Source organism: Marmota monax, unplaced genomic scaffold, assembly GCF_021218885.2.
Source record: "Marmota monax isolate L192 unplaced genomic scaffold, Marmota_monax_Labrador192_F-V1.1 WCK01_AAM20220418_F8-fsc00017, whole genome shotgun sequence".
Classification (NCBI taxonomy): domain Eukaryota; kingdom Metazoa; phylum Chordata; class Mammalia; order Rodentia; family Sciuridae; genus Marmota; species Marmota monax.
Genome location: NW_026695241.1, coordinates 25,273,782 through 25,345,870, shown reverse-complemented (window position 1 = coordinate 25,345,870; position 72,089 = coordinate 25,273,782). Strand labels below are relative to the sequence as shown.

The window sequence follows — 72,089 nt, the reverse complement described above, 5'->3', positions numbered from 1 at the left end:
ATCTAAAATAATATGTAGACTATTCCTATGATCCCAGAAAATTTTGTGCCCCCTCCCAGCCAAATCATCCTTCCCAGAGGAAACCACATTGAGTTTTGGTGGGGTTTTTTTCCTGTTCTTGAATTTAACATAAGTGAAATCACATAGTATATCCAGGGAACAATTCGCTTTCTACTGTTCAACATGAGGTTTTAAAGACCCATTCACAGTGTTATGTATAAGTCAGTACTTCTTTTTAATCACTGAGTAATAGTCCTTTGTATGGACATACCATAATTGTTCGCATATTCTTCTATTGATGGATGTTTGGGTTGTTTCTAATTTCTGTATTTAGGCTTCTTGAGGTAGGCAAAGACAAAATGGCTGTAGTGGTTTATTTAAGGGAGTACATCAAAGGCAGGGGTAAGGTTTCAAAGGCCGAGTGTTGCTTTCTGATGTCTTGTGGTCAGCAGATTGATTGACATCTTGGCAGGTCACAACCACCTCAGGTGCTGTGGGGGATCTTAGGCAGAGCTTGAGGGGGAGATTCAACTGCATCAGGTGATCAATCCCTGAGGGGGTGCTACAGGGAGTTCTCAATGCCAGACCTATCCCCTCAGGAGGCCACTCTGTGCAACAGTCCACATACAGCCCATGGACAGCTTGTGACAATTGTAAGTCTTTCTCTCTCTCCTCTCTCTCTCTCTCTCTCTCTCTCTCTCTCTCTCTCTCTCTCTCCTGTCTGCCTCTTTTTCGTTCTATCTTCTCTCGCACTTCTTCCCCCCTCCCTCCGTCTTTCCCTCAATCTTCTGGATGAATTTTATGCCACCAATTTTATGCCACCTCTAAACTTACCGTTGTCCTCTCATTGACATCCCTAACCATTCTGAGACCTGTGAATAATAAATTTATTTTATTTCTTTACATTTTGTTTCCATGCTCTCATCATTCTGAAACATGGACACAAACTAACTTACTCCCAAGCCAAGGCTCTGGTAGACAGCACCTATCTTGACTTATATCCACTCTCATTATCTTTTTTTTTTTTTTTGGTGGTGCTAAGGATTGAACCCAGGGCCTTGTGCATATGAGGCAAGCACTCTACCAACTAAGCTATGTCCCCAGCCCGTCTTACATGGACTCTCAAGAGAAACAGAGATCACAAAACCAAATTTTACAAACTAGATGCCCTTGAACAGATGAATGGATAAAGAAAATGTGGTATATATACCCAATGGGGTGTTGCTCAGCCTTAAAGAAGAATGAAATGATGGCATTTGCAGATAAGTGGATGGAACTGGAGAATATCATGCTAAGCAATATAAACCCATCCCCAAAAAACAAGGGCCAAATGTTTACTCTGATATGTGGATTCTAATTCACAATAAGGTGTAAGGAAACTCAAAGGAGACAAAAGAGGCAAGATGCAGAGGCAGGAAAAGAAGTGGCTGCCCCTCCAAGTGACCGCATTTATTTATATCAAAAGTTACATAGCTTGTTAGTACTACATAATAATAACTACATTATTATTTAGTATTCCTTTAATCCCAGGTGTGAGATAATTGAGATCAAAGTCCAGACTGTTAAGACAGTCCCTTTTCTCCAAGGACATTACCACGGTAACTAGATACTGCACCTGTATAGATATTTCACTAGCTTCAAAGAGAAACTGCTGAGCATTCCAAGGGTGGCAGACAGAGTGCCTGTTTCCCCGGAGGAGTTTGCTTATCAGAAGAACCTTCCCTGTACATTTATTTCCACAGTCAGAATACCTACAAGTCTCTATATTTCCAGGAGCTGTGTGCTTGAGGTGAAGGTCGAAACTGATAAGACTCCAACACAGAGTTTCCTCGTGATGGACATTGCTGTAGCATCCAGGCACCCTGGGTCTCTGCACCGGAGTTTTCCAGCAGCCAGGCATTCCATGTCTTTGCACAGAAACTTACTAGTCACCAAGCATGCCGCAGTCACAAAGTTTATCAGAGTACCCAATCTCAAACACATAACTCCTACAATAAGGGGGTGGGGGCTAGGAAAAAACTAGAGGGGAGTGAAGGAGTGGGAGTGTATGGGGGTAGGAATAATAGTAGAGTGCATCAGACATTAGTACCCTGAGTACATATATGACTACATGACCGATGTGATTCTACATCAGGTACAACCAGAAGAATGAGAAGTCATACTCCATTTATGCAAGATGTGTCAAAATGTATTCCACTATCATGTATAATTAATTAGAACAAATTTAAAAATATTAAAAAATCCTAATAAATTAAAATCATAATAGGTTCTAACAAAAGAATTTGAGGGGAGACAAAAACATTTAGCCAACAGCAGTACTTGTAATCTGGTTTATGTATTTTATAATTGTGTAGTCTTTTATCATTTATTTATGAGAGTTTTTATATATTCTAGAAATCATCTTTTTCTACATTTCTGAAATATTTTTTCAAACTTTGGATTTCTCATAGATTTTCCTAATATTATCTTGATTAGCACCATTTTTTAAATTTTCTCATGTACTATTATCAATCTTTCCCAGAGGGTTTTTTCTCACTCTCCAGCTCTTTCCCAAGGCCTCAGAGTACTGCCTGTGTACCATGAAGATACCTGAGAAGCTTGGTGGAGGCTATAGACTTGCTCAGAGGCTGCAGCTCCTCATAATTCTAATCTCTCATGCCAGCCAAAAGATGGCCTTTAGGATTCCATAAATATTTGGCTGATTTCCCCTTATCCCTCTCTATAGTAGGTGAGGGTCAAGGATGCTCAACTTTCCTCTCTCCTTTCCCACACATCTCTTTACAGTTCCTATGCAAAGGCTGAATCTAGTAAGATGTCCAAAAGTGAAAGAAGCCTGGTGATTCTGTTCATAGAGGTTGAATTACTACTGTATGGAGTAGGACTGAGAGGGAGGAAGAATGGATTAGGATAAAAGGGAAAGCACAAGAATAACCAGCAATAGAATCACTAGCAAGACAAGGGCTTAACCCTGAGTGTCCTTTTTCCCATCTCAGTGAAGTCCTCAATTCACAGGACAGCTGAATCATAAGGCCCATCAAAAGAACCCAAGAGAAATGTTCAGTGTTTCTTATCAGAACACAGAGTTCAACCTGGGTCTGAAGTTTGACCAGTGTTCATGTTAGAGACCCTTATTTTTCCATGTATTGCTGCTTTAGTTCAATTTTGGAACTCAGAAACATGGGATTTGACTCCCTGGTCAATAAGGGAGAGTGTATATCTTTCCAGCTCTTTTACACACAGACAAACTTGGATCCTTCTTGTGACAGGAATCTATGGTCTTTGCTTTCAGATCTTTCTTACCTTACAAAGAAAAATGTAAGAATATTAATAGATTTAGTTTAAGGTAATGTTTTGCTGAAAGAGTTGAGATTTTTAAAACCTCGCCTCCTTTCTCCTATATCAGGTAAATTATCAGAAAACACAAGCCCAACCCCAGGTGCATGACCATGCCACATCCTTGGGATTTAAAGGTCAGGGTGAGGGCAGAGAAACCCAGACATGAAGAGGGAAAACTCCTTGGACACAGCCTTCCTGATGTCGCTGCCTCCCACCTAGTGTGTGATGAGGACAAGGAAAAAGGTGCCAGTTCTTAAGCACCTCCCCACATCAGTGTATCCTCAGCAGCTTCATGAAGTGAAGGGCTGTGGGGGGGGGGGGGCGGTTGAGCTGAACTTTCTGCAGCATGGATCAAGGAGAAGCAGAGCCCACCTTAGTCATGAAGCTCTAAAGAGGATAATAAGACCTGCTTCTCTGTACCTCTTTTAATTCATAAATATCTGCATGAGAAATTGAATATGGGGGAGATTTTAAATAGCTCAGTAGGTGAGACATCTTGGTAGAGATCAATCCTATGTCAGAATTTTTTTGGAAATTACTCTGAAAGGTACGATGGTCTGGAGGAGAGAGAGGCCTACAGGCTGTGCTGGCACTAATGAAGATCAACACTTGGGTTTTCTTTAACCCTGCCATCCATCCTACCATACCTCAGGGTAATTCAAGCTCTCCTAGGTTTCTAGGATTCAACCTGAGTCTGGCTCTTGTTCTGGAGGAAACTAAACACTGCCCAGGAAGAGAAAATAACCCTCCCCTCCCAGGCTCTTCTTAGGGTGGGTTTGTGCTCAGCTCCCCCTGCAGTTCCCCTCACTGTGCCTTCCACAGCACAGTAGTACACAGCTGAGTCTGAGGTTTGGACTGCAGGTTTCTAAAGGTGGAAGGAGTTCTCCTTCTTAACAAGAGTGGCATGAAAACCTTGGCTCTCTGTCCTCTGCTTTTCTGTTGCACTCTTCAGGAGCAGCTGAGGAGCTTTATCAAGATATTGGACATACCAGCAAAGGAAATATACTGAATAAGTGGTAAGTGCAGTTCAAGATCACAGGTGCCCCCTCTGTAAGAGTAACCAGGCCTGCTGTCTAGGTCACCATTGATCCTCCCTAAAAGAAAAAGAAAAATATTTTGTTATATGGAGAGAGAGGTTAAAGTTGTCAGAATTGTAGAAAAATGAAATATTATTAATGGTTAGAATAAAATGTTACTTACTGAACATTAAGAGGGTCAAGAGAACTGAAACAGTGACATAAAGCATGATGAGCGAAGGAAATGATCCTTACTACATGCAATACACCAAGTTACCTGGGGTCAGTCTCCAGATGGATCTTATATAAACTCTTCACTCCTGAGCAAGAGCCCCTTTTTGCATAACAGCAGTTGATCTTTTGACTACAAAGATAGTAGGTATGTTAAACCACTACCTAAAAGCAAAACTGAACCCACATTGAGGAAAGTTGCTCCCTCTTGTGGTTTTTCTGCAAACTGCACCCAAATCTTGACATTTCATTTTTAATAATACAGTGCCTTCCACCTCTTCATCCATAGCAGCTGTATTCCCAGATCTCCAGTGGATGCCTGAAAACACAGATAGTACTGAATTCTGTGTTTCCTATGCATACATGCTTTGATAAAGATTATTTATAAATTAGTCACATTGTTCTCTGGTACAACACATTGCTGTCAATTGGAACATGTTTTGTGTTCACGTCTTCCACCCACGAATGTAGTGCCTTTTCCTCATTAGCTAAGCACTTGTCGTGCATTGTGGATGTAACTTTTGCAGTTTGATGGGTGACCTCAAAACACCAACTGACTAAAAACAGGCTAAAAAGCAGGTAGTTGTATAGCATGAATAGATTGGACCAAGGGATGATTTAATCCTGGTGACAGCAGAACAGTGCAAGATTTCCTCCCACTACTCAGAATGGAATGCATTTTGAAATAAGAATTGTTTATTTTTGGAAATTTCCAGTTAATATAATCATATCACACTTGACAGCAGGGAACTGAAACTGTTGAAAGCAAAATATTCTATAAGGGAGGGGTATTGTAAACTAGCTTCACAGGAAGGTAGATAAAGAAGGAGGATGACATAGCACTCTTAAGAAGAAAGCATTCAGCATTTGTTTATATATTCCAACCAGACTTGGAATAATGTTCCATCATTACTTCAGCATTCTCTTCATGATGAGATCTCTAGCTTCAAATAATCCCAGACACACACAACTTTGAAGTGAAATAGTCTGAGGCCTCTTCCTGTACACATCCCTGTGGGTCTATTGGGTGCCTGGAAAGTCCCCGCCCTCTCCTCCAACCCATGACTACCTTCACCCCACCCCCAAGTCAGCATGCCATCTCGTAAGAAACATCCCATAATGTGATCTTCAATCTACAGAGAAAGGCCAGTGTTTTCCCAACACACTATGGACTGATACATTTGTAAATACAATAAAAACAAGTTTCTGAGATGTCTGATTCACTGATAAAGGTAGAGCGCTATAGGAATTAACCTTCACACTCACATTTAATCCTGGATTGATTTGCACACATGTGGAAGAACCTCCCCAAGACAAAGAGAAAGCAATAGGTAAAATAATTTCTAGAGTTCACACAGTGCTGAGCATTGTATGTGTTCACAGCAGCCAGGATTCAAGAGACATTTTAATACAAGGGGCAGGCACTCAGAAGGCTGATACATTAGCAGTAGGCTAAGAGAGTTCCAGAATAGAGTCCATCCAGGTAAAGATTAAAGCAACTCATCAAACTGATGAGCAAATTACTTCACTGGCCTGGCAATGTCCAATAAACTTTAAAGTAGTTTAACAAAATTCAGCATCCAAAAATGTAAAGTGCACATATTTAGCATCATCAAAATTATCAGAAATGAGAATGAGCAGGGAAATGTAATCTATAGTCAGGAGAAAAATCAACCAATAAAAACAGATCTAAAAATGACACAGACAATAGAATATTATAAAAGGATACAATTTTTATAATGTATCAAAATTACCTGTAATAAAATATATTAAGTGATGTAAAGAAATATAGGCAAATGAAGAAGAGAAAAACGGAGGAAATATAAGTATCCAAAGTTATTTTTCAATTGATTAAAGATTTTTATCTCTTTAAGAGATAAAAATCTTTAATCAATTGAAAAGAGAGAAAAATCTTTAATCAATTGAAAAATAACTTGAATAGAGTTGGTAAAGATTAAAAACTACAGAAAAATGCTCAGGATAATAAAGTATAGTGGAAATTGAAGAAAATTTTCAGTGATCCTGAAGAAAAAGCAATAAAAATTGTTAAAACTGAAGCAAAAATAAAACAAACTGAATAAAAAGGAATATAACCCACTAGCTATGGTAAAAAGTCAAGTGGTCTTATATATGTATAACTGAGGCCTGAGGAGCACAAAGGGTGGGGGGGGGGGGGGAATAAAACTATTTAAAGAAATAACAGCTGAAATTTTCCAGATTTAATTATTAAACCCCAATCCAAGACAGAATAAATAGAACAAAATTTTTCCAAGTTTCATTATGATTGTCTAGTTAATTTTGTGTTATTATAACAAAATGTATAAGACTAGTTGCTTTAAAAGTAATAAGGTTTATTGGGCCCACAATTCTGATGATGGGAAAGTCTAAACATCTGGCAAAGCCCCCCTAGCCACATCACAACACAGAAGAGATATCACACCACAGAAGCATATGTGAAAGTGGGCAGTGATGTGTGAAAAAGCTTCAATGGCAAGAGATGAAGCAAGGCAGCAAGCAAAGAAGCCAAAGTCATTTTCTAGCAACCAGCCTCACAGTAACTAATGAAGTCCTGCAAGACCTAACTCACTCCTGAGAGACCTATTCAGTCTAATCCAGTCTTGGGAGAACTGACCTCTTCTCTCAAGAAAAACCTGAATCGATTCATGGGAGCTGTGCCTTGGTGACCTATTCATCCCTAAAAGGCACCACTCCCACACTGTCACACTGGGGATCAAGCCTCAAGATGAGCTTCAGTGGGGACAAGCACATTCAAATGTGTTAGTCACTTTTTCGTTGCTGTGACAAACACCTGAGGACAAAACTTAGAGCAGGGAGATTTGGTCTGGCTCGCTGTTTCAGAGGTTTCAGCCCAAGGTTGACTCCACGGCATTGGGCCTGAGGTGAGGCAGAACATCATGGCTGAGGGCATGGTGCAGGACAGCTGCTCAGGTCAGGACATCCAGGGACTGGAGAAAGAGAGAGAAGAGTGGGGAAGGAGATAGGGAACATACATAGTCCCCAAGGGCACACCACAGTGACCTACTTACCCCAACCAGGCCCACCTGCCCCAGTTTCATCCTACTCCCACTAGTCCATTAAAGCTATTGACCCATCAAGTGTATTAATCCACTGATGAGGTCAGAGCCCTCAGGACCCTATCCCTTTCCAAAACCCCACCTCTGGACATCTCTGCACTGGGGACCAAGCCTTCAGCTCATGAGCTTTTGGGGGACATTTCATATTCAAACTATAAGAAAACAAGTAAATGAAGTTTCTGAAACCCAGTAATAAAGAAAAAAATTTTAAAAATCAGCTGTGTTCAGGTAGGGAGAAAATGGAAACAGCACAGAGGATCAAAACTAAGAATGACATTTGGCTTTTCACCAGAAACAATGCACACATCAGAACATAACTAAAGGGCTAAGAGGAAATGTCCTCCAAAAGATGATTGTTTAAAAGGCAAAATTATAAAACTGCATTGTGGATTTTTAACATACACAGAAAAAGTGGGTGGCAACAGCAGGAAAAAGGATGGAGGAGGAATGCTGTGTGTCCTGCACCACATGTGAAGGGGTAAAGTACTATTTAAAATCAGACAGAGATAAGTTAAATGCACAGCCTCTGATCCATCAGCTGTCACATGGGTCTGAGGATCATGTGTAGTGTCAGAAAGAGGCTCTAATAGAGAAGTTTTGTTTATGCAGGAAGGAGTGGAGATGGAGATAAATTCCATCAACCAGGCAGTCATCCATATCACACATGGACTCTGGAAAATGTGCATAAACACCTGTGAGAGTGCATAAGAAAGAAGCAAACACTGCTTTGATGCCATTATACAAAAGGTTTCTGAATGCAAAGGTCTCCCTAGGGGTCCCTGGCCACACCTGGATGGCAGCAGCCCTCCCTACCGCCTTGACAGGTAGGTCATGATTCTGCTGTAATTCAAATAAGTATTTTCTTTTGGAATCTGGGTTTTAGAGGCTTAATGTGACTAGCCAGGCTCTCTTCATTCTGTATTGTCTTGTATTTAACTGTCCCCCTTTAATTTGTTTCATTAGTGGTCTCATGAATCTCAATTAAGGAACTGTTTTCTTGTTCTGTTGTTCTGTCGGGTAGTTGCTTTGTACCTATTTGTGCTAGTGAAACCAGCTCAGTGGAAGAATTAAGAAGACTAATTTCAGAGCTCATTGCTTCTCTATGATTGAGTTTTATTTATGCAAGATATGATCATATCATAGGAGGAAGCCATGGTGTGGCTCTCTGCTTACATAAACCATTTTGAAGCCCTGAATCTTGGCTACTGCAGACAGCTATGCTAACTTCCAACACGACTCTGAGAAGTGCTGCTGCCCAGGTAAAAACAGTGGCCATGACTAAAATCAGTTAACACAACAATCATCTCCAGATGATAAATACTTTCTCTAAGTGGGTTTTTACTCCAATTCAAATGAGCTTAGACTGTTTAACTGTTACTTAAATTATCACCTAGAATATAATTACTACACAGGCAAGATTCCCTGATAAGCAGATGACCCAGCTGCTCTCACACTGTTGTGCATGCTCAGGAAGCCCTAAACTCAAGCATTCATTCCAGAAGCTGACAGAGTTACCTATGATGTATAAAGCTCTGTTTAAAAAAATAATAATAATAAAAATAAGGCCGCACCTGTAATCCCAGTGGCTCAGAAGTCTGAGTCAGGAGGATCATGAGTTCAAAGCCAGCCTCCACAAAAGCAAGACACTAAACAACTCAGTGAGACCCTGTCTCCAAATAAAATACAGAATAGGCCTGGGGATGTGTCTCAGTGGTTGAGTGCCCCTGGGTTCAATTCCTGGTCTCCCACCACCATCCACAAAAAAAAAAAAAAAAAAAAGCAAATTGCTTTTTGCACAGTGAAAAAGAGGTAAATAAAATGAATCCTATTCCACACCAGTGCTCCCACTAGCCTGGCCCTGGTGTGTGGAATGAGGAACAGGACTGGAAATAGATAGCTGATGGACCTATTGAAAAGGAAGGAAAGCCTGTCTGAATATCTTGTTCCAGTCTTTAGGTTTGCTTTTATCCTTCCACCTCCTCCTCCCTCTTTTAGGCCTGCTGTCCTGATGGGCTCTGACTCAGTGAGCAGGATGGAGCATGCTGTGGGAGGAGGCAGCATTACCTTAGGGCTTACCCAGACATCTCCTGGCTGCCTTCTCCATTCTCTCTGTTTCACCACATTAGTTGGTAAATGCTTTCAGATATATTTTATATTGTCTAACACTTGGGACAAAGGTTAAATTTCATATTAATACCTTCTAATTTTATTAAACAGTTTCAACATCTAAAAGTTCTCCATTTTACTTCCAAATTATTCAAGGAGTGGTTTCTGGAGTTTGATCCACTTAAAGCTGATTTAATTGTGATTTAATGGTGATTCTTGGAGCCGATTGCCACTCCTTCTGCTAGCCTCCCTTGAGCCATTTTTCAATTTAAGCCCAGGATTCAGAGGTAAAATCAAGGCTGCCCTCGCCTTAAAAGGCTGGTTCACATATGTCTTCCTCCTCCCCAAAGCTGAATACTTTGGAGCTGCAGTGATAGGTTTCTTCCAACAATCAGCCTTTGCTCCAGAAGAGCCATGGAGCAGAGGTGGTGTGCCAAAGTCTGTCCCTTCAGCCAGGTGAGGACAATGTTGAAAATTAATCACCTCTACAAAACAGCCCAGGTGACTTTTTTAGTGCTGTGAGGGATATAAAAGTGTGGGCATGTTTCAAAAGACCCATATTATTTGGGGGTGATAAGACATAAGCTCAAACACTGGAAATTTGCTATAGGAACCTAGAAGACTAGAATAGGCTCTACCTTGGCTGAGTTCACTGGATCAAGTCACTTCACCTCTCTGAACAACAGTTTTGTTTATGAAATGTGTTTAATTCTCTGTACTCTGCCTTGTTCACAAAGGTATCCTGAGGAGTAAATGAGATAATGCTTATGATAGTGAATTATAAATTTAGGTGGCATAACTGAAATATTTTTTAAAAAATTGGATGATTTATCAGAGGCAGTGGTTGAGTGGCAGGACTTACTGTAAGAAGGGAGAGATGCTGTGGGCAGGAGAGATCAGGGATTCTTCATGAGGCAAGAATGACTGGACAGTGTCTGGGGTCAGGAGGAAGAATGACGGCAAGCATTCAGACAGCAGTGATGATGGGAGCAAGGGGCCATAGGCAGAGCTGGTGATGGAGGACAGAGGGTGTTTCCCTGCCCCATTCTCATGTTAGACTTCATTTGCTAAAGGAGAAAGGACATGACAAAATTTGTTTAGCTTTTCTATTGTTGTGACCAAAAGACTTGACAAGAATAATGTAAAGGAGGAAAAATGTATTTGGGGCTCACAGCTCCAGAGATCTGAGACCATGAGTGGCCAACTTCATTGTTCCATGCCTGAGGTGAGGCAGAACACCAGGACAGAAGGGTGTGGCAGCTAAGGACAGAAAAGCAGCTAAGGACATGGCAATCAGGAAGCAGAGAGAGTCTAAGCTTGGCTCATCAGGAACAAAATATACACTCCAAAGGCATGTTCCCAATGATGCACCTCCTCCAGCCACAACCTACCTGCCTTCAATTACCACCCAGTAAAGTCCTATCAGGGGATTAATTCACTGATTGTATTAAGGATCTCATAACCCAACCATTTCACCTCTAAATGTTCTAGTATTGTCTCACATATGAACTTTTGTGGAGGATGGGGGGGCACCTCATATCTAAACCATAACAAAATTATAGAGACCATGGAGAGCCTCATCAACAGGCCTATCTTACTCCATGAGCAGAGGATGGCTACTGCATGATGTCAAGCAGGGGACATATGTGATTTGAACTGTGCTTTCTGCAAGAATAAACCATTTAGAGGGAAATTGGATGGATTAGGGATGGAGACCCTAGAAATTGGGAGGCCAGTTATTATGCTGTTACAGAACACCAGGTGTGAGACTCTGTGAGTCTGAACTGGGAAGTACTCAGCAGGCGGCAGAGTGAAGTTCCAGCCCACCTGGTAATATTTTGGTCTCTTGGGACTGGGAGCAGGGCATCTTTGCAAATAAACATAGCGACAGTCAAGTCCTTTATTGGGTGAACATTTTTTCAGCATTGCTTAAAAGAGGGCACAGCATAAGAGGAAACAAAAATGTGAAGGCAAATTGAATATGAAATATCATCTCAAAATTTAATCAGTGAGGAAGCTAAGGTATAATTTAAAAATCAAGTATAACATACATTCAAAAACAATCACAAAACCTAAGTACAGAGTTTGGTGAATTGTCACAATGTGAAACCACCTGTGTAATTATCCGGGAATAGAGAAAATGACCATAACCAACATTCCAGGAGCCTCCTTTGTCCTAACTCCTAGTGACTAGCAATTATCTCTTCATAAAAGCACCCTGCCCCAGTGTCCTACTCAAAACTTAATAGATGTGTTGTGCTTCTTTAACATCTTTAAACCTATAATGTTTGTGGGATTCATTCCACATGGAGTATATAGCAACTTAATTCATTTCCATTTCTGTTCTATTCCATTATCATAAATTAGATACCCTTGAAACTGATGTCAGATATCTGAGTTATTTTCCAGCTTTGGGTATTATAATTACAGATGCAATAAATTTTCTAATTCATATATATATATTTTAATAAATACATGTTATTTTCCAGATTTGGGTATCATAATTACAGATGCAATAAATTTTCTAATTCTTGTATATATATTTTATGAATAAATATATGTTGTCTATTATTGAATATATGCATAGAATTGGAATTGTTAGATCATAGGAAATAAATATGTTCAGTTTCAGTAGATGCTTCCATATGGATTTCAAAGTTGGGCTGTTCCCATTCCTTCTAGCAGATTATGATAGTTCCTGTTGCTCCATGTTTTTGCCAACTATTAGTGTTGTCAGTATTTATCACTTTAGGTATGATGTTCATGTATATATAATTTTTAAATTATGCAAAAGGTCAAGTGGCAAGTACTAATAAGTGTTAAAGAGTGATTTGGAAGTTTAGAAATGGAGGAATTCACCTCTTGTGCTTATGTCAAGAGACCTAAGTCCTGAGATAAGAATGGCAACTATGCATTCTCCAGTGCCACTCTATGATTTTATAGTGTACTTATAATTGTAAAATGACAATGATTTGAGTTTAAACCATGTCTCTCAGACTACCAACCAGCAAAACAGGCATCCTTCCTTACCTTTTGAAAGTCCCAGATATAAAATTGTGTCATTGATAATTGTGCTGCAAATCTCTAAATTGTTACTTTTAGAAACAAACAAAAGGCCAATCACACCTAAAAATTAATAGTAATTCCTTAATGCAATTGAATTTTCAATATATGTTCAATTTTTCTTTTATTTAATATTTTTTAGTTGTAGTTGGACACAATATCTTTATTTTATTTATTTACATGTGGTGCTGAGGATTGCACCCAGGGTCTCGCGCGTGTTAGTTGAGTGCTCTACAGCTGAGCCACAACCACAGCCCCCAGTTTTTCAATTATTTTACAGTTTGTTGGATTCAGCATACACCTAAGGGCCACACAGTGTGATTAACCGATTCATTTTCAGACCCATTAATCTCTAGGTCTCCTCAGTCCATTTCATTCTCTGAAGATTATTGTTGAAAAATTCATAGATTTTGTCCTGCAGAATTTGTTTCACTAATTTTGACTAATTTCAGGGAGCACCTGGAGAGGAGGCAACAGGGATGGAGCCTAATGGTCGTTATCAATCACCTTCTTCACTGTGCTTTTCCACCTACAATAAGCTTGCAGCCTGACTCAGATGGGAATCAGAGACAATGTGAAAAACCTTCAATCTTGGATAACCTATTGGCAGCCCCACTCTACTTTAGAGAATGTTGAGTTTACCACGTCACTTTCTTTCATCCTTTGACAGTAAGGTCCAGTGTCAGTTGATACAGCATCAGGTTTCCCCTCTTTTTCAAATACCTAGACAGCTACACTCATATCAAGTCTCCTGTAAATACCTGTGAGCATCTGCCTTTGCAACCAAGCTCTAGATAGGGCCCTGAGGCTGAAGGAGACCCAACTACCCACAAAGTTCTTAGTTCCTTTAGAACAGGGAATTATCTTCACCTTACAAGGAACATTTGGCACTGCTGTGATTTAAAATGTCTGTCTCTCCATCTACCTTAGGACTTCTCAAGAGGCTGTGTCATCTGGAGCTCCAGCTAGCTGGCAAATGTCAGTGACCTCATGTTTGTCAAGTGGGCATCTGTTGGATCCTTTTACCTCCCTTGGGACCATGGCCATTATTGGGTGTTGGCTGAGGCGGCCTCATGGGTTATTCCTGTTACACAATCCTATATGTGACCTGGCTGGATCCGCCATTCTCCAGCTTTTAGCCCCTGCATGGGTTTTTGACCTTAGTCCTGCTTAATGGTTTAATCTGAAATCTGCCTAGGCCCCTTAGTGATAGTGTCATAACTGCTGCTTATTGGTTCTTGCTACTGTCTCTTCTTAGTCCCTCCTATCACTATATAACCTTGTTCCTGACACAATAAAGTTGAGATTATTGCACCTTCGTGGTTGACTTATCTCCCTACCTGGTGTGAGTGTGTGGGCCAGGTTGGGTGGCAGGCCTGGTCACGATACTTTCTCGCTCAGCCCAGGAGACACTAGCTGGTCTAGTGTGCTTCACTACCCCTGTCAAGGGGGAGGGCAGTTCCAACAGCTGGTGCCTTGGAGACGACAGGCTGGCTCCCATGTAGCCTTGTCGCAGGGGGTGGGGGGGGGCAACAGATATCTTCTACACATCCTGATTCTCCCACACAGAAGAAAGAAAGTGCATCTGATGAATTGTGAAAGAGACCACAACAGCATATTTAAATAGAAGCTGCTTTATTAAGTGAACACCTGTTCTCTTCCTTCCTCCTTTCTCCTTCTTTCCTTTGTTCCTCCCCTGGTCCCTCAATTTCATCCTTCCTCCTTCTTCTCTCTCTCTCCTTTCCTCTTTCTCTTACCCTCCTCTTTCTACTTTCTTCCCTCTCTTTCTCTTCTCCTTCTTCCTCTTCCTCTCCATTATACCGACATAGAACAGCAACACCTATGTGTTGGTAGCTGGTGACTTCCCAGGTCACTCTCCTCTCTCCCCACTCCCTCTGGCTTCTGGTTATTCCTGTTACACAATCCTGCAGTGGGTGGAACACTATGAAAGTTTATATGACACTCAGTTGTCTTCTTCCAAATATAGAGGGGTAGCTAAAAAGTATTAGGAACTCAAAAAAAAAAAAAGGTGAAATAAGTGATTTGTGAGGCCAGCAAATTTTTGGAAAGAACTATTCAATAGCACTGCCTATTTTAAACCTCTACACTTTGCAGCTAAGGAAACAGATGTTCAAAGAAGTTAATTGCCTTAAAGTCACATTGGTTGTTTATGTAATGATCTCTAAAATTTCAGTTCAGTGTTCTTTCTGCCTGATATTCTGTACTAGATACCACTATAGCCCACTGAATATGACATCTATAAAGGCAGGACTCTTGTTACCTAATGATTTTCTAACACCTACCATAGAAACTAAGCATCTTTCAAATTAATTATACCTTGATGAATATTTTACACTTAAGTTTCCAGACTGGAATATACAGGGTGATACATAAAATCATGTGAAAAAACAGATGTAGTTTAATAAAATGTTAAGTCAGATTTGTCTGTCTTATGGATTTGTTTATAGATACAAATAATTTTTGTAACTAATAATTTGACATTTTAAATTTAGATAAATTTATATTATGAAATAAATGGTGAATTTGCATATTTTGATATGAATATCCATTAAATATTCATAAAAGTCTTTAAAATTCATTAAAGTCTTTACATGTTCCAACAGAACATTTGTCTTCTACCCCAGAGGGCCTAGCATTCATAGATCTCCCATTTTTTTAGGTAAGCAAGAAATCTTGTTCTTATTATGATATTTGAGTTTTAAATGATGACAATCAAATTCAGAGGTTTTTGAAAACATGTGTGGAGAAAAAGAAATAAAATGGTGTTGGCTGCTATGACAGCTGTCATTCTGGCCTTGATCTCTTCTCATGTTCAAACTGGCAGTAATCTGAAGAGAAAGGATGAAGACAAGAGAATCCACAGGTCAGGTCAATTTTTCCACTAATCATCTCCTTTTGTAGGCAGCAATAAAGTTAGATGATTTTACACAATCATAATCATATCACAAAAGGGAGAAGCTAGACAGTGGTAACTTTGGGAACATTTTAAGTCTACTCTGTAGAAAAGGGTGCTAGTATATTATGGGAAAAGTTCTAACTTAATTTAGTCTACTTGATTGATTATCAACTTATTCTACTTGATTAATTATTTTTGAGAAAAAAAAAATACTAAGAAAATTTCTCCAGAAAAAAAGGAAAGGCATTTGTTTTACAAGTGGGTTAAACTTTCTACATACTAATGAATGTATAAATGCATTTATGATTTTAAAAATTTAACAACTCATCAATAAAATGTCTCAAATCCAAATCATACATTTGGCATAAAGGTAATTTGAAAACTTTTTCAACTCAATAAAACCAATATAAGATTAATAAGGTCTCATTAAATTGTATTTTGAAAATAATTTTTGTATGTGCTATAAAACATGATGTTCTATCTGAATCTATCACATAGAACAGGAGCTACAAATCCTTCTCACAAGTGAACATCTGGACATTCTACATGAACTGCACTCAGGTTTCCTTGCCAAACCCCCACCTGTGCTGACACAGCCCCTGCTCCTTCCTGTCTGTGGTGGGGTCTCCCCCCAGAGGCCCTAGCTCTTCTTGAGGTTTTTGTGGGACTCCCACAGGCAGCCTTCTCACTGTGGCCTCTCTCAGGGCACAGAAATACACTGCTGCATCCATGAGCTGTGAGGCTGTGATGATGAGCTGGATGGAACTGGATGCCTTCTGGAAATAGAGGGAATAGCGACCCTCTGTTGCATTTTGCTCATTGTAAGAGCCCTGACGAATAAGGAGAGTCAGTTCACCACTGGGTAGTTGTTTGTACCAGAATAAATAATAAGTAGAATCACTGGTTTCATACACACAGTCCAAGGTCACAGCCTCCTTCTCCACCACAGAAATTGCAGTCTGAGCTTGAATTACCTTCTGGGCCATGCTGGTTCCTGCAGGAGAGAAGAAGAAATAGACTAATCCTTTATCTGGAACTATGAGAGTCAAAAAGATGAAGTGACTGAGGACCCAGTGCTCTGATCCCATTGCCTTTTATTCATCCCTCAGAACCTCATCAGAAAACAAAGATTTTCTCTGCAGGACCTTAAGGGCTGAGGAGAGCCTGCGCCCTGTGCTTGTGCACATTCTTACCAAGACAGATGGAGGCAATGGCTGCTCCCAGCAGGCTGATGGCCAGCATAGTGGTGCTCTTCCCTGAGAGAACTGTTCTGTTTTGTCCCAAATCCAGATCTTAATTCTGCACCCGGTGCCCAAGAGGTACAAGCAAAGTTACTGGGCTATGCACTGCATCTGCTCCAACAGGAAATGCAGTTAGCAGATGTGGAGCAAGTTTGCCTGGGTCCTGTCACATGCTTCCTGTATAGTGGGAGATGCCTGACAGCTCTGAGCAGCTGCTTTATCTTATTATAATTTATTGGGTTGGATAATTTTCAGTATATTCTTTGATGTAAAATGGAGGACTTAAAATTATTATGAACTCTAGTCATGGGCTATCATGGTCATATGTCTTTTGGTCTTACATATGCCTTTTTATTCCTACAGATGGTAGTAAGGTAAAATGTAAAAGCAGAGTTTGGACTCTCTAACAAGAAGGTAAAACTTTTAGTCTCAATCTTTGTTCCTACCTTGCCAGTCATGGAATCTGGCAAAAATCACCAGAAATACTGTATTGTTAGTGAATAATTTCACATCATGTCTCCTGAGTCACAAACTGACACTGACCTCTTCATACATAGCCTCCCTCTATCAACATCCTGCAAAAGATAGATACATTTGTTGTAACTCAAGAAACTGCATGGACCCATCGTTGTCAGCCAGAGTGTGTAGTTTACATTAGGTTTCAATATCAGAGCCAGATGTGAGGTGTCCCCCAAAACCTCACATGTGAAACAATGCAAGAATGTTTACAGGAGAAATGATAGGGTGGTGAGAGCCTCAACCCAATCAGTGAATTAATCCCCTGATAGGGATTAACTGAGTGGCAACTGAAGGTGGATAGTGTGCAGCTGGAGGAGGTGTGGCATTGGGGATTTGGCATTGGGATATATATTTTGTTTCTGGTGAGTAGAGTCTCTCTCTGATTCCTAATCATGTGAGCCACTTCCTTCTGCCATATGTTCTGCCTTACATCAAGCACCAAGGAAAAGCACCAAGGAAAAAGACTGAGTCCTCTGAAACTGTGAGTACTCAAATAAATTTTTCCTTCTCTAAAATTGCTATGGTCAGATCTTTTAGTCACAGCAACAACAATAACAACAACAAGAACAACAAAAAAAAACCTGAACAAAACACCTTCCAATACTGATCAGTCTTTCCTCGTCCTCTGTTGGTATTCAGGGCTTACTTTTTTCCTGATAAAATTAGAATACAAAGAATCATTTGGAGTCAGTGATCAAAATCCTTCAAGTCAAGTGAGGATATAGAAGGCACCTACAGTGAGGATGAGCCTGAGGACATGGAGCCAAGATGGGCAGAGCTGAGCCTGGCTTTGCTGTTCCCTTTCCATATCTCATGACTATTCCAAAATGCTTCCCAAAACCCCCACAAATCTGAACATACTTTTTTCCCACCGCATGGAGAATGTGAAACCACCTAGTCCACCCATGGAGAGGGCTTCTGGGAAGCAGCCCTGACAGGGTTTGCGTCAGGGCTGCAGGTGCCTGCTGATCACTGTGCATCTGTAGCACAGAAGTAAGTGGAAGCGTCTGCAGCCTGGGAAGCCGTGATGGACAGGACGCTTCTTTTGGTGGAGGTGTCCAGGGTGGCTGTTAGTCTTCCACTGTGTTTTTCTCTCTCATTTGAACGTATTAAGATCACCAAAGCAGGACCTTTACCTGAATCCTGTCTATACCACTGCAGAGTGGTAGTACTACTTTTGTAACTGCAGTTCATGGTGGCATTTTCACCCTCCTGGATGGTCAGGACCCGAGGGCTCTCTTCTTCTTGTTGGCTGTTCACCCCTAGGCAGAAATGAGGCCAGAGACCAGAAGTCACTACTGAACTTTCAAATCCTATTCCCCAAATCACAGGAAGATTTTACCTCCAAATCTGGTCTCCCTATTCCCATCTCCACCAGCCCATCACTCACTGGCCAGCTGAAGCCACAGAGTCACCAAACACACTCCCAGGAGTTTCTGCATATTCCTTCCTTATTGGGGTCACAGGAGGCACAGCTCTGGCACCTAAAAAGGAGCCAAGTCCCTCAGTCAGAAGAGTTCCCATTATTGAACATTTATCTAGTCTTCCAGTCCCCTCCCAGAGTCTCGATTTTACCCAGTCAGCAGCAAACTCAATCCTTTGCTTTGAACACACATGCAAGCAAGCAAGCAAGCAAGGGCACATGTGCGCGCACACACTCGCATGCGCACACACACACACACACAGATTGAAAGTAGATCTAAGAAGAGGGAGACACTGACATCTGGTGGTGGCAACATCATCCCTCTGATGGAATGTGCTCTGGATGGTGAAGTGTGCAGAACTGACACAGAAGGAACCTGAAATATAGTCCATTCTCTGCCTACATAGAATTCTGGTTATGGCTTAGTGTAAAAGCAGATACAGTTGTTTCTAGTAAGAACTCAATGAAGGAAGGATGTCAGCACCCAGAAACTACTGGATACCTTTGAGAAGAACTGTTAAGTTTGCCACTCTTACAATTTCTACACATGTATCTTCAAGATGATGTGACTTTTTTTTTGCCTAATGTTGGAATGAAAGTGTATATGACAGACTTTTTATTTTGTGAGAAATTAAGTGGACTGTGATTTGATTAAATTAAAAAGGAACAGATTAGTGAATACCAGGTTTGCCTGGAAATCCCCAATAGGTTCAGGGAACTGGGCTCAAGCCCCTAAGAATGAAGCTTGCTATGCCTAGAATGATACCTGGAAACTGTGAGTCCTCAAATAAACTTTTCCTCCCCTGAAATGGTTCTTTGTCAGATCTTTAAGCCACAGCATGAAAAAGATAACTAAAACTTTTGCATTTATCATAATTATACACATTCATGTGTCTAACAAGATCTGCACTGTTACATTAAAAATATAGTACATAACTTTCAACGTGAGGTACTCCATATTTATATGTTTCCTTCATAAATACTGCTGTCAGCTGCTAAAATCAAACACACTGAGGCATCAGTTGCTACAGTGTCTTGAGTTAGCTGAGCTTATTAAATTCCTCAAACACAAAAAAGACACTTCAGCATAATTATGTAGAAATTAGACCATTTACTTAAAGACTAAAGAATGTTACATTCTAACTGCTAGTCCACCATCCCTTATCCCTGGTATGAGCAATGACAAGGTCTACCAGATACTTTGGGGAAAGCATGTTCAGCTTACTCTCTGTAAAGAAGTTGTGTTCATACACTAGAGTCACCTGGCTTGTCAGAACAATGGTTATTAGTTTTATAAAACCTACAAAACTCAAAATTACCAAAGAAAACAAAGCAAATAGGGTAAGCATTAGCTTTCATTGTGTTTTGTTGAAAATACAGAAAAGGGACTCAGTTTGAAAGGTATAATTTTTACTCTAAATACAACTTTTGAATTTTATCCACAGCTCTCAGCACAGGCCAGTCAGATGTGAATAGTTTAATAGTAATTAACAGAAAATTAAGTTCTTCTATACCCCATGTACAGGATCTCCTGGGGCTTTCAGCCAGCTGTTTCCTAGCTTCACAGAGGGCAGCTCAGCAACAGGACCACTGATGGTGACCAGGGAAGGAATGACACCACTCAAACACTATCACACTCACTTCCTCAACTATGAATTAGTGCTAAGTAACATTTTATCTTCTCTGGCTTAAGAACAATTTCCTTCTAATCAGTCCTACCTATTTTCATGGTAGTTATGAGTTGCTAAAATGTTTAACCAGAAGTCATAACATTAACATGATCTTTTGTAGAAATATTTTAATTGAAAATTTGCCGCAGTCTGGTTGGGCACACAATCACGAGCCACCACACAGCTTGTAGATTCAAACAGCAACTCTTTATTCCCGAACTCACACCAGCCATCTACAATCACGTTCTGGGGAAATCCACGTTCTCTGCCCAAATCCACACCCACTGGGCTTCTGTCTCCCAAAATATACTGTCTGAATCCCGTGAGAACTCAAGGGGAACTCAGGCAGCAGGATACACCCTATTCCCAGCAGGAATAATCTTAAACCTGGAACGCCCTAAACTGGAACGCCCTAAACCCAATTATCCTAAACCAGGAACACCCTAATCCACCCTGGTCCTTTGAGCAAGGTCACCTACATGCAATGTCACTGCAACATGGGGTACGCTGGCAAGGAAATTGTCATACCTACTTGGCTAATGGCTCCCAGCATCTCCCCCCTTCTGATTAATTAAACAACAAGCAATGTGGCTTAAGGACCGTGCCTGGTAGGTTGTCCAATTCAACATATGGTTCTTACCCGTCATCGGAAAACTGACCTTTAGGCGTCAGCCTCCTGTCTTAGGTTGATACCACTGCAATTGGATCATACCCGTCACTGACTACCAGTCCAACATACAGCCATTGGCCCCCAAATTTTAGACCATCACTAGCAGAAGGGAGGAGGATACAGAAATGCCACAACACCAAGCCAATTGACGGCTCCTTGGGAAAAATTGCATCACTGGTGACACCATCAGCAAAGATATGTCAGCACTACCACAATTAACATGGGGTGCGCTGGCAAGGAAATAAAAATTGCATCACTAGTGACACCATCAGCAAAGATATGCCAGCATTACCACAATTCGCTGCACCAAACGATAGTTACATAGTCCAGGCAAGTTCTGCAAGCAGTTCAAAGCGGAGGAATCTATCAATGTGTCCATTTCCTCCCAAAATCCGTTTCCTCCCAAAGTAAGTTGACTCCTTGATTGAGCATTACTTGTTGAGTTATATTCATTGATGCATCAGTTTATACAGTTTACTGTGATAGCTATCATAGAAGCTGTAGTTTGGTTTTATCTTTGTCTTCACCGGCACTGGGATGAAGATAGGAATTCTGGCAATGATGATAAAGAGACATTATCCTGAAAAGAATTATTAAATATAACGAAAAGGAAAAGTGAAAGTAAACAAACAGATCTGTTAACCTACTTTAAAAACAATCCTTAACAGCTGTTTACCTAATTTAAATTAGTAAACAAACAGATCTGTTAACCACCTTTAAAAACAATCCTTAACAGCTGTTTACCTAATTTAAATTAAACCATTTAAATCACGTGAATAAAAAAAATAATAATAATTCGGATCCATTTTTTCATGAGCGCTCCTCATATAAGAAATATGGACATACGCACATAAAGACATACAACACAAAACACAAGAGTGTACACAAACGTACAACACATAAGAAAATAGTAAAGGCCTTGTAGCTTTACCTAGGTGAAATCTCCATTGCAATGTTTAAAAACTCCACAGTCATAAAATAAAACTGATCAGAAAAACATTAACCTAGGTTTGTATGAGCTCAAAAAATAAAAATAGAACCTTATGATGTGGAAAAATGCAATAATAAAATAGCTATTGAAAAAGGCACCCTGGTTAATCACTGTTGCAGATGTAAGAATGGCCAAGCTGGAGTTCTGGATATCAGCTGTTATGGATTTGAGTCAAATCATCTTCTTTTCGATCTGTAGAAATTGTTTTAGTTAATCTCTCTGGAATCCAAATCGGCTGCTGTTCTCCCTGTGGAAAAACACAAACAGACCCCCGACTCCAGACAATCACTGGGTCAGGACCTTTCCATTGTCCTGTTAGAATATCTTTCCAAAGTACTTTAGGCTTATGTACATTTTTTGGATACATATGCCTTCCGCAGCACTAAGTCCTGATGAATCCAAATTTAAAAAGTTTAGAGTAAAAAGCGTTATTTTAAGTTTATCTTTGGGGGATATATACCCCCTTCCAATTCCCTCTTTTTGCTTTAATAAGTATGTTTTAATAGTTTGATGAGCTCTTTCAACTATGCCTTATCCCTGTGGATTGTATGGGATTCCTGTTATATGAGTAATACCAAATGATGAGCAAAATTGTTTAAAAGAGGTAGAGGTATAGCCAGGACCATTATCAGTTTTTAACTGTTTAGGAATGCCCACAGTGGCAAAATTTTGTAAGCAATGAGCTATAACATCTTTAGTTTTTTCTCCGGCATGAAGGGAGCCCATCAAAAATCCAGAAGAAGTATCAACTGTAACATGTAAATATTTTAATTTTCCAAATTCTGGCAAGTGTGTGACGTCCATCTGCCAAATATGGTTAGGTATCAGTCCTCTAGGATTGACTCCAAGATTAACTTGTGGTAAAAATGTCACACAATTTTGACATTGTTTTTTTATATGTCTGGCTTGTTCCTTAGTTATTTTAAAACGCTTTTGTAAAGTATTAACATTAACACGAAACCTTTTATGAAAATTTGTAGCTTCTTCAAATGTAGAGAAAATATGTATGTCATGTGTAGTTTTATCTGCTAAATCATTGCCTAAACTAAGGGCTCCAGGCAATCCTGTATGTGCCCTAATATGTCCTATAAAGAATGGATCTTTTCTGTCCCAGATTAGACTTTGTATAGTGGAAAACAAAGAGAAAACAGTAGAAGAAGGGGAAATCCTACCAGCATCTTCAAGAGATACTATAGCATTAACTACATACTGACTATCAGAAAATAAATTAAATACAGAATCTTTAAACATCATAAAAGCTTGTAATACTGCATTAAGCTCTACCTTTTGAGCTGATTGGGTACTAAAAATGTAAAAGTTTGATCAGGGGTAACTACTGCTGCTGTACCATTATTTGACCCATCAGTGAATATATTTGGAGCATTCATGATAGGGGTTTTTCTTGTCATCTTTGGAAAAACTACAGGATGCTTAGACCAAAAAGACAACAAAGGACTAGATGGTAAGTGATTATCAAATGAAACATTAGATTTACACATGATTATTGCCCAAGTATTTAACTCATTAGCTAACTCATCAATTTGATCCATAGTATATGGAGTAATAATTTTATTGGGAGAAATCCCAAACACTCCCTTGGCTGCTTTTATTCCTTTGAGTATTAATTTTCCTACAGCCTCAGGATATCTAGTAAGAATAGTGTTAGGAGAATAAGATAAATGTATCCACAATAATGGACCTTCTTGCCAGAATACTCCTGTAGGAATATTTTTTGTTGGCAGTACAATAAATAATAAAGGCAAACTTATATCAATTCTATCCAAATGCATATTTTCCATATATGTTTCAATGATTTTTAATGCCTTTCTTGCTTCAGGCGTCAACATGCGGGGTGAATTTGGATCTGATGGACCTTTTAGAATATCAAATAAAGGTCCCAACTCTCCTGTTGGTATGCCTAGATAAGGCCTTATCCAATTTATGTCTCCCAATAACTTTTGAAAGTCGTTAAGTGATTTGAGTTGATCTACTCGTATTTGAATTTTTGGTGGACGGACCATGGTTGAGGATAATAGAACTCCTAAATAATTAATTGGAAAATTTAATTGTACTTTATCTATTGCTATCTCTAGATTATAATTTTTAATAAGTTTGTAAGTGTGGCATAACATTCCAGCAATATGTTTTTATCTTTATGTGCCAATAATACATCATCCATATAGTGAAATATTTGTAGTTCAGGATTTTGATTTCTAAGTGGCTGGATTGCTTTGTTAACATATATTTGACACATAGTTGGACTGTTAGTCATCCCTTGAGGGAGTACTTTCCATTCATATCTCTGATCAGGACCTTCATGATTTAATGCAGGGATAGTAAATGCAAAACGTGGACTATCCTCGGGATGAATTGGAATTGAAAAAAAACAATCTTTAATATCTATAGCTAAAACATGCCAGGTTTTTGGCAAAGCAGACAATTGAGGAATCCCTGATTGAGCAGGTCCCATAATAACCATCTCATTATTAATGGCTCTTAAATCTTGCAATAATCTCCATTTACCAGATTTCTTTTTGATGACAAAAATGGGAGTATTATGGGGAGATATGGAAGGTTGTGTATGTCCTTCCACTAATTGTTGTTTGACCAGATCATGGGCTACTTGTATCTTTTCTTTAGTCAGGGGCCACTGAGGAACCCACACTGGTCTTTCTGATTTCCAAGTAATTTTGATTGTCTCAGTGGCCCTTTCTGAAAATCCAACCCATGTCTGTCTGTTCCTTGATCTATTTGTACTGGTGCTGTTATACCTTGCCCTTGTTTTCCTAATCTTTTTTCTTTCCTAAAGCCTTGTCTAGCCCTAGTAGTGGGTGCATTAGGATTGATGTTATTTGTTAACGTCAAACCTAATTGATCTAGGACATCTCGTCCCCATAAATTTATAGGAAGATGATCCAATACATATGGCTGTATAGTTCCTTCACATCCTTCAGGATCCTTCCAATCTAATATCATAGAACTTCTATGGGGATTAGTCGCCACTCCTAGACCTCGAAGTGTTTGAGTGGCTTGTTGTAATGGCCAATGTTTTGGCCATTCTTGACGAGATATGATGCTAAGGTCAGCTCCTGTGTCCAGTATCCCATTAAACTCATGACCTTGAATATTTAGTTTTAGCATTGGGCGAGAATCTAAATTTAAAGACAACATAGCCCAATCTACACCTGTGGAGCCTAATCCCCTGGAACCTCTTTCTACACTATGACTAGGAAATTTATTATGTAGGCTGGGTATTATTAACAACTGTGCTATTCTATCTCCAGGTGAAATTACTGACATACCTCTTGGAGAACTAGCTATAATTTTTATTTTACCTACATAATCGGGATCAATTACCCCAGGACTTATCATAAGTCCTTTTAATGTAGATGAACTACGTCCCAATAATAAGCCTACTATTCCTTGGGGAAGAGATCCTTTTACTCCTGTGGGAATGATTTGAACTCCCATCTCTGGAGTTAATACTGCTCTGGCAGAGGCGCAGATGTCCAACCCTGCGCTCCCTCGGGTTTGTCTAATGAGGGATTTAATGGACAATGTGTCCTGGGCACTAGCCTGATGGTGTTGCTGGGTTCCTCCACTGCCCCGTAGATTTGTGGTTGTGGGCCCTGGAGCATTGGGCCCCCCTGTCCGTTTTTTGGCAATGGAGCCTGATGCCTTTCTCCACAATATCGTGGATAAATACCTGGTCTTTGTCCGTTTTTTGATAAAGGAGTACCCTCTATGGTGGTTTGAGAACGGTATTCATTAGCCCAATGTCTCCCTCTACGGCATCGTGGGCAAATACCCAGTATTCTATTCCTTTGATACCTACTTTTGTTAAACCCTCCTCCTATGGGGCAATTCCTTTTAAAATGTCCTGTTTGTTCACAATCATAGCATGTTTTTGGCCTGGCATCTAAAGCCTGTTGTACTGCAGCTGCCAAGACTTGCCCTTGTTCATTAATATCTCTACATAATTTAATATATGTGTTTAAATCTTCATGTCTCCATGGTCTAATAACCTCTCTGCAGCAACGATTTGCTTGGTCATAAGCCAGTTGTTTTATTAATGGTATTGCTTGTTCTGTATCCCCAAAAATTTTGGCAGCCGTTTGAATTAGCCTATCTACAAAGTCAGCGTAAGGTTCATTAGCTCTCTGTATTACCTTAGATAGCTGACCTTGTAAATCTCCATGTCCTTGTAAAGTCTTCCATGCCCTAACTGCGTCTGCAGCAATTTGTGCATATATAGCAGGATCATATTCAATTTGTTGCCGTTGACCCTCATAAGGTCCTTTTCCTAACAATATATCTAGATTTCTTTGAGGGTAACCGGCTGCTGCATTTCGCCTAGCTGTCTCTGCGCAAAATTCCTCATTGGCAACCTTCCATAACAAATATTGTCCTCCATTTAGTACAGATTTACACATGCTAGCCCAATCTGCTGGCATCATGTCCAAGTTAGTAATGGACTCGACCATGCTTACTGTGAAGGGAGCTTGGGGACCATAGGTTGTTACAGCCTCCTTTAACTGCTTCACTGTTTTAAAATCTAAAGCACGGTGAATTCGCTGCCCTCCTGCCTGTTCAAGTACAGGGCATGCTAATCTTTGAGGTCCTGTCTCAGGATCCCATTTATCAACTACGGGGTTTGAGGGCCACTCAGCTGTCTCCATCGGTGGGGCTGTTGGTTGAATTACACCCTCTTGTGATAAAACGGAGTTAGTAACAGCCTCCTGTTGTGGCCTTTTTCCTAACAACCCCTTTTCCTTTAAATTTTCTTCCTCCGTCTGACTAGCTCGAGAGACCTTCTCTTTTGCTTGATCTAAAATGTCTTTCTCCATGGTCTGAACCTCTAACAATTTACTTAACATCTTTTCTGTTTGTTTTTTACTAATTTCTAATCTACTATAAAGTTAAAGCAACCCAATAAGATAATACAAAACAAAACCGAAACTGAATGAAACAAAAACGGAATAAAAAATCGTTGTATCAATTTTCTCTTCCTCAGGGCCGACAAACTTCAAACCTTTAGTCAACCATTTTTTCCAGTTTCCCTGAGAAATTTCTAGGGATAGGCAGCTTGAAACAAAAACAAGATAAATCAAAACAAGAACGCACTGGTTTTTTTTTGAAATGGTCACCCATTCTTTTGCTCTTCCTCAGGGGCAAGCAATTTCACTTACCTCCAAGCTTCAGAAGTTCCCCGCACGGGCCGCCAAATGCCGCAGTCTGGCTGGGCACACAATCACGAGCCACCACACAGCTTGTAGATTCAAACAGCAACTCTTTATTCCCGAACTCACACCAGCCATCTACAATCACGTTCTGGGGAAATCCACGTTCTCTGCCCAAATCCACACCCACTGGGCTTCTGTCTCCCAAAATATACTGTCTGAATCCCGTGAGAACTCAAGGGGAACTCAGGCAGCAGGATACACCCTATTCCCAGCAGGAATAATCTTAAACCTGGAACGCCCTAAACTGGAACGCCCTAAACCCAATTATCCTAAACCAGGAACACCCTAATCCGCCCTGGTCCTTTGAGCAAGGTCACATACATGCAATGTCACTGCAACATGGGGTACGCTGGCAAGGAAATTGTCATACCTACTTGGCTAATGGCTCCCAGCAAAAATTTATCTTTATTTCATCACTCATTGTGTGAGCTTGGTATCCTTGACAAAGATCAGTTGAATGTACATTCATGGCCTTATATCTGGGCTCTGTTCTGTTCCATTATTTTGTGATATATATATATATATATATATATATATAACAGAATCACACTGCTTTAATCACTGAAGACTTTAATATATTCAGAATTCAAGAGGTGTTCTACCTTCAGGTTTGTTCTACTTTCTTAAAATGGTCTTAGCTCTTCAGGGTCCTTTTTGCTCAACTCACCAATCATCAGAGGGATGAGATATTGCAATTAGATTTTACCTCACATCTATGAAGATGGCTACCATCAAAAAACAAAAGACAATCAAATAGTGGTGAGAATATGGAGAAATTGGAACCCTTGAACATGGTTGTGGGAATGCAAAATGTTGCATTCAGTAGGGTAAGCAGTATGGATCTTCCTCAAAAATTTACAGATATAACTACTGTATGATCCAACAATCCCACTTCTGGGTATTTATCCAAAATAATCGAAATTGGTATCTCAGTGAGATATTTTCACTCCTTTGGGTTTTGCAGTACTATTCACAATGATCAAGATGTGGAAAGAACCTAATATCAGTCAGTAGATAAATGGGAAAACAAAATGTGGCATATGCATAAATGAAATATTATTCAGCCTTTAAAAATATGGTGACCTTGCCACGTGAACCTTGTGAACATGATGCTAAGTGAAATAATGCAGTCATAGAAGGTCAAATACTGCATGATTACACTTAGATGAAGTATCAAAATGAGTCAAACTCAAAGCAGAGTAGAATGGTGGTTGCCAGGGACTATGGGAAGGTAATATGGGGAGATGCTGGTCCAGGAGAACCAAGTTTCAGTCATGATAAAAAAGCTCAAGAGATCTGTTGTACAATATTTTGCCCCTAGTTACACACACTGAGTTGTGATCTTATAGTTAAAAAAAAGTAGAACTTAAGTGTTTTCACAAAAATTTTAAAAATAGTCATGTCCCCGAAAAGTGTAGACCTGATTGAAATAAAGGACAATGAAAGTATAAATTTTGTGTCAGGAAATCTCCAAATAGAAATGAAAAGGGGTACAGAAGTAAAACTAGAAGAAGTGACACACCAAAAAATAAATAAATAAATAAATAAATAATAAACCAACTTGATGATGTCTGTAGCCAGACACTAACTGTCCTTTGAGGCAATGCTAATCATTACAGTGGATGCTAGAAGTGACTTTTTTAAATAAAAGTTCTGCTGCCTTTTTAATTTTAGAGGCCTTATAGCTATGCTGTAAGTTCTTCAGAGTGCAGGTGTGAGGTGGGAGTTGGAGCATGAAGTTGTGGGGAACAAGGGTCCCTCCTGGAGAAATTCATCACAAGACTTTTATCTGGGACTCAGCCAGTCTGACGGTGGCAGGACACAGACATGAAGGCAACTATTCAGGTGATAAACATTCCCAAGGGCTCAGTCCACCCTGCTATCTTGGGCTGCACAGAAATTGAAAACTCCCCAGCTTGAGCCTGTGTGTCACAGAAAGTCCCTGTGTCAGGAGGTTTGTGCTCAGTTCCCCCTGCAGCCCCAGGCACTGTGCCACCCAGAGCACAGAAGTACTCAGCTGAGTCGCTCCAATGGGCTGAGGGCTTCCTCAGGTGGAAGGAAGTTTCATTCTTCCTAAGTTCAGCCTGGAAACCATCGATGCCTGTCACCAGGGTGGCCCCTGACACGTACATCAGGAGGAGCTGGAGGCCTTGGCTGGGGCGTTGCTGGTACCAGAAGAGATAGGGTGATACAGAAGATGAGTAGCTGCACCTCAGCTGCAGAGGGGCTCCTTCAGAGACCAGGACGTGGCGGTCAGGCTGGGTCACTGACTGGGCTCCGCTTCCTCCTGCAACATTGATGTGAGTAAGGAAAAGCAGCGCAGACCTGGCTGTGGAGAAGACGCGTCTCTCTCCAGTTCCAATCAAAACACGGTCACTTTGGTGGGAGGGGAGAGGGAACGGCCTGTACCCACTCAGGGTGAAAACCATCGCGAGCACCGGCAGGAGCAGCAGGAGCATGGCTGGTGGGGAAAGCTACAGGGATCCGCGGGTGGGAAGGTCGCTGGGGCTGAGCCTCTGGGGCACTGAGTGGAGACCCGGCGGCTGCACGAGTCCCTTGCTTGGACAAATCTCACAAATGGTTAGAAAGAGGCTTTCCTTTAAGCAGTGTGGATGCTCTCTGGTCCCTTGTTCTAGTGACAGGACCCTTAACCACACATCAGTGAGGAAGCATCAGGAAGAGGATGCTCAGTGAGAACTGACGCCTCCTTGTGCAACATCGCCCTCTGGAGGCCAGAGGCGGGACCGGGGATCTAGACAGGCTGTGCCCATCCCATGTCAAGGTGTGATGTGCCAACTTTGATGAAATGTGCATGTCCCTGTCAGAATCTGTGATGATGTCACCTTCTGCAGTACATGATATTAATCTTAAAGTACATGAGAAGTGGTAGTTATGTAACAGGAGAAGAGAACAACAATTTAACTGAAAATTAGTCACAGAAGATTGTATTCTAGAAGATTGTATTCTAGACTCTGAACACAGAGTCCATAGTATTTTGCAAAGCCATTCCTCAGACAGAGTGGGTAAGAACCAGTGGCCTTAGGCTGAGGCAAGTCTTCGTATGGCCACGTGATGCTACAGGTAAGCATCAGAGTGAAGAAAACAAATTATTTATTTGTTGCTAAAGCAAAAAAGCAAAATAAACAAGAGACTCATACTAAATCTCAGCCTGGATCACATGTCATCAACTAATCAATCTACCCAAACTAATAAAAGCACAATTTTCTTTTTCAGAAAGTATGAAGACTCCTTGGTTTCAGGTCAAAAAATATGACATTTGTTATGTCTATGAGAAAATCATTCAAGTACCACATGATTAATAAAAGAAAGTGAGAGTCCCGCTGTCATTGTCAATGTTTGGAACAGACTTGTATATTATGCACAATTATGGGAACATCACACTAAAAGGGAGACTAACAGAAACCCACCTACAGACACACTTAAGTAGAATGATAAGGATTAGGAAGATATGGCATAAATCCCTGATTCTGGAAATAATTAAAAATAGACCCCCCCAAAAAAAAGGTAGCAAATATTCATGAAAATAAGACAGGAGAGAGTACAACCAGCAGACCAGAAATAAAAGGAAATTTGGGCAGTTTCAGAAGACAAAGGAGAGGTTTTTCTCACCTGAGTCAAGCATGCCATGAGCCCATACAGGTGAGAAACATGCCAAACAAATGAGAGCAGTCTGCTCTGTGACTTAATAATAATAAAACTCTTCCCTGACCAACTTATTGTAACATAAATTCCATTGGAACCTAAAAGTGAAATAAGGAGAGAATTGCCAGTGAAATCAGAATCTAACCAATAAGAATCCTTTTCCAAAGTCTGAAGAACTCCTTTCTGAACACTATACCTGTCCATACCAGCCTGAAACCACTTCTCCCTTGGGTTCTAATCTGTGTCACCATCCTGCATATAGTTTCTTCCATTTAAGACCAAATCATATAACCAGTTTGAAATTTTAAATATTTCTAGAATGTGCTTCTGATTAAAATTTTCTAAGTACGTATATTTATCTCTTATCTCTCCAAAATTCTGACTGAAATAAAATTTAGAAAAATAAACAGGATAGGAAATTAGTAACACAGAGGAGTCCAGTGTTGCAGCAACTCCCCACTAGTGAACTAAACTAGAGGGTCTGAGGCAAACTGAAAATAGAGAATTAACAAAGGCAATGGAGGGGGGTGATGTCAAGCATAGTGTGGTTCAGGGGGGAGGAAAAGCACTCCTCCAACAAGCTAAAAGACATTCTGGTCAACATATCAACAATCAGAACAAAAAATAAACAGTAAAGCTGAGCTATGTGTGCTAGACAGAGAGTACTTGACTCTCCAGCTGGGGGAGAACCGTCAATCTCCATCAAATGTAGTTGAGCCTTATTGGGTTGGTAGGATTGCAAATTAGTATAATTGCTCTGGAAAGTATTACAGGTACTTCTCAAGACTAGGAATAGAACCACCACAGCTATTCAACTCCTTAGTATTTATCTAGCAGAGGTGGTCAGAGTGGGGCAGCAACTGCTAGCTTGAAGGGACTTGGTGATTGTACTTCCCAAGTCAGCAGTCTAGGAATTCCTGCAGTTTACGTTTTTTTTTTTTTCCTCAGAAATCATTCTCTTTTATACTGGATTTTTTCCTCTCCCCCTTTTTTTCCTTTTTTTTTCCTTGTACGTGTTTTATTTTCATTTTCAGTATCCAAGACCAAATCTCCATTTAGGCTCTCATTTTCACTGGATTGTAGGTGCCCATAATGACAGCCAATCTGATCATAGAAGAGACTCCTGGACTCACACTATGGAGGAACTGAGTGAGCACACTCTACCAGTCTGAAGAGTAGAGAATGAAAAAAAAAAAAAAGATGCTTCTATTTGAAATTGGCAGCCTGGTCTTTGGGATAAATACTATGGCTGACATGGGGTAGAGGAGTGGTGCAAATCAAGATTGGATGGAAAGTCCCACCTCCCCCAAACCCAGAATTGGCTTCCCCATACCTCTCCACAGCACACAAACAGGGACTCTCAGAGTGGGAGGAACAATTCAACATAGATTGCTCTACACACAAAGCAGATGAAGGAAGTAGACAGCTAATCTAACAGATTTACACTCTTACCCCCAGAAATAATAAAGCCATTTTGAGAGTATAAAGTTATTAATCTCCATGCTCCCCAACTTTCTCTAGCAGAGGTGGCCAGGCAATGAGGGAACCTAATTCAGCATATGCACTCACCTAACAAATTTGGCCAATTTGGGTGAAAGCTGAAAACAGCAAAGGATACAAGACTTAAAAAGACATTCTGACCATTGGCAGCTTCTAAAATTGAAACACCAGATAAAAGGACTTTGTTTTGAAAATTTCAGCAATTTGAACATCGGTATGACAACTATTGCATTAAGTGACTCATATTAACTAATACTTAGCATCTCTTATATACAACTATTACACTTTGGTCTCATATTCTGCACCTAGCTTACTCACAGAACTAGAAATAAACAGTCCTAATACTCATGTGAAAAATAAAAGCCCCAGAATAATCAAAGCAGTGAACAATAAGAGCAATGCTGGAGACATTACATTATTTGATCTCAAATTATACTACAGAACTATAGTAACAAAAGTAGCATGGAATTGGTGTCAAAACAAACATGAAGGCCAATGGAATAGGATAAAAGACACAGAAAAGGAAAACTCCACATAGATACAGTCATCTGAATCTTGATAAAGATGCCAAAAACATACATTGGAGAAATGATGGCCTTTTAAACACATGGTTCTAGGAAAACTGGATACCCATACGTAGAAAAATGATAAATGCCTATCTCTCAGCCTGCACAGAAAATCAACTCCAAGTGGATCAAAAACCTAAGAACTAGACCACACTCTCTGCAACTGCTAGAAGAAAAGATAGCATCAATACTCTGACATATTGGCACAGGCATAGGTTTCCTTAATAAGACTCCTAAAACCAAGAATCTATAGTGGGATGGAATAAAATTTAAAATCTCCTGCACAGCAACAGAAACAAGTGTGTGAATAAAGAGTCTACAGAATGAGAGGAAATCTTTGCCATCTAGTCTTTGATAGAAGGTTGATATCCAGAATAGGTAGAGAACTAAAAAAGAATGACACCAGAAAAACAAATAACCAATCAATAAATGGGAAAATGAGCTAATCATACACTTCTCAAAAGGAGAAATACAAATGAACAACAAATACATTAAAAGAAAATGCTCAACATACCTAGAAATCAGACAAATACAAGTCAAACTACATTGAAATTTCATCTCACTCCAGTTAAAATGGCAATCATCAAGAAGACAAATAACAATAAATGCTGATGACAATACAGGAAAAAAGGCACACTTATACATTGCTGGTAGGATTGCAAATTAGTGTAATTGCTCTGGAAAGTATTACAGGTACTTCTCAAGACTAGGAATGGAACCACCAGAGCTATTCAACTCCTTAGTATTTATCTAAAAGAACAAAAGTCAGCATATTGTAGCAATGTGTGAATACCAGTGCCTATCACAGTGTAATTCACAATGGCTCAAGTTATGAGACAGGCTTAGGTGCTTGTCAACAGATGAATGTATAAAGAAAATGTGGTCTATGCACACAATTGAGTTTTTTCTCAGTCATAAAAGAGAATGAATTTATGTCACTTGCTGGTATATAGATGGAGCTAGACAACAAAATGGTAACTGAAATAAGTCAGACTCAGAAAGTTGGGGGTCAAATATTTTCACTCATATTTAGAATCAAGAGTGAAAAAAGGGATATTACAAAAGTAGAAGGAGACCAATCAAATAGAAGAAATGTATCAGGAGAGAGGAAGGAGGGGAGAATGTTGGGAATACAGGGGAATTAAATCAAACAAATTATGCTATGTCTATGTGCAAAAATGCCACAATGAATCCCAATTTTGTACATAATTATAATGTACTATTTTTTAAAAAAAATAGTTAACAATAAGAAACCAGTAAGTAGAAGAGTGTTCCAGGAAGGAGGGCTGGTCCTGGGGAATGAGGTTTTTCAAAGTACATCATGTATATGCTTAAAAATGTCACAATGAATCCCATTATAAGGTATAATTATAAAGAACCAATAAAATCATTAAATAGGTGAAACTTTGGTGGCCAGGAGTGGACACACAACCCTGCACTGAATTCAGTTCTTCAGTGATGTGTCTAGAAAGTCCACTAGTTTCAGAATTGGATTTCAGCATCTACACTTCCCAGGAAGCATGGGCCCCAGAGAAAGAAGTTCATCCAGGGGAGACTGAAGATGTGACCTGGATGCAGTTGGAACATAAAGCCCAGAGCCACTGCAAGACTGCATGGGGTGAGGAAACATCAGAAGCCTCCAAAAGCACACAGGGCAGAGAGATGCACTCATTTCCTGCCTGGGAAGGTGCTCTGTTGTACAAGGCTGGGGGATGCAAAGGGCAATGTTCAAACAGGGATATCACAGGGACAGTGGGTGAGGAATAGTACAATTGCATAGCCCCTATGAAGCAACTCAAGGGGAACGGAAAGATAAGTGTCCTTGGAGGGATTCAATCTCTCAGCAATTTATCTCAAGGAGCATAGTGTGGGGAATTTGTACACATGTGCAGGGTTCCTTCCTTCTTTGCTTATTCTCTGCCATTATTTCCTTTTTCCCTTACTGCTCAGAATCCAATTGAAACAAAGGAACAAACAAGACGTGAGTAATTCCAACTCCAACTCCAGATGAAGTCAGCATTTGATTACTACTCAGTGGCAGAAAATCTGTTTGATCTTTATCAAGGCAAGGAGGAACATTTTGTACATCCAGGGCATGGTGAAGCCTGGAATCCCACCTGCTTTGGAGGCTGGGGCAGCAAGATTTCTTGAGCCCACAGCCTGGGCAAGTTAATGACCACCCCCCTTCAAAAAATTGTATATGGCCCATATACAAAATCCATACATGTTTCCTTTTAAAATCATTTTAATTTGGAAATTACATATTTAAGGAGCTAAAGATATTTGCTTGTTGAAGTGCAGAGAGTATTTTTCCCAATAGTTTCTATGAGATTATCATGAAATTAAGAAACCAATTGAAGTATAATGTTGAAGTGTTAAGTCATAACTCTCCTTTGGTTCAAAGTAAAAATGAACAAAATCAATACTTAAAAAAAATTTAAAGAAATAAACAGATGACTCTCATTACATAATGGCAAGATAATTATAAGAGAAATGTATCAACATCGTAAAATGGAAAGCAGACAGGAGCCCACTGATGGTTGAAACAGAGAAAGGAAAAGAACCACCCAGAATGAGCCCTGTGAAGATCGCAGTGGGAATATGAGTGAAGCAGACCAGTTCCACCAGACCCTGGAGCAGCTCTGGGCTGAGAAAGAGTAGGTGTGCTGGAGGGCAGGAGGGAGGGACACAAAGAAACAGACTGAATGTGAGTGTGTGAAGGGGACAGCAGCTTCCCTCTGTGCCCTCCATCTGCTGCTGTGCTTGTATGTGAGGAGCACAGTAGGTCAGTCCCACCCAGACACTCAGTTCCCACTAAATTGCAATGAGCCATCTGGGAAGGCTGAAGATTGCCGCAGTCCGGCTGCAGCAAAATAACCAGGGGGTGAAGAGAAACTTGTGTAGATTGATACACCAGGAGTGGGAGCCGTTTATTGTAGGACAACAGAGGTATTTATACATTCCACACAGCTTATCTTAATTAACATAAACTCGATACAGCAGTCAACCAATAAGAAATCTACACACTTAATGGCTCATTGGGGCCACCTCACAAACCACTCCCCCTGACAAAATGCCAGGCGCCATCCTGACTTGTTCATAGACTCTAACATTTCCCCCTTTTGTTTAATTTAAATAACGACCATAGTGGTTTTTACACAAACACCATGAATAATCTGCTACAAGCAGAAGGGGAGGATAAAAAATGTCATGATACCAAGCCAATTGATGGCTCCAAGTAAGAAGCCTTTGGAAAAATTATACCAGCAATGACACCATTAGCAAAGATACCAAGTTACAATTTGTTGTAGATTACAGTTTGTTGTCTCAGTCCAGGTAAAGCAGTGTCTCAATAGATTAACTCACAGTCCAGGTAAATCACAGTCCAGGTAAGTTCTGCAGGCAGCTAGCTTAAATCACAGTCCAGGTAAATTCTGCAGGCAGCTAACCTAAGCTGTAGCAGCAGAAACAGCAAGAGCTCCGAAGTCTCGTCCGGGTCCGGTTCTCAGCAACACTGGAAATTTTTACACCCTCATCCTCATCGGCACTGGGATGAAGGCAGGAACTCCAGCAATGATGCTAAAGAAAATCCTGTAGTATTCCAACAGGCACTAAGAAAACAACCTTCTGAACAATGTAGTACATTATCTCAAGGTTTTTTACATTTGAAATAAGCCTTAATAGTGCTCATTACTCATTAGCTTCCAGGTGTGGGAGAACCATTGTAGTTACTGGCCTTGGAAATGATCAGACTTCAGGGATGGGGGCCATCTTCCACCTGCAGCATCCTGGGCAGCTCTAGATGGCCCTGGGGAGAGTCCCGGACTCAAACAGCTACTGGGCACAGGTTTGGATTTGGGCTCTAGCAGTGGTATCCCGCTCCCCGGGCGGGGTGCGGGGAAGAGCCGGCTGCCACCTCTTGGAAAGCCCTTGCTGTGCCATGACTGACTCGCGCATGTGGCAGCCACCGCTGCGCCGATTCATGCACCCTCTGGTAATGAAAAGTATTCAGTAATAGCCTTTTGTTGCAACTTTTTTCCTGATAATCGTTCTTCTTCTGAACTTTCTTTTTCTTTCTGACTAGAGTTCCCGGGATTCCTTCAACATATGCCCTAACTATTCTTGGTTCCACTGGGGTGCCTCTCTTTTTTAATAATTTACTTAACACCCCTTCCATATTTTCATCATAAAGACAATACAACATTTCAAGACAAAACAAGACACAAACATACTGTATCAATCTTCTCCATTTTCTCAAAATGGCCATTTTTCCTCTCGCCCTATCTACCTAGGGACGAGCAGATTTGCTCTCGTCCTATCTAGGGATCGGCAGCTTTTTTTTCAATCACTTACCCCCGAGTGTCCCGGGGCTCCCCGTACGGGCCACCATCTGCTGCAGTCCGGCTGCAGCAAAATAACCAGGGGGTGAAGAGCAACTTGTGTAGATTGATACACCAGGAGTGGGAGCCGTTTATTGTAGGACAACAGAGGTATTTATACATTCCACACAGCTTATCTTAATTAACATAAACTCGATACAGCAGTCAACCAATAAGAAATCTACACACTTAATGGCTCATTGGGGCCACCTCACAAACCACTCCCCCTGACAAAATGCCAGGCACCATCCTGACTTGTTTATAGACTTCTAACAGAAGATTTTCATGTGAGTAATTGACAGACTTCATCCATCTTCAAACTGTCATTAGACACAAGGAAGAAAAGGAGCAACTGAACTGATCCTTGCCTGCACTTTCATCTTAATGAGAACCCTGTAACTGTGGGGTATACGTCCATTCACATGCATGCCCACAGACCATCCTGCCAGCCAACCCCACTCAAGAAGGCACCTTGTATGAAGCATGTTCACAAAGACATAGGGAATCCATGCTGACACCCAGCCCTTCATTCTTAAAGGTAAACAAAGAACAGAATAATGTTAGCCATTCCCAAGTGTGCTTGATGAGATCTATTCCTGCTTGTCTTTTATGCATGAAAGCCCAAAATTCTCTCCTGATTATCAGAGACATTTCTGCCAGGGTAAAGTAACAGGCATAGTGTCATAAAATCATTCACAAAACAAACTGAGATAATAATATACTGGTTTCCTAGTCACTGCTTGTTATGGTTTAATGTGGTGTCCCCCAAAAGCTCACATATGAGATAGCGCAAGAAAGTTTAGGGGAGAAATGATTGAGCTATAATATAGCCTTAACCTAATTAGTGAATTAATTCCTTGATAAGGATAACTGAGTGTTAACTGAAGTGGTATGGTATGAATGGAGGAGGTGGGAATTGGATTGTAACTATGGGGTATATATTTTGTATCTGAAAAGTAGAGTCTCTCTCTGCTTTTTGATCACTATGTGAGCTACTTCCCTCTGTCTCACTCTTCCACCATGATATTCTGCTTCACCTGGAGCCCTGAGGAAGGGAGTCAGCCTTCAGTGGACTAAGACCTCTGAAACTGTGAGCCCTCAACTAAACTTTTCCTCCTCTACAATTGTTTTGGTTGAGTCCTTGGGTCACAGTGGAAAAAAGCTAACTAAAACACTATGCTTAAAAATAGTCTGACTTAGTTTTAAGTAATAATTCCTTATATTTATTTAGATCTTTCCTATTAACAAATACTTTGAGTTAAATTATTTCAATTCTTCAAGATTGATAAGACCATCCACAGATACCCTATTTAATGAATGATGAAAGTAAAAGAAAAATAGAATACAGAAATTAGAAAAGTCTCTCAGTAAGTGAATGCCACCAATGTTCCAGCAAATTTCCATGTTAACAGCAGACATTGTTAATGTTCAGCCTAAATCCCCTGTCCCAGGCTCTTGTAAACAATACCCAGATGCTGTGAGTGTTGACTACTCTTGGTTCAAAGGTGGTCTTTCCCCACAAAATTGACCTCTGCTACTAGAAGTCACCATTGCCCAATAGCATATACCTCTATTCCAGGAAAAACCACTGCCAATGACTTCAGTACTTTGTTTTTGCACAATATGTCAGTATTTCACCCCCTTACCTGAAGGTGAGAGGGATCAAATCTGCAGTACAATTCATGCCCCAGAGCTCCCAAAAGGATCAGGCCAAATCGACATTACAACATCCATGTTTTATCGGAATCTATGGGACACATTGAAAGCAGTTCTAAGAGGAAAATTCATTGCTTGGAGTTCATTCCTTAAAAAAAGAAAAAACCAACAAATAAATGATCTCATACTTCATCTCAAAATCCTAGAAAAAGAAGAGCAAAACAACAGCAAAAGAAGTAGAAGGCAAGAAATCATTAAAATCAGAGCTGAAATTAATGAAATCGAAACAAAAGAAACAATTGACAAAATTGACAAAACTAAAAGTTGGTTCTTTGAACAAATAAACAAAATCGACAGACCCTTAGCCATGCTAGCGAAGAGAAGAAGAGAGAGAACTCAAATTACTAGCATACGGGATGAAAAAGGCAATATCACAACAGACACTTCAGATATACAGAAGATAATCAAAAATTATTTGGAATCCTTATACTCCAATAAATTAGAAGATAGTGAAGGCATCGATAAATTTCTTAAGTCATATGATCTGCCCAGATTGAGTCAGGAGGATATAGACAACCTAAACAGACCAATATCAATTGAGGAAATAGAAGAAACCATCAAAAGACTACCAACTAAGAAAAGCCCAGGACCGGATGGGTATACAGCAGAGTTTTACAAAACCTTTAAAGAGGAACTAATACCAATACTTTTCAAGCTACTTCGGGAAATAGAAAAAGAGGGAGAACTTCCAAATTCATTCTACGAGGCCAACATCACCCTGATACCTAAACCAGACAAAGACACTTCAAAGAAAGAAAACTACAGATCAATATCTCTAATGAACCTAGATGCAAAAATCCTCAATAAAATTCTGGCGAATCGGATACAAAAACATATCAAAAAAATTGTGCACCATGATCAAGTAGGATTCATCCCTGGGATGCAAGGCTGGTTCAATATACGGAAATCAATAAATGTTATTCACCACATCAATAGACTTAAAAATAAGAACCATATGATCATCTCGATAGATGCGGAAAAAGCATTCAATAAAGTACAGCATCCCTTTATGTTCAAAACTCTAGAAAAACTAGGGATAACAGGAACATACCTCAATATTGTAAAAGCAATCTATGCTAAGCCTCAGGCTAGCATCATTCTGAATGGAGAAAAATTGAAGGCATTCCCTCTAAAATCTGGAACAAGACAGGGATGCCCTCTCTCACCACTTCTGTTCAACATAGTTCTCGAAACACTGGCCAGAGCAATTAGACAGACGAAAGAAATTAAAGGCATAAAAATAGGAAAAGAAGAACTTAAATTATCACTATTTGCAGATGACATGATTCTATACCTAGTAGACCCAAAAGGGTCTACAAAGAAACTATTAGAGCTAATAAATGAATTCAGTAAAGTGGCAGGATATAAAATCAACACGCATAAATCAAAGGCATTCCTGTATATCAGCAACAAATCCTCTGAAATGGAAATGAGGACAACCACTCCATTCACAATATCTTCAAAAAAAAACAAAATACTTGGGAATCAACCTAACAAAAGAGGTGAAAGATTTATACAATGAAAACTACAGAACCCTAAAGAGAGAAATAGAAGAAGATCTTAGAAGATGGAAAAATATACCCTGTTCATGGATAGGCAGAACTAACATCATCAAAATGGTGATATTACCCAAAGTTCTCTATAGGTTTAATGCAATGCCAATCAAAATCCCAACGGCATTTCTTGTAGAAATAGAGAAAGCAATCATGAAATTCATATGGAAAAATAAAAGACCCAGAATAGCAAAAACAACTCTAAGCAGGAAGTGTGAATCAGGCGGTATAGCGATAACAGACTTCAAACTATACTACAGAGCAATAGTAACAAAAACAGCATGGTACTGGTACCAAAACAGGAGGGTGGACCAATGGTACAGAATAGAGGACACAGAAACCAATCCACAAAACTACAACTACCTTATATTTGATAAAGGGGCTAAAAGCATGCAATGGAGGAAGGATAGCATCTTCAACAAATGGTGCTGGGAAAACTGGAAATCCATATGCAACAAAATGAAACTGAATCCCTTTCTCTCGCCATGCACAAAAGTTAATTCAAAATGGATCAAGGAGCTTGATATCAAATCAGAGACACGCCGTCTGATAGAAGAAAAAGTTGGCTACGATCTACATACTGTGGGGTCGGGCTCCAAATTCCTCAATAGGACACCCATAGCACAAGAGTTAATAACTAGAATCAACAAATGGGACTTACTCAAACTAAAAAGTTTTTTCTCAGCAAAAGAAACAATAAGAGAGGTAAATAGAGAGCCTACATCCTGGGAACAAATCTTTACTCCTCACACTTCAGATAGAGCCCTAATATCCAGAGTATACCAAGAACTCAAAAAATTAGACAATAAGAGAACAAACAACCCAATCAACAAATGGGCCAAGGACCTGAACAGACACTTCTCAGAGGAGGACATACAGTCAATCAACAAGTACATGAAAAAATGCTCACCATCTCTAGCAGTCAGAGAAATGCAAATCAAAACCACCCTAAGATACCATCTCACTCCAGTTAGATTGGCAGCCATTATGAAGTCAAACAACAACAAGTGCTGGCGAGGATGTGGGGAAAAGGGTACACTTGTACATTGCTGGTGGGACTGCAAATTGGTGCAGCCAATTTGGAAAGCAGTATGGAGATTTCTTGGAAAGCTGGGAATGGAGCCACCATTTGACCCAGCTATTCCCCTTCTCGGTCTATTCCCTAAAGACCTAAAAAGAGCATGCTACAGGGACACTGCTACATCTATGTTCATAGCAGCACAATTCACAATAGCTAGACTGTGGAACCAACCTAGATGCCCTTCAATGGATGAATGGATAAAAAAAAATGTGGCATTTATACACAATGGAGTATTACTCTGCATTAAAAAATGACAAAATCATAGAATTTACAGGGAAATGGATGGCATTAGAGCAGATTATGCTAAGTGAAGCTAGCCAATCCCTAAAAAACAAATGCCAAATGTCTTCTTTGATATAAGGAGAGTAACTAAGAACAGAGTAGGGTCGAAGAGCAGGAGAAGAAGATTAACATTAAACAGGGATGAGAGGTGGGAGGGAAAGGGAGAGAGAAGGGAAAATGCATGGAAATGGAAGGAGACCCTCAGAGTTATACAAAAGTACATACAAGAGGAAGTGAGGGGAAGGGGAAAAATAATATAAGGGGGACAAACGAATGTCAGTAGAGGGAGCAGAGAGAGAAGAGGGGAGGGGAGGGGAGGGGAGGGGAGGGGAGGGGAGGGGAGGGGGGATAGTAGAGGATAGGAAAGGCAGCAGAATACAACAGACACTAGTATGGCAATATGTAAATCAATGGATGTGTAACTGATGTGATTCTGCAATCTGTATATGGGGTAAAAATGGGAGCTCATAACCCACTTGAATCAAATTGTGAAATATGATATATCAAGAACTATGTAATGTTTTGAACAGCCAACAATAAAAAATTAAAAAAAAAAAAAAAAAAAAAAAAACCACCCTAAGATACCATCTCACTCCAGTTAGATTGGCAGCCATTAGGAAGTCAAACAACAACAAGTGCTGGCGAGGATGTGGGGAAAAGGGTACACTTGTACATTGCTGGTGGGACTGCAAATTGGTGCAGCCAATTTGGAAAGCAGTATGGAGATTTCTTGGAAAGCTGGGAATGGAGCCACCATTTGACCCAGCTATTCCCCTTCTCGGTCTATTCCCTAAAGACCTAAAAAGAGCATGCTACAGGGACACTGCTACATCTATGTTCATAGCAGCACAATTCACAATAGCTAGACTGTGGAACCAACCTAGATGCCCTTCAATGGATGAATGGATAAAAAAAAATGTGGCATTTATACACAATGGAGTATTACTCTGCATTAAAAAATGACAAAATCATAGAATTTACAGGGAAATGGATGGCATTAGAGCAGATTATGCTAAGTGAAGCTAGCCAATCCCTAAAAAACAAATGCCAAATGTCTTCTTTGATATAAGGAGAGTAACTAAGAACAGAGTAGGGTCGAAGAGCAGGAGAAGAAGATTAACATTAAACAGGGATGAGAGGTGGGAGGGAAAGGGAGAGAGAAGGGAAAATGCATGGAAATGGAAGGAGACCCTCAGAGTTATACAAAAGTACATACAAGAGGAAGTGAGGGGAAGGGGAAAAATAATATAAGGGGGACAAACGAATGTCAGTAGAGGGAGCAGAGAGAGAAGAGGGGAGGGGAGGGGAGGGGAGGGGAGGGGGGATAGTAGAGGATAGGAAAGGCAGCAGAACACAACAGACACTAGTATGGCAATATGTAAATCAATGGATGTGTAACTGATGTGATTCTGCAGTCTGTATATGGGGTAAAAATGGGAGCTCATAACCCACTTGAATCAAAGTGTGAAATATGATATATCAAGAACTATGTAATGTTTTGAACAGCCAACAATAAAAAATTAAAAAAAAATACAACATCCATGTTTAACCATTCTCCATCTTAACCTGCTTTCCTCAACAAATTATGAACAAAATAATTTCAATTCATGCTCCCCATTTAAGAAACTCAACTTATCATAACATCCTATTTCATTTAATTCTGAAAATAATTCTGAAGTAAATAATATAGCATAATATCTAATTCCTAATTAGTAACATAATAAATGTTCAAACCAGCTCTACCCAGGCTCTTTCCTGAGTGCCATTATGTCAGAGACATGCAAAAAGTTGGACCTGAAATTGAAACATCTTGATTATAGCACGACTTTCTTCCTGTTATGGTGTAGGTGTGAGATGTCCTCCAAAAGTCCTGTGTTAATGCAGGAATATTCAGAGATTAAATATTAGATTATGAGAGTTGTGACCTAACCATTCCATCCTAATTTGAAAGAACTACTATACTGGGTGGTAACTCTGGCCCACTGAAGCATGGCTGGAGAAGCTGAGTAAGTAACTGGGGGTGTGTCCTTGGGCTTGTATCTTGTCCTCCTGGCTCCTCCCTTCCTCTCCCCCCCCACCCCCTCCTTCCTTGATTCTATGAACAGAGCAGCACTGTTTCACCTGCCCTTCCACCATAATGTTCTGCCTCATCTTGGGCCAAAGAGTAATGGAGTAATGGAGTTAGCTAATCATGAACTGATCCCCTGAAACTGTGAGCCAAATAAACTTTTCCTTTCTTAAGTTGTTCTTGTTAGGTATTTTGGTCACAGTAGCAAAAAGAAAAAAAATGCTTAACACACTGCTCTTCCTCACTACCTTCTAAGTCTTTCTTCCATGATTTAAAACATCTATCCAGTTATCAATTCTTCAGATGGAGAATTCAAAGCAAATTCTGATTGGGTTGCATCCATTTAGCAAATGACTATGTGAACAAAACTAAACATAAATCTTTTTTAATTTTTTTTTAGTTGTAGTTGGACACAACATCTTTATTTTATTTATTTTTATGTGGTGCTGAGAATCGAACCTAGGGCCTTGCACATGCTAGGCAAGCGCTCTACCTCTGAGCCACAACCCCAGCCCATAAAATAAATCTTAATTCCCCATTTGCATGCTTCTCTAGCCCCCTAGACAACGTTACCAATGACAGAACTAACAACTTCAAGTTCAGCTTTACAGTAAGTACGATTTTCATTTATTTTCTGTAATTCACCTTAATATCGATTACAAAGGTTTAGTGGCAAACAAAATCCATAGAGCCCTAGAGACATAGGAGGGTGACATCTATATGATCTTCAGTGTTTCCCAATCTCCTCACCAACATTTGCTGAAAGACTCAATACCTTGTCATCTATGACAGCTGATTCATGAAGGACTATGCTCTCCAGAATGAAGCCCCTTGTGTCTGAGACTCTTTTAGATCCTTTCTCATGGATCCATTTCCAGATATTAGGAGTCATTTTGTGCTCCCAGCCCTGGTGCAGTGGGGCTCTCTGTGGCTATGACTGCTGTTCCCCACCTCTCTGTACCTCTCCCCAGCGCACAGGCATCAAGGAACTCAGGGATTCTGAGTTCCACTTGGCCTTTATTCAGAAAGAGAAACATGGACTCTCCCTGATATTTGATCTCTGCAGTCATCTGACCTTCTTGTTTCACCATCTCACCCTCTCACTCTAGTCCTTCCTCCTACCCATCCAATGTCCAGGAGCAAGGTTACAACTGAGAATGGAAATGAGATGGGAGATCAGAACTAAAATAATTGGGGCTTAAAAACTTTCCCAAAGTGGTTTTTTTCATGAATCCTTTATTTGTGGGATTACACTCCTAATGCAATATTTACTACTCTTTAATTCCCATCACATTTAGAGCACAAAAGACTCTCTGCTCTGTGGTCTATGCTCTACCTCAGGCCTCCTGGGACAGTAGGTTTCTGTGCAGCTGCAGGTGCCTGGGGAGCACTGTGTGCTCACTGCACAGAAGTAGGTGGCTGAGTCACCGAGCTGGGAGCCTCTGATGTGCAGGAAAAGATGCCCTTTGGCTGTATCAAGCTGCGTTGTGAATCTTCCTTCACCTTTTTCACCATTGGAGAATATGGATATCAGCAACTTGGGACCTTTCCCAGAATACTGTCGGTACCACCTGAAGTTCTGAGAAGCACTGTCACTGTAAGTGCAGTTGAGAGAGGCCACAGCTCCCTCTGGAACACTGAGGGCTTCAGGACTCTGTTCCACTGCCTTCTGTTGGCTGTGCACCCCTGTGCAAAGACAATGGTCTAAGAAGGGTGGTTGGGTAGTGGACACTCTACAGGATTTAAATTACCCTTTCACGGGGCTGGGGATGTGGCTCAAGCGGTAGCACACTCGCCTGGCATGCGTGCGGCCCGGGTTCGATCCTCAGCACCACATACAAACAAAGATGTTGTGTCTGCCGAGAACTAAAATAAATAAATAAATAAATATTTTAAAAAAAAAAAAATAATAAATAAATAAATAAATAAATTACCCTTTCATGGGCCTCCCATCCTCCCCGAGTTAGAAGGTAAAGTCTTTCATGTTTCTTCTCATGGGCCTAGAATAGACAATAACTGCAAATATTGTTCTTTATGCTCCCACAGAAATGCCCAAACTCACAGCTCAGCTGAAGCCACAGGATCAGTAGTAAAACACCCAGGGATTTCATCTTTCTCTTCTCCCCTGGTTCATGAAGGAATCAGATGGTAAACCCTAAAGAGAGGGGAGGAGGCTCATTTAGATGTTTCTGATTCTTCTGCTTTAGAAAACATAAAAAGAATCTGTTCTTGCAATTAGAAAAAAGAGGTGTTTTTACCATCCCTGCAACACCAACAAGCCCTTCCCCCTCCCACTCCCTACCCTCCTCCCCACCCCTCCAACACATACAGAGAAGCATCTGACAGCTTTCCTAGAGGTCCCTGAGAAGACAGTGCCATCTTGTGGACTCATGATAGTCACCCTTCTTAACTGTAAACTATTTACACTAAAATTCTGCCACCTGAGTTATAATTAAAAATTTAAGAAACATTTGTTCCAAGTCAATGGGGAGGGGGCATGTATATGTGTATGTATTTTATATCCAAAGGTCATCTTTTCTGATTAAGAACAATTATTTCAAATGACTATTTATCTGCACTGAAAATCATTCCTAACAGTTCTATTATAGAAATCTGTGTGAGGGTCTTGCAATTCAAGCAGCATTTCATATTTCCCAATTCAAATTGAGGAACCCCTATACCACCCCCTCATCTCTAATTTTTAAAGTTACTTGTAATTCACCAGAGTTCTTTCAAAACAGAGTTGTTTAAAATCTGGTTTAACAAGCATGGCTTCAGCTCTCAGTCTGGACAATATTTTCTAACAAGGTCAAAAACTGGAGAAACTTGGACAATTTTATCCATTTAACACCAATGACACATTTGTGTCCAAACAGTGCTCACTTGGGTTCATGCAGGAGGGAGGGGGCTGCCTTCAACACCTAGGCTCTAAATAAAACCCAATGTTAGCCATTTCTTCTTCTAATTGCTCTTATGCTCCTGTCTTGAATAAAGGCCTGGTATCTAGGGGTTGACCCTTGAAAGTTCTGGATCAGATCTCTTTCCCCCTTTGCATCTGCATCCTAACTAACCACCCAGCCAGATCTATCAGAGGATAACTAAGCCAGAAGCCCAGCAGGGGCTACAGAGAGACAAGCATATACAGCTCTCATTCCTCCCTTGTCCTGCAGCCTGCTTCATGAGGTTACTGAAGCTGGTGCCTGGAGAGCAGCAAAGCAACTGCCCCTTCTCTACTCGAGAGCCATGTAACCAGCATCCACCAACGATGGCCTGGTCAGAACCTTCCCATTACCACCAGCTGCATAGGAATCAGAACAAGAGGGAAGAAGCCAGTATCAAGGTCTTTGTCTCCAAGAGCATGTTATGCTTGACAAAAATAACAATAGCACTGCTTAGTAAATATGAAACCAAAGTAGGAATGATAGAAGCACAAGACAGCAGCCACCTCAGACTTGAAAATATTTGAAGATGAAACCCAAGGCCTAGAAATCAGATGTGGGCCTGAGGCACAGTCTTTTAAGAAATTCACCTCTTTCTAAAGATCTGTCCCAAAATAATATAAATGGGTTAATACATCTAATGTGGTTGTAAATCCAAGGGCCACATCAGTGATGGCAAGATGACAGAATTCATCTAGCATCAGTTTTATTCTGAAAAAGCCTCTGTGCTTAAAGATGTCTGAAAGGAATGTGAAAATACTTTGGGTGCCTGCAGGACGGTGTTATGACAACCAGTCAAAAAGGAAAACCATAGTTCTTTCCCTCATTTGTGTTAAGCAGACTTTATTTTATACAGTAATAAATTTTGTAGATTTGTTTTGTGAACCACAAGATACTGAAAACCTATTTCCTCTCCACAGGCAATTCATAAATTGAGATGAAAGCTACTATAAATGCTACTAATTTGGGGTCCATATGACATATGTAAGTTGACTATTTAAAAAAAAACAAGAATGAAGGTAAGAAATAGCCTAAGACACCTGTGGGATATTATCACATGTACCAATATAAGTATTTAAGTTATATAGGAATAAAGAAAAAAACAAAATTCTGGCTTTTATTTATCTATGTAGTTACCTTTACCATGTTCATGATTTCTCTGTGGTTCCAAGCAAGGAAGTAGCTTCCTTGTGCCCTTCATTTCAGACTTGGAAGATTCCCTGTAGAATTTCTTGTAGGAAAGATTTTAAGTAAGAACACCCAAAGTCTTGGATGTTCTTGGACTATCTCAATTTCACTTTTATCTTTGAGAAATAGTTTTGTCGAATGTAAAACCAATGGTTGACTTTTTTTGTTTGTTTCAGCTTTCTCTTCCCACTGCCTCTGGTTTACATGATAGCTCACATGACATTGTCAATTTTGTTAAATATTCCCTGCATGTGATTATCACTTCTCTCTTGCGACTTTCAAGATTCTCAATTTGTCCTTGTTTTTAATAGTTTAATTATAATATGTCTGAATGGGGATTTCTTTGCCATTATCCTCTCAGCACATGTTGAACTTACTAGATGTGTAAACTCATGTATTCCATCAAAGTTGAGGAGTTTTTTTGGTCTTTATTTCTTCACTTATTCTTCCTTCCACTTTAATTTTCCCCTACCCATCTCAGATTCCTATTATACTTAAGTCTATACAATGTGGAAATATCCCCCAGATGTCTTAGACTATTTTTTGCACTTTCATTTCTCTGTTCCTTTAACAGTATAATTTCAATTGATATATGTCCGAGTTTGAGGATTTTCTTTTGTGCTCAAATATCCTATTAAGTCCTTCTATTGAAATTGATTTTTGAAATAATTTCCCCTGCATAGCAATTTCTCTGCCCTGATAGAGTTCTGGGTTATCTGGAATACAGACAAGCCAGTTCCATTAGTCCTTCAGGGAGCCACTGGACAGATCAAAGTTGTTGAGCACTATTCTTTGATAACAAGGCCCAGTGTGTTGCCACTAGTACCAGAAACCACAACAGAAATATATGTTGACATGTAAAGATTATTATCTTAGATCCAATAATAGGAAAACATAGCAAAGGTATGTTAAAACACCACCAAGTTTTCCCAATAGGCTTTGTTATTTTTTCTTGATTGTTTTCTTGGTTACTAGAAATTTTATATTGTGTTTGGCTGGAGTAGACTACTTATTGTCTTGAAGTTTTCTGAATTGTGAGGCTATCCTTGTTGTGGGCCTTTTGCTATAGGGAGCAGAATTTTCTTGGAGATTATTCTCTGTAACCACGGTCTTTTCCAGGTTAATGGCTTCTGCAGGATCCAACTGGGTTATATGAAGCCAAAGAAAACTCATGGAACTCCCCAGTCTATCATTGCTCAGATCCCAGGCTCCAGTATGTCTCCCTTCTTCTCTCCACATTTTTGAGTCTTCTTATGCTTTATTTTTACATAATATTCAGGACTTTTAGCTGTATGTAACAGGAGGAATAAAAGAAAGTATATCTACTGCAACTTTCTAAAAGTGGAAAGCATGATGCTTCTTTCTTTCTTTCATCTACAACCTGGGGCCAATGTGATTGGTATATCCTCCTTCTAGTACTCTGGTTAAATGGTCTTAAAATAGGATTCTTGTTAAGCCTGGACTCACCCATCTGGTAAACATGATCCTAGATCAAACTGATAACTACCATTTATTTGAATTCACTCCACTTGAGTTCCTGTACAGTATCCCAAGAGAGCCAGATAGTGACTATCATGGGTTTCTGTACATGTCTTGAAAATACCCTGGTCCCTGCTTCTCTTATTCCTTCTAGTCAATAGGCTTGTGTATGACTAGGAAATTACTATTTAAAAAAAATAAAGAAAAAAAGCAAAGAGAGAACATTTTGTTCTGGTGAAGAAAAATAAACTACCGTGTTATCTGGCAAGGGAAAACCCTAGACCCTTAGAGATGGAGACAGGGGGGAGATTAACAATCACTTTGCTAAAGCAAGCACAAAAACCCAGCACAGTATGACATGATTTGCTGGAGTGAAGCAGCAGCTGCAGCTGGAAATCTAACCTGCTCCTTGCTTGTCATTCCCTTCCACATTCCATGGAAACTGGAAACTCATGTGAAGATGGCCTCTCCTAAGTTATTCTACTACATCAAGGGCAACTTCCCATCCTGGAGGTGCATTCCCACACTGTACAAACACAAGAATCAGCACATTTTCTTCATCTGACCAATACAAATATGCGTTGCTCATGGTGTCCGAGCAGTACTGGCTAGTCCATGAATGCCTACAGAGGTTGCAGATACTCAGTTACACTGCTCCTACAGTTTAACCAAGGAGATGCAATACCAATCTAAATAAAGTTTAGCAATAAATCCCCGATAGGATTAACCTGTCACTTTAATATTTTACACTTATGATTTGGGGGAAGGGGCCATGGAAAATCTCCCTATTGGCAATGATGGTTGGGTTTTGGTCTCTTTTTTGATGAACCAAAGATTAGCCCATCAGTCCAAACTCCCATGTCTGGGTCATAATGCATAATACACTATATCCTTGTTGTCTATATTCTGGGATTTATTCAAAGTTAGCTGAATCCGGAATCATAGGAGACTTAAGTGTGGTTAATACCATCGATGGGTTTCATCCTGATGCTTAGAATTCTGCTCAAGTCACTTTAATTAAATGCTATTTGAGGCAATATGAATGTAATTACTCTTAGCTTCTGTGAGTTAGATTAAGCACAAGTGGCATTCACATGAGAAAATTCTAGATCCTAACACAATATTGGACAAGGAGTAAATATTGTTAAAATATAGTCCACTATACGTCTCTTATGCCCCTACATGCCTTACTGAGTGTACCAATAATGTAAGGCTGTGACACACTACCTGGACCACTTCTCAGAGTTATGTTTGCAGTAAGAAATCTTGAGGGTTGAGGTAGTGTTCCCCGCTGAGACAAAGAGCAAATATACTTAGGCCATGCTACAAAAGTAGGAAATTCTCCAAGCTCAGAGACAACATCACTGCATGTGTAAGTCCATCCGTACCCATTGTATCCCCATTTTGGGACATAAGGAAGGGGAAACTGAGACCGCTATACCAATAAAGTGCTTTGTCTCTGACCAGGGAGTCCTGTGTCTTATTGACACGAAGTTATTAGTGTGAAGAAAGGTAAAATACAATAAGTTGACAACCCCCTCTCTACCAAATATTTGAATTATTTTTAAGAAAGATCAGTTTTTCAAAACTAGAAATTAAAATAGACCTGCTTTGAAGGCCCACCTATGTAGCCCCTTAGAAGAATTAAAGATCACTTCTGAGAATATGCATGAGTGATTTTCTGATATCCTTTAAGAAATAAAGACTCCTTTTGTGAAATTAGTGCTATACACTCATGACTATTAATCTTGTGAGGAGTTTAATTGCCACTGCAATTGATAGTAGGGTAATCATTAATTAGTTCATTGACCACAGGAATGATCTTTAACTATATCCTTTTAAAGTCTAATCTACAAATTGTCTACTGAGGCTAATTATTTGGTTTTTCCCCACCAAGGAATTTTTTTATCTAGCAGTAATTTGAAATAACACTTTGACAGGTGCTCATGATTATTGGACTTAACAAGTTACTTTTGTACTTTCCCATGTCTTACAGTTATGTCTTTCTCTTTTTGACATTTCCCCATGGGCTTACTAGGCTTAGAGTTGCCTCAGCCCTTCTGATGACTACTGCACATAGTAGTAATATACATACATACTGAAATGACTACTAAGGGCCAGTCACTAATCTAGAAACTAAGGATAAAGCAGTGACTTTACTGAATAATACCTTGGACCTCATAAAGCTTGTATTCTAATTGGAGGCATAAACAATCAATACATTGATGTACAAATCAATATTACTGCATGCTATGGTTTTTACCATAAGGAAAACAACCAGGCTGCAACAATAGCAGAGGGCTACAGATAACTGCTTTAGTCAGGAAGAGCAGCAGAAGTCAAAGGATTTCTCTACAGTTGTGATATTTGAACTGAGATCTGAAGGATAAAAATGAGTCAGACTCACCAAGATTTGGGGGAAGAACACTTCAGGAAGATAAAAAAATAAGGCAGAATGTGTTGGAAATGATGTGGCAAGTTATTCAACAAAACTGAAGGAGACCTGAGTTATTGCTTCACATAGAGCCAGGAAAGGAGAGAGAAAGGCTAAGACTGAAAGATCATGTCAGGTTCAAATTATGTAGAATCTCATATATCACAGCTTGAACTGCATTTTATTCTGGGAGCAACAGAAAATCACTGAAGCATACCAATCAAGTATAGGTAGCTGCTGATTTATGCTCTAAAAAGATCACTCTGGCAACCCTTCAGATTAGTGCTTCTCTAAATTTTAAGTGATGGAACTCCTAGGGGATCTTATTAGCAGGGAAACTCAGTTCCATAGACCTGAGGATGCTGAGAGTTTTCACAAGTCCAGATACTGCTCTTCCTCACTCTGAGGAGCAAAGGCATGTGCAGGGCCGGGGGGGGGGGGGGGCGGGGGAGCACAGCAAGAAGGTAACCTAGACCAGAATAATGCTTTTTAGACATTTTCTAAATATATTTACTGTATGAAGGATGCTTTTTGTATGTGATGGACTCTGATGTTTTTTAATGTTGTTTTAGTTTTTTAAAAAAGCAAATATCTAACTGCAGGTTAATAGGCTACTTCAGTCAGGAAGAACAGCAGAAGTCAAAGAAATTCTCTACTGTTGTGATATTTGGACTAAGATCTGATGGATGAAAATGAGGCAGGCTCATGTGGAAATATTTATTTAACAAAATGGCTACTTTATATCATTCATAATTAGTAAAGTACTGGAAAATCCACATTATTGTGTGCTACTGATGAAAACAGTTTGGTAAAAAAAATGTTTTCAAGGATATTAGGCATTTAGTATTATATGTTTTTCCCTTATTTAAGCAATTCTATTTCCATTAAAATGATAATATAATAAAGTTAATTGAAACATTGTCTATATTAGGAGATAATTAGGAACAATATTTAAAAGTGATCACATTTTTTAAATACATCTTTATAAAGACAGTAGGCAATTACTTAAAACTACAATTATTTAAAATTGGTTTTCTGGCATAGAAATACCTAAATTTAATGCAAAGTGAAAAGAGCAAGTTAATAAATACAGAATGCAGAAAATGGACCTTTCATAGAAAGGCATAGCTGTTTATGTGTACCGAGAAATTAAACTGTGATTTCTTCTTAAGATTTTTCTTTATTTTTTTCTTTTATAATATTATTGAGCAGTTACCATTCATTGAAAAGCATCCCTTCTCCAAGAAAAATTTAGAAAGTTTCTTTTTATCCTTTCCAATGCAGAAATCTATTAAGTGAGCTTCTAATTGTGAATCTAGTTTTTGGCATGATAGTGCAACATATTGATGTTATACATCAAACTTTTTTTGTTTTATAATAGAATTTACATTAAATTCCATCAGAAATAAGAAATTATCATTTCCTATTCATGAAGTCCAGGAGAGAAAAACAAACAAACAAGAAAGTCATTATAATCAGTTTAATTATTTGTATGGAATTAGGTCATTGTGAAACAAAGGCTGACCCAGGCATAATTATGGTGGAAAAAAATACAATCAATATCAAGAGAATGAAATAAGATTTAATCCATTCTTAAGTTTTCTTTTTATTTTTTCTTAAATTACCTTTATTACATCATCCAATCTCTGTCCAGGAATAATTACCATTAGTTGAAAAATTATTTTCTAATAACAATTTGATAATTAAATTAAAGTCATATGATTTAATTCATGAAGTTCTTACAACCAGGTGGTCAGCTACATGTTATTACAAATGATGAACTATAGGTGCTCTAAGTCTAAGAAACTCTGTCCATGGTTACATCATTTAGTAAGATTCAAAACTTCTATGCCTATGACTTTTCATCACTATATGAAACTTGCCAGTCGCTAAAGTAACCAAAGCACAGGACATTTGGAACACAAACCTCACAGGACATTTCTGCAAAGGAAATTGAACACTATAAACAAATTGAGAGCCAAGCCTCATAAAGGAAGCTCTCTTGTGTTTGTATTTGTCTCTTATTCATTACTCTACTCCTTATATCTACAAAAATACCAGTCACTTATTCTTATTTAATAAATATTTATCTAATGAAGAAATTCCATGTGTCTCTCCTTAAGACCAAATTATAATTTCTATTTCTTCGTAAGCTTCCATTTATCTTTTTGTGCCACAATGATCTTTTGAGAATACTTTTAAAATTCATTTGTTCTATGTTCTTTACTCCATGTGCTTGGAATTCTACCTATTGGTTAAATTCTTATTCCTCAATTTATCCTGTTCCTGAATTTATAAATTTACTGTGATAATTTTATTCTGGGTAAAGCCAATCAATATTCTACACTGCTAATTAGTAGAATCAAAGTTCCTGATGCAATGCATTATACATATGAGGCCTACAAACTCATTCATTTTTCTTATTTATTATCTGCTAAATGATTGACAAAGAGAAGAATAACTTTTGCTCAGTGAACACAGCTTCTTGATTTCTTAATATTACAGAAATTTCATAATAGTTGTTATTATCATAATGCTTCCTGAGCACTGCTATGGGCCAGGCTTCCATATGTATTAATCTATTTAATCCCCACTACAAATGAGAGTTAAAAATTTAGTAACTTGAATGACCAAGATCCCAATGATAAGGCTTTCAAAGTTAAATTGGAACACAGGGAACATAGCTCCTAAGTCCTTGCTCTTAGCTATTGAATTTTTACTTCACACTTTTGGTCCATAATCAATAAGCACATGACAAATCCAGATCCTATTGTCAGACCCTGACCCAGAACCATGCTAGAAAGAAATTCTGGAAAATTAGTTACAAATTTCTATTCTGATATATGGGGAGACAGCAAAATAAGTTGAGATTATGTTGAAATGTTTTTTTAAAAAAATAGTACTGCCCAGAGTTCAGTTTCACAGAATTAAAAACTGTTCTAGAGATGACAGCTGCACAACAAAGTCAATACAATTAACTGAACAGTACACTTAAAATCATTAAGGTGGTTAGACTGGTAATATAGCTCAGTTGGTAGGGTGCTTCCCTTGCATGCACAAGGCCCTGGGTTCAATCCCCAGCAACAAAAACAACAAAGTCTTTAAGTAGGTTATTTTTTAAGTTGGTGGATATTAATTATACAGAATGGTGAGTTTCACTGTGGCATATTGATACGTGCATATAACAAAATTTGATTAATTTCACTCCCCAGTACCTCCCCTTACTCTGCTGTCTTCCTTCCCCATACCTCTTTCACTACCCTATTGGTATCCGTCTACCTTCATGAAGTTCTTTCTTTTTCTCTCCCTCTTTTTCCACTAGCTTCCACAAAACAAAGAAAACATGAAGTCCTTGATTTTCTTGGTCTGGCTTACTTTCCTTATCATGATGATTTTCAATTCCAACCATTTTCCAGCAAATTACACAATTTTATTCTTATTTATGGCTGAATATAACTTAATTGTGTATATATACCAGTTTTTAATTATCCATTCATCTCTTGATGGATACCTAGGGTGGTTCCATAACTTGGCTATTAGGAATGGTACTACAACAAACATAGGTATGCATGGATCTCTAAAATGTTCTGACTGTAATTATTTTGGATAAATACCAAGGGATGGTATTGCAGGATAATAGAGTAGTTATGTTTTCGGTTTTTTGAGGAAACTCCATACTGTACTGATCTCATTCTACTAACAGTGCATAATCTTTCCTTTTACCCCACATCTTCACCAGCATTTATTATTATTTTTATAATTTATGATTGCTATTCTTTTTGGAGTGAAAGGGACTCTCAGTATAGTTTTGATTTTCATTTCCCTGATGGCTAAATATATGGAACAGTTTTTCATGTAATTGTACACCAATTGTACTTTTTCTTTTGAAAAGAGTCTGTTTAGTTCATTTGTCCATTTGTTGAATGGGGTTATTTTAGGGTTTAGTTTTTTTTAATTTTTTTTTCTTTACGTTAATTATCTGTTGGAAGAGTAGCTGGCAAAGATTTTCACCCGCTTTGTAGGCTGTCTCTTCATACTGCTAATTGTTTTCTTTGCTGTGCTAAAGCTTTTTAAGTACATGTTATTCAATTTACTAATTCTTGCTACTATTTCCTAAGCTATAGGAGCCCTATTCAGGACAATTTGCCTGTGGATATAGGTCAAAGTGTTTCCCCTGTGTTTTCTTGTGTTAATTGCAAAACTTTCTGGTCTTACACCTAGATCTTTGGTCAATTTTGAGTTGATTTTTGAGTAGGCTGAAAGATAGGGATATAATTTCATTCTTCAACATATGAATATCTAGTTTTTCCAGCAGCATTTGGTAAAGAGGCTGTGCTTTCTTCATATCATTTGGCAAACATCAAATTACTGTAATTATGTGGCTTTCTGTGTCTTTTATTTTATTTCATGGTCCACATGTTTGTTTTATGTTAGTATGAAGTGGTTAGTTTTATGTTATGTGGGGTTTTTTTTACCACAATTTAGATAATTTTTAAAAATTGTGAAAGATACTTCCTTATAAGATTTCTACCCACACCTCTGCTTTCCAACACAAATATGAGAGTAAATTACAAGGCAATTTCCCTTATTGACCAATCACTACATTCTCATTTTAGGGGATGAGAAAATGGGGTTAGAGGTAGAAGGAGGAAATCAGAGTAAATGAAGATGTGGACTATGGAACCCTTGATTGAGCACAGCAGGACTGGAGGAGTGCAAAATGTTCTGCATGGTGAACTAAATGTTTTTGGAGAAATGATGAAGGGAAGGACAAGAGCAGAGAAAGGAGAGAACTCATTCTCTTGTCCCTTCACACTGTCTCTCCAAGAGTCACTAATGATTGACAATTTTATGGGTAAGATTGATACAAGATTGGTACAGGTCAGGTTTACCAGTAGTATAGAAGTTAGGTTCTTTCATCCCAGATGTGGTAACAAGGCCACAGATGGGATAAGTGTCTGCTCAAAGTTGGTCACACAGGAGGGACTCACTGGTCATTATTTTGAATAAATGAGTATATAAGTAAATACCTTTTTATAAAAATCAATCTTCACTATTGTGTTATTCTTATTTATAATATCTTCATTTAAAAATTTGTATCTGTATTGAAGAGTGAATGTTTTTATTGTTCTCTCTTTATAAGATGTTGTATTAAGGTAAAGCTAGCTCCATAAAATAAAATTTAAATGTCTAGATAGTACAAATATACTGCAACTTTAAAAGGTAGAAATTCTTAGCTATATAACCCATGTGATTTTTTAAATAGCCTTTCTTTATATTTTTCTTAAGTACCAGAAAAAATTAGTACATAAAATAAAATTCGATTGAAAATGTGTATACATACAGAAGAATATGTAGGAATATACTTATTTAATCGAATTGAAGATAAAGATGGTATTTTTAAAAATGAAACATACAAGAGAGATTCAAAGGACTTCTCTATTTTAAATAAAGTAATATTTATTCAATAAATATTTATTGGACAAATTGATCTGAATATGTAACAATTCATACAGATTTTATTGATTTTTTTTTCAGCCACATGATTCTGAACTTCCTTAGCCAATTTTTCAACCAACATTGTTTGTTGTAGCTGCTCTTCCTTTTCAATCTTCTGTAACAAAATAATTTGGTCAGCCTTCAATCCAAAGATTCAGGAATATGGATGGCTTTGATTAGTGATAACTCTGATGTGGTCTATGAACCTAGAGAGGGTTGAGTGTTTTCCCTGCAACCCCAGACAGGAGCTGCCACAGACCTGCCCACTTCCTGTCTGGGGTGCCCATTCCCTGCCTTGGTCCCTACAGCAGGTGGCTGTCTCAGGCAGACCCTGGGTTTTTGTGCACCTCCCTCCAACAGTCCTCCCACTGTGCCATCTCTCAGTGCACAGAAATACATCGCTGAGTCCCCCAGCTGTGAGGCTGAGATGACAAGCTGGATGGATTTGCTTGCCTTCTGCAAATTCACTGAGTAGCGACCTTCTGTGGCATTTTGCTGGGTGTAAGAGTTCTGAAGGATGAGGAAGACCATCTCCCCACTGCTGGGCTGCTTGTACCAGAGGAGACCATAACTTGTCTCACTGGTGTCATAGGAGCAGAGCAGGGTCACAGCCTCCTTCTCCTGCACCCACATGGCTGGCTGGGCCTGAGCCACCTTCTGGGCAAAACTGGATCCTGAAGGAAAAAAGACAGAATCAGAAAGTTAGGACAAATGGTTGGGGGGAAAAAAGTGCACTTTTACACATTGCTAACCATCCCTCCAAAGTCCCTTTAAGGCTACCCAATGCCCCAGTCCCGTGGTCACAGAGAAGGCCCCTTCCCATAGGCATCATCCTTACCTAGCCACATGGACATCATGACCAGCTTCAGCAGCCTGGACAGCATCATGTTTGCCTTCTTCCTTCAGAAGAAATTCTTCTTCAACTTCAGGGCTCTGCACTGGGAGGGGAGCCTGACAAGGTGAGGGAGGAACCACTGGGCTTCAAGCTGCTGCTGCTGTCCCTGAACAGGAAACAGAGGCTTCCTGGGGCAGAAAGTAGGTGTGGGTCTTGTCAAACATTTCAGTGTCCTAGCTGATGATCTCACCAACCCAGACTCTCTTCTTAATTTAATTCTTAATTTAACAATATTTGTTCTGAGTAATTGCAGCTAGGGAGGCGGGCAGGGAGAGGAAGTTGGAAAGCAGGTACCTGTTCAATAGTGGGATTGGGAGGGAAAGCATGGGAGGAATAGATGAATTCTAGATAGGGAAGAGGGGTGGGAGGGAAAGGAAGGGGGCAGGGGATTGGCAAGGATGGTGGAATATGATGGACATCATTATACAAAGTACATTTATGAAGACTTGAATTGGGTGTCAACACACTTTATATACAAACAGAGATACAAAAATTGTGGTATATATGTGTATTAAGAATTTTAATTAAAAAAAAGAATAGCGTTACCTTAGATTAGGTAGAAGGAAGTGAAAGGAGGGGAAGGCAGGGGATGTGGGGATAAGAAAGATAGTAGGATGAAACAGACATAATTACTTTATGTATGAATGTGACTGTATGACCAATGTGATTCTACAAAATATATAATCAGAAAAATGAGAAATTATATCCCATCTATGTATGATATATCAAAGTATATAAGTGCATTCTACTGTCATGTATAACTAATTAAAACAAATAATTTTTTTTTAATTTAACAATATTTGAACCTGAAAACAAACATGGGCATACTGGAAGGAATACTATTCCACCAAGTGGTAAACTCAGTGTGATGGCCGTGGGAAGTGGCACTTGCTTAAAGCACTGTGTGTGTGGTGGACTATGCAGACAGGTGAAAGGCCATAGTCATGTATACTCTCCCCTATGTATGGTGTCTTTTTTTTTTTTTTTTGTGGTGCTGGGAATCAATCCCAGGGCCTTATGCATGCAAGGCAAATACTCTATCAACTGAGCTATTGGTGTCTTTTATTCTAAGGTAAAAATCAATCACTTTATCAACAGAAGTCTCAGTTGTGTTTACTAATCACTGCAGCTCTCTTCACCTGCTTACTGATATTATAATATTTCCTCTCACTTTCAGTGTCTGTCCAGTTGCCTATCTTTGACCAAGCAGCAGAAAAAAAATAATAATAAGCTCTCTTTTCTAAAATGTTTAGAAGGAAGCCCTCAGACAGTGAATCCTGTCATTAAGTGCCCCTTCCTTTCTCAATTTAGTTTTCCCTGCCCAGCTCTGTTCATGAAGGCCAGATTAGGTACCAGAGTTTGGTCAGCAAGTTATCAAACCTTTGAATTCTTAGTTTTCCTTTTGCCTCAACTGGGACCTTTGATGAACCACAGCAAGTTCCCATATTCTGTGTGCCCAAATCTGCATGAAACCTATACTAAGTTACCTCAGACACCTCCCTAGGACAGATGTCCATAGCATGAGAAATTGTGAAAAACCCTTCTTTTTTATGTGCACATTAACGATAAGGACATGTCCTAGAAACATTACTGAACAACATGATAAGCAACAAAGACGCATTGCTGGCCATCCCCTATATCTTAGTACAGTAGCCAAAATTATCCTCCTTCTCTCAAAATAATTTTATTCTTGTCTGGGTGGTGGAAGCATCTTCAGATATTGCACTGAAATTCTCATTGAATATGATGATACCACATCCATTGCAACTGTTCTGCTTTCTAAAAACACCCAACATTTTTTACCAGGAGGTTGACTGACTTATGAGATTATGAAGTTCTTCTGAAAATATTTAAATCCATTGTAGTTTTTATCCAAGGAAATCACATAATTGTACTTCTGTTATTCAAAAAGCATCCATATCCAAAAAAGATATTGACACCCTCAAGCCAACTTTGTTAATTAATTGTGTCATATCTTACAAATCAAAAAAGGATAATACCAGGCCAGTATTATTACAAATATACATTAAATATCTGAAATATTTTGTCTTTTTGCTAATGAAAGAAATCTTGTCCTGAAGACAAAGTCCCACAATATAAGAGAAACCATAGAAGCTGGGGAGTGGTGATGCTTGAGCAGATGATTATGATGAATTAAACATGTCTTTCTGACCAAAGTCCTTATGCAAGGGGTATAGCTCAGTGGTGGAGCACCTGCCTGGCGTATGTGAAGCTCTGAGTTCCATTCCAGTACCATAAATAAAAAACTAAAATCAGGTGAAATTAATTACTATATTAATTACTGCTCAAGTCCCCACATCCTAAGTAATGTATTGTTCACCTAAGCTCATGAGACCTTGCTTCCCCTCAGCCACCCCATACAAAGTTGTCTGTTTTCTTGCTGTGAAATGGTCACATGTAGGCAGATGTAGCTCCTCAACCACACATATTCCATTTTTTTACAAATTTAACTAGAGAAATAAACTCAGGATAGTCTACTCTTTCATCACCATGCCAACCGGCTGCCCTTCCTGGCATTTCAGTTAAACATGGATGTCACTTAAACCCAATGACAGAGGATATGAAAACAATGCAGAGAAAGATGCCTCCGGAACTGTCCTCATTAAGTGCTATTTACTACCAGTTGAACAACTAAAGCACAAGGGACTGATCCTTGGTTGCATTTAACGACTAGTACAACGTTATTCATCCTTATATGATAAGAATTTAAAAATAACTTACATTAAAGATCTTAATTAAGATTCTGTAGATAATGTCCTTATGCAGATGTCCTCAGAAAATGAGCACTAATGCAGGATCCACGAAACACACAGGACCTGGTCCCACCTGTACAGTGCCTCAGAGACTGTCAAAACAGAATTCTCTGGCTGATTGGAACCACTCAGTGTGCTATCTCCTGTGCAAGCCTTAACTTTTTTATACTTTAAATAGTATTTTATCACCTTAATGGTAAAATATTATATATTTCTCACTTATCTTATTTTGTTCTAATAACTATTAAAATAATTTAATTAAGTATAGACTTTACTTCAGGCAATAGTCACACTAGTGCTATAATTCCACTCTAAAAAGCCATTGGTAGCAAATATATACATATATATAAACATATTAAATATATAAAATAAATATAGTAAATATGTAAAATTTTTAACATACACCAGAAATAAAGATAAGACAGCAATAAAAATTAAATGTGAAGAAATAAATTTAGTTTTTATTACAAACTGTAACTTTTTCAAAAAAGAAAGACATATATAAGTGGAAATAAATACATTTATTTAAAATAAATTTTGCTACATATAACTTGGGTTTATAACAGAATGTTATATGATACATGTAGAGAGTGAAATGGTTACATAGAGAGTCAAATTACATATTTTTCTGTTGCACAGTAAATTTCACATTTTTTGTACTTTACATTTTTAATATTTGTCATGTAATGTTTATAAACAGAAAAATAACAAATGTGATATCTAAAGAGTCTAAAGCCCACCAACAATAAGGATTATGTTGATCACAAGGGGTTATTTATAGGAGAGGAGCCTAAATAGTGTAAACTCATCTTCCAAGTCTAGATTTCAAGGCAAAACAGTTCTAATTCCCTTTAAGAATCCACTAAGCACAGCTTTAGAGTTGCTGATCACATGGAGATACCTGGAGTTGTAAGTTCCTTCCCAATGCCTTCCCTATTCATCTCCTCAATCACCTGACAATTTTCACTATGGGTATGATTTTCAAAAACAATATTATACCCCTTAAATACACATAAAAATACAAATTAAAAAGTAATTATTAAGTAATAATCAGCCAAAAAAATATTCTAACTCTTTCTGGATCATCATGAACCTAACTTTTTATTATGTGTTTTTAATGTCTATATGATAGCTGCCACTTTCAAAAATAAATATAGCAAATGTTATACTGGGAAGTCTATGCAAAGGAAGCAGCTCAGCCCAGTGGCAGGTTTGAGTACAGGCTGCAGGTGTCTGGGAAGCATTGTGTACTGGCTACACAGAAGTAGACAGCTGAGTCTCCAGGTTGGATGACTGTGATGTTCAGGGAGAAGTGTTTGGCTTTCTTATCCAACACAACAATGAATCTCTGGACTTGATTCATCTCCTTATTGGAACGAATGTCTATAATGTGCTGGGGACCTTTTCCAGTTTCTTGCTTATACCAAGGGAAGTAGTTCGAAGCACTGTCTGAATAAGTACAGTTGATAACAGCGCTGTCTCCCTCCTGGACACTCAGAGTAGAAGGATGCTGCTCCACCTTCTCTCCTTGGCTCACCCCTAGGCAGAAAGTAAAAGAAAAAAAGATAATGTTGGCATGTGATTACTCTTCAAAATTTTTCCTTTTCTTCAGTGACTATGGAAAACCTGCAAAAAAAAACAGTCTTCTTCACATATGTCTGAAGAACATTTGCTAATATACTCTGCTTCCCCCAAATCCTCAACTCACAGTCCAGCTGCAGCCACAAGAACATGAATAAAGCAAAGGGAGATGTCTTCATTGTTCTTCCCAATTAAGATCAATCCAGACTTGCAACCTACCCAGGATCTACTTCTGTTATCAAGTTGTTCCTTTTCTCTCTAACAATTATAGTGGCTTCTCTTATTGTCAACCCAACCAATAAGAAAAAAAGCCCTGCTTCTCCCCTAAGCCTATTCATTCAGAATCCACTAAAATAAAGCCCCACGGATTCTGCACCAGCTGGGGTAGACTGCCACCTTGTGGTCACATCCCTAACTACTGAACTCTGGTTAAATAGTCTTTTACCTTATCAGAGACTAAGAAAAATACATAGAAAGAGAAATAGGTCAAAGTAGATCCTAGATCAGAGATAAGATTTACAGTAAGTATATAAAGATCAAAGTTGATGGTTTTGCACACTACTTAGTCATTGTTAATAAATTTGAAACATATGCTCTTGATGTTGATAAGGTTGACTTGACAGATTTGAAATTAAGGAAGCACCATGATTCACTCTCATAAACAACTAAACCATAAGCCAAAGACCAGTGTCAAGTAGCCAGAACTACTGGATACTTGAAATTCACATTGTCTCAGACTCTGCTCCTCCAAGCCTGGTCTTGCACATGACTCACCATTCCCAGAGAATGTGCAGTACCAAAAGTCAAGCCATGTCTTCTGCCTTCTGTAAAGATGCTTGTGATAAAAAGTAAAGATCAAATCTTAATGGTAAAATAACATGGGGATGAGTTATTGAATCATTAATACTCCAGAGAGTTTGACAGATAGATTGGGTTGAATTGCAATGGGAAATTTGATGTGCTTTAAGAAACTTTTTCTCATCTCTCATGTCTTCTATTCTACAAAATCCTTAGAGAATGAGGAAATAGCCTCACAAAACATCAAACTACAGATTCAAAATATGTAATCATATGTAAGTTTATTCTTAATGTGATTTTACTTTCTGTTATTAACATGGATTATAGGCTTATAATGCAATGACTATCTTATATCTTCCCTGGAATTTCCCATAAACTATGAGCCAACCTTCCTGAGGTGGAGGGCTGCCTTGACCATTGATTTTTTTCCGAGTTTCTATTACTTTTTTCCTTTCCCCAAAACTTTGATAAAATACATCAGCAGTGTACATTTCCATGAATATCTCCCTCTGCAAAGAAAAAAAAATACACTTTCTCATCTACTTTAGGTTTGTTGTTTGTTTTTTTGTTGTTGTTGCTGTTTTGTTTTTATTTTTCTAAAACTTCTACGAAAGGGAATAGTTAGGTTTCTAGTTAGACACTGCCTGCCTCTGTCTTCTATAGGGACAGCGTAAATAGGAAACTGACCCCCAAAACTAATCATGAGCAAAGTTTTCTGGAAAATCAAGGTGACTTCATTCCTATAAGCCCCTTTCTTCTGATTTGTACTCACTACTCTCCTTGAGTCACATAGAGTAAATCTAACTCTTCATTCACATCTTGTGCCATTAAAGATTCAAGGATACCTGCTATTATAAATCTCAACTTGATAACTAAACATATGTGCATGTATAAATGTTTCACATTTCTTCATTCTGTTTTCTTCTTGTTTTTTTTTTTTTGTTGTTTGTTTGTTTGTTTGGGGGGGTTGGTACCAGCAATTGAATTCAGGGGCACTCAACCACTAAGCCACATCCCCAGTCCTATTTTGTACTTTATTTAGAGATAGGGTCTCACTGAATTACTTAGCACCTAACTTTTTCTGAGGCTCTCTTTGAACTCACAATCCTCCTACCTCAGCCTCCTGAGCCACTGGGATTACGGGTGTACACCCCAGCTAGAATCCTTAATCTTATATTATATATAAGAAAATATAATATATATTTCTTGCAGATATATATTTGCCCTTGAAAGTTATGTAGTACGGGGGAAAAAAAATTTTTGGCCACTTTCGTATACTGTTGGTTGCAGGAGGACAATGTTGCCCTTAGTGTCTCAATTTCATTAACCATTTTTCCTGGCAATGCTTGAGTGATGCTGGTGTGTTGGTATCATTTCTTCAAGGGATGATCAGCTGAGATAATTAATATATATTGCCAGTTTTAGGAAAGACCTTAGCAATCATCTGGATATTGAGGATTACTCATCACTTTTACCTTATTCCACGAGCAGCCAGTCAGAGGTGGAATAATTATGGCTTAAACCGAGTAAGACTCCTTTCCTTCCTAAAATTTCACACATTTTCACAAACTGTGAGTTTCTATTCTGGCAGTCAAACTACTTGGACCAAGACTTTGTCAGACCCAGACTGCAGAACCCAAAGTGGCTGGGCTTCTGTGAAACAGTTTCTCACTACTCATCAATCCTGTTCAACAGGAAGGAGGCAGGAAGATTGTAGGAGTGGTTCAAGATGATGGGTGAGAGAAAGTCTGTGTTAATAGTTGCTCCATGGCTCACAATTCAAGCAGCAGCTGTTGCTTCTCAATGAGGTGAATGAAAGAAAGAAATCACTAAAATTCAATATCAGATAGTCAAAGTGTCTTAGAGACTCGGAAATTCACATGCACTCAACAAAGAATGAGAAAGAGTACATTGGGGCTAATCCAGTTACAGAAACAGCAGAGGCACAAGTTTACCACAGAGGGGATAGAAACTACAAGCAAAGAGAAATCCCATGGACAAATTTGGCGTGGAAAAATCTGAGATCAGAAAAGCAGGCTGAACTTAGCTGATCCAGAGCCTAGCAGCTATCTGGTAGAATAACTTGAAAAGTGCTGTTTATCAACTGGCAGCCACCGAGCTGAAGCAAAAGTCATCTTGAGGAGATCACAATGAATCTTGCTGCTGTGGGAGCTCAGGAGATTGTAGCAAACATTGCCGTTCTGTCCTGGCAAACATCTACCATGTAGCCTAGGATGTAAGCAGAACATGAGTAAAACAGGAACAGAGAGGATTGTACCCAAGGATGTTTAAGTTGGAAATATGGAGGGAAGTGTGACTTGCTTACCCTTTGGGTATGGAAACTCATAGGACCAGCTAAAGAGGGCTAAACTGAAGAGATGGTTGTGATTACACTCAGGGTCTAAGCCTGAGAAGGCAGCTGTCTTTGATAATGGAGCATGTAAGACCTGTGTAGAGTTGGTTCCCTGCCCCATGAGTGGAATTCTTGGGAGGTTCTTGAAATCCAGACTCCCAACAGGGATTCCCATCTGCCTGGACCTAGGGATATGTTGGTCTAATATCTCCAGAGTAGATACCACTCAGCAAACTCCCTAAGGCCTGATGAGACCTAAGCCCCAGCTGCTGAAAATCCCCTCTTAAAAGTCTGCAACAGACCACCCTGGGAGTGCACTGGGCTGGTCTGTCTGACAAACTTCAACCAGTACGTCCCACTCCATCCTACCTTGTGCTGGTGAGAAGGGAATCTGAGAGCTATTTCAACCAGCTTCAGTTTTAAGCCACTCAACTGTTATCTCAGTGAGCAATTCATAAAGAGGAAGAATTAACAACCCCTAGCCCTTACCCTCTCTAAGGGGTACACAGCTTAAAAAGAAACAGAAAGAAAACAGTAGGGCATAAGCAGTGATCATGCAAACTCACCAGGAGCTTTGACCATCTCTGTGGAGACTCCATTTTCATTTTTTTATTATGAATCTAGTTGGTTTGTTTGTTGGGTATTGTTGCTGTGCTGATTGGTTCATGTATGTATGTATATTTTTGTTTGTTTTTTTATTTTTTTGCATTTTTATACAAAATTCTGTTTGTTTATTTTGGGTTTTCTATTTTGCTTTGCTTCTGTTTGCTTGTTTCTCTCCTTTCTTCTTCTACTAACAGCCAAGTTCTCTTGTTCTTTCTCCCCTTCGTTTTGTTTTCTATATTTTTTACCCCATCTTTATAGCCATTACTTGCTACATGTCTCCTTTATTCTCTCTGTTTACATTTTGAACATTCTAAACTTTCTTTTATGTTTCTATCATGTATATTTTTCTTCTAATGAACTGTATTTTCCCATCTATTGTAACTATTTAGTTTATATGACTCCTGCCTCCACCCCTTATGTTGTTTCAGTTATTATACTGTGGATGGCATAGTTAAAACAAGCCTTTATTGTCTCTTTTAATGCCAGATCTTCTTCACAGCTCTTTATTGTTTTTATTGTTGGCAATTGCTCACCCAAACACTACTGTTATTGTGATAATCAGTGCTATAGAGGTCAGAGTAAGCACTGGGCATTTATTTTAATGCTCTATATTGTTTGCTTTGGATGTTTCTTCCCCCTCCTTTCTTTGATGCTCTGTGAATGTATAAGGACACTACAAGTTCACAGGGTAGAGAATCAGCTGGTGAACTAAACCCAGTCAAGAAAAGCTCACCTTGATTCACACACAAATTAACCAAACTTGAATTTCAGTGGCAATTTAATACAAGAAATTGAAGAGACAAAAACATAAAACTAATGACCAGGTCCCAAGTAAAAATGGTCAGGGGTGTCCTCAGGTTCCAACCATGGACATCTACTCCTATAGCAAAAACAAAATTAACCCAAACACCGTGGATACCACACATATAAGTTCTGAATCTGTATCACCCTAGGACAGACACATTGGAACAGAAGGCTATTCCATAAAAAAGACCACATTTAAGAGTGAAATACAAATCCATCCTGACAGATGCATAAAATCCCACAGAGGAATACAAGAAATACATAAACCTAAGCAACACAATGTCTTTTAAAGTTCATAATTCACCAGCAACTGATCCCAGAGATAATTAAATGGATGAATATCAAATAAATAATTCAAAACAATCATTATAAAAATGATCAATGAATTCCAAGAGAACACAGAAAAACAACCAAATTAATTAAGGAAGTTGTTATAGGAAAAGAATGAGAAATTTAATAAGGAGATATAAATATTGAAAAAGAACCAGATAGAAATCTTGCAAATGAAATCAAATAAAGTGTTTAGTTGAAAGTCTTTAATATAGTAGACCATGATGAAGACAGAATCTCAGAGTTGGAAGATAAAACAGCTGGCCTTGAACATGTAAATTGTATTAAAGAAAAAAATACATAATCATGACCAGAGTATACAAGAACTCTGGGACAAAATTAAGAGACCAAATTTAAGAATCATTAGAATCAAAAAGAATTTTCAGATACAGGCTGATGACATAAATAAGTACTTGTGGGAAATAACAAAAATGGTTAGAAACCTTGAGAAAAAGTAGGACATTCATATACAGGAGACATTCAAAACCCCAAATAGACAAGATCAAAAAAGAACCTCTCTTAATGTATTATGATTAAATGTTCACCATAAAGAACAGGGATAGAATTTTTAAATCCTCAATAGAAAAACATCAGTTTATTTTTTCTCCAATGTACACTCATGGTGTCTTTGTCTAGTATGAGAAAACTGACACAAGAAGATGGAAAGACCTCCCACATTCAGGGATAAGTCATTAATATTGTTAAGATAACCAGACTACGAATAGCAATATGCAGATTCAATGTAATTCTTGTCAAAACACCAATGACATTCTTCACAGAACTAGAAAAATACAGTAGTGATCAGGGAAATGCAAATTAAAACTACACTGAGATCTTATCTCTGGTTAAAATGGGAGCCATCAAGAACACAAGCAATAATAAATACTGAAGAGAATGTAGAGATAAAGAAACACTTTCACACTGTTGATGGAATTGTCAATTAGCACAACCCCTATGAAAATCAGTATGGAAATTCCTCAAAAGACAAGGAATGGAACCACTATATGACCCTGCTATACCACTCTTCAGTATTTATCCTAAAGAATATCCTAAAGCATACCCTAAAGTCACTATACTACAGCAATGCATGCATATCCACGTTTATAGCAGGATTCACAAAAGCCAAATGAATGGAGCCAGCCTCAGCATCCATTGAAGGGTGAATGAATAAAGAAAATGTATTATACAAATGCACAATGTAGTTTTAATCAAACAAAAAGAAAGAATGAAATTAAGTTGATTGCAGGAAAATGGATGGGCATTGAGAATACTATGTTAAGCAAAATAAGCCAAACTAGAAAGTCAAAGGTAATATGTTTTCTCTTATATATGGAAGCTAAAGAGGAAAAAGTAAAAGAAAGTTTGGGGTTGATTTCTTGAAAATAAACCAGAGATCAATAAAGTAGAAGAAAATTGGGGGGGGGGGGGTTAGTGGAGAGAGATGTTGATCAAAGTATATTGTTATATTGTGTGCATGTACAAATATATAACAATGAATTTCAACACATACAACTATAATGCACCAACAAAAAATTAGGGGAGTGGGAGAGAGGAAGGAGATAAATACTAAGCAGTAAGTGAGGAAATAGTTCCCTTCTAATCCCACCCATTTTCTAGCTAACCGTTTTATAGTGGCATCTTGTATATAGTTTCTGTCTTTGTAAAATGAAGTTGGGCTAAAGGATTTCTAAGGGCTCTTCTGATTCTGAAATTGTTTCTCACAATGTAACAGAGAAAGTATGTATTGAGGACTGGGTGTGTCAGACATGGAGTTGTATGAGAGGAAAAGAAATGACCCTGCACCATGAAACTCCAAAGCATTTTCATATCCTCATGTAATCTATTTTGTCTGAGGTTATGCTAACCCATCTTTGGGCCTCTTCAGAAGCAGAGACAGGATCCTCAGGATGGGTTTCCATTACTGCTGTACAACATCAATAATGGATGATGGATTAGGAAGAGACTACATCCATATAAGATAGAATAAAATGGGACTTTACTAAGTATAAAGATCATCACAGGCAGTGATACAGGGGTGAACTCCATGCCTGAGCCAGGGGTAAACAGGATGCTTCCTTCTGATTATTTCTTTCATTTATCTGTAACATCATGTTGTTCTCATAGGAAACACACAAACACTTGAACAAGCTGGAAAACCTAGGAGAGGTAGACATTTAACTTAAAGAACTTTCTCAAATGTTTCTATTGATTTCCAGCTTGAACCACCCCTCTTTTAAGTGTAGCTTTAGGGTTCAAGGTTGGCTATGATATTGTAAAACTTGGAGCAAAATGAAAAATTTTAAACATTGATTAAAAAACAGAAAAACAGTGCTAGGGATAATAGTATAACCAGTGTGAGTCTACATCATGTACAACCAGAAGAATGAGAAATTATACTCCCTTATATATGATTGTTTCAAAGTGTATTCTACTATCATGTATAACTAATTAAAACAAATTTTTTAAAAGTGCTATAAAGTAATATAATAATTCTCTTTACAATATATTGTATTTCTTAGAAAACACAATAAGATTTATAGTTATAAGTAGCAACACAAACTTAATTTGGTGTCATATATTTATACGAAAAATAACTAATTTCTTTGTGAATATGATATCTTGATTAATATAAAAAATCTGGCTTCTTCTAATGCAATTTAATTTATAAGATTTCCAAAACTTTTTTAAAAATTTGTATATATTCTTTTTAGCTGTACATGAAGTAGAATGTATTCTGACATATCATACACATAGAGTATAACTTCCCATTTTTGTGGTTGTATATGAAGTGGCATTGCACTGGTCATGTATACATATATAAGCATAGGAAAGTTATGTCCGATGCATTCTACTGTCTTTCCCATTCCCATCCCCCTTCCCTTTCCTCATTCCCCATTGTCTTATCCAGAGAACCCTTACTCCTCCCTCCCACCAACACCTATTATGAGTCAGCAATCTTATGTCAGAGAGAACGTTCATCCTTTGGTTTTGGGGGATTGGCTTATTTCACTTAATATGAAGTCTCCAGTCCCATCCATTTACTGGAAAATGCCATAATTTCAGTCTTCTTTATGGCTGAGTAATATTCCATTGTGTATATGTACCACATTTTCTTTAACCATTTATCTATTGGAGGGCATCTAGGTTGGTTCCATAGTTTCACTATTGTGAATTGAGCTGCTATAAACATTGATATGGCTGCATCACTACAGTATGCTGATTTTAAATCTTTTGGGTATATGCTAAGAAGTGAGATAACTGGGTTAAATGGTGGTGTTTTCTGAGGAATCTTCACTGCTTTCAAAAGTGGTTGCACTAATTTGAAGTCCTACCAGCAATGTATGAGAGTACCTTTGTCCCCACATCTTCGCCAACATTTATTGTTGCTTGTATTCTTAATAATTGCTATTCTGACTGGAGTGAGTATATATAATTCAGAATGCTTGTTTATGAAGCCCTTTGCTCTATTTTCAATTGAAAGGAAAATTAGTTTTAAAATTGTCTTTTTCTTAAATATATTTTAGTTGTGTATGGACTCAATGCCTTTATTTATTTTTATGTGGTGCTAGGATCAAACCCAGTACCTCACACTTGCAAGGCAAGTGTTCTACCACTGAGCCATTTCTCTAGTTGCTAGTGACGTTGAAACTTTTATAATATATGTTTTGACCATTTGTATTTCTTCTTCTGTTAAGTATCTGATCAGTTTCTTTGCCCATTTATTGATTGGGTTATATGTTTTATTGGTGTTAGGTTTTTTGAGTCCTTTGTATATACTAGAAATTAATGCTCTATATGAAGTGCATGAGGTAAAGATTTTCTCCTATTCCATAGGCTCTCTCTTCACATTCTTGATTGTTTCCTTTGCTGTGAAGAAGCTTTTTAGTTTGATACCATCTCATTTATTGATTCTGGATTTATTGTACTTGAGAAAATTTGTTGAGGAATTCAGTTCCTGAATCAATATGATGGAGATTCTGGCCTATTGTTTCTTCTAGGAGACAAAGGATCTCTGGTCTAATGTGTAGATCCATGATTCACTTTGAGTCTTGTGCAAGGTGAGAGACAGGATTCTAATTT

General features: G+C 38.8%; 4 gene segments (V, D, J or C); all 4 read right to left on the bottom strand.

Annotated features, from left to right (window-relative positions):
• Nucleotides 1–16,195: 16,195 nt before the first annotated feature.
• Nucleotides 16,196–17,184, bottom strand: LOC124090411 (T cell receptor alpha variable 19-like). The segment is given in 2 exon segments: nucleotides 16,196–16,758; nucleotides 16,958–17,184. Coding segments are annotated over 2 exon segments (486 nt in total).
• A 12,178-nt stretch (nucleotides 17,185–29,362) lies between these two features.
• Nucleotides 29,363–30,050, bottom strand: LOC124090460 (T cell receptor alpha variable 8-4-like). The segment is given in 2 exon segments: nucleotides 29,363–29,808; nucleotides 29,935–30,050. Coding segments are annotated over 2 exon segments (492 nt in total).
• Nucleotides 30,051–58,040: 27,990 nt separating this feature from the next.
• On the bottom strand, nucleotides 58,041–58,858 carry LOC124090459 (T cell receptor alpha variable 14/delta variable 4-like). The segment is given in 2 exon segments: nucleotides 58,041–58,542; nucleotides 58,707–58,858. Coding segments are annotated over 2 exon segments (525 nt in total).
• A 3,834-nt stretch (nucleotides 58,859–62,692) lies between these two features.
• On the bottom strand, nucleotides 62,693–63,379 carry LOC124090410 (T cell receptor alpha variable 13-1-like). The segment is given in 2 exon segments: nucleotides 62,693–63,076; nucleotides 63,246–63,379. Coding segments are annotated over 2 exon segments (396 nt in total).
• Between the last annotated feature and the right edge of the window lie 8,710 nt (nucleotides 63,380–72,089).